This window comes from Tachyglossus aculeatus, unplaced genomic scaffold (assembly GCF_015852505.1).
Source record: "Tachyglossus aculeatus isolate mTacAcu1 unplaced genomic scaffold, mTacAcu1.pri scaffold_148_arrow_ctg1, whole genome shotgun sequence".
NCBI classification, from domain to species: domain Eukaryota; kingdom Metazoa; phylum Chordata; class Mammalia; order Monotremata; family Tachyglossidae; genus Tachyglossus; species Tachyglossus aculeatus.
The window spans coordinates 388,150-460,238 of record NW_024044871.1 but is presented as its reverse complement, the minus strand read 5'-3'; the positions used below and the strand labels follow the sequence as shown (position 1 = coordinate 460,238).

The window sequence follows — 72,089 nt, the reverse complement described above, 5'->3', positions numbered from 1 at the left end:
TCTGAGCTGCAGGCTGCTGGAATCCTCCGTCAGTGCACCCCTCTCCCCGATCATTTGCATCCGTTCGTCGCTGGAGATTGGTTTCGGGTTAAGCACATGGTCGGCAATGCTTCACTTAAGCCATCCTGGGAGGGGCCCTACCAGGTTCTCTTGTCTTCCTTTTCTGCAGTTCGTGTTACTGAGCGCCCCGCATGGATCCACCACTCCCAGGTGAAGCCAGCCGTTTTTGATGCTTCGCCTCCTGATTGTACTCCCCCATTGGTTTCTGCTGACTCAGGATTCTGAGCCACCCGCTGTCGCAGCTTTATGGCTGTGTCGAACTTCTACCGGATGGGCCTCGGTCCTGTGAGATTTTGTCTGGTGGCTTATTTGTGTGTCTTGCTGCTGGTTTGTTTTGGTGTGTGCCTTTGGGAAGGACAGACTGCTTGATGTTGTTGCCCCCAGTGTCCCTCCTGAGGCTTTGGGTTACCCGTTAGCTGCAGCGTTTGGCCTTTGGGTTCTGTTCCTTCTTTGCTTTGGTGTGCTGTGTTTTTCAGCTCCTGACGGCCTGCCTCCGACGCGCTTCATCTACCCGGATGCTTCTGCAAACTCTGACCGTACCCCTGTCCAAGGCCGAGGTCATGGACATGCAGTGCAATCTGGATGCTGCATTTCGCTGAGGAGTAGGATTGTTGTGTGTGTAAAGCTATGTCTGGATTTCTCTATATTGTACTATGCTTTAGGAGCCGGCTTTGCGGAAGACCTTTGTTATCCCGAGGAGGGTTGTATGTGATCCTCCCGGAGGCCATGGGCCTCGGAAGGATCAAAAGGGGGATTGTTGTCCACAGTGGACTTGACATGACTGTGTAAACTGAGAACGACATAAATATTACATGCTGTATGTATAACGACTCTATAATGCTACCTTCTCCTTCTCCCCGAGATGATATCATTGTCTTAATACGCGAATGTAGCAAGAGTAACAGTAACAGCACTGTTACCCAATACCAGGGCTCTAACTTTACTATTAGTGTGAACCGTGCCACCACATTGTTTTGTTTTAACACCACCACCATAACTAATAGGACTTGGTGGGTAGAGTACGTTAGGTTATTGACCAATATTACCCCCATTTCACAAGAATTAAATATCGTTCGAGTACCTGAAATTTGTCAGAATGTGACGTTTATCACCCAGAAAAACTTGCTACATTTTAACATAACTTTTCCCTCCTGGAAACCTTGTAACAGGTGGAGGAAATCATGGTTTGATACTCTCCTTGGAGGGGCAGGAACAGGTTTGGGTATAGTAAATTGAGTAGACCTTGAGACCCTGGCCAACAGACTGAGCAGTGCTGGCCACGATGTCCCCCAGGCTCTCACAATAAACGCTCAATGGTTACCCACAACGATCCTGTCCCACCAACGTACCTTAAACTTCCAAGGACAATTTCTACAGTTGTTTAATGCTGCAACGTTAGCTTCTGTCAACATAGACACTGATTTTTCTAAGCTATTTAATTGGACAAGGTGTTCATTGGAGAATATCTATAGCTTGGTACAAAAAGAACGGGTTCAAAGAACGTTATCGGCTGGAACCCCGGACATCTGGAGACAAATTCTTTCTCGTTACATTCCTCGAGATAACTGGATATCCAATGGAATTGTAACGCAAGGTACTGAGGATATATGTACAGGGACAATTACTCACTTTAAGGTTAGCTCTGCTATGATCATGTGTAATTATCATGTCATTCCTTTTGTCTTGTCTTCGTATTTCGTTTTGCCCCAACTGAATGGTGAATATATAGACCAACGCAATAATCCTCGAAGGGATGGTATGTGGAATGGCCACACGACAGCTGAAACCCTGTTTGTTAAACCATTCCTCTAATTTATGTACCTTAACTCTCCATAATAGTACTGATTTGGAATCTGTCGTGAAGGTTTCCCCTTTCTCCGGTTGCCTTTGTGTTTGCTTTAACCTCCTTTTTTGTATTTGTTTGTTTTCTTCTTTCGTATTCTCTTCCTTCTATTCTCTTCCTTCTATTAAAATTGTAACGATACACCTATATTGCTATGTGTCTGCGCTTCTTTCTCTGAAAAAAAGGGGACTTGCAGTCGCGAGTCTGAACCTTATTCGCTGGTTAGCTGAATAAATATTTCGTTAACCCAACACCGGCGCAGGGAGGCAGAAGGGTACCTCGACCCGGAGACAAAGGAGCCAGGGTCGGAAGGCAGAGGGGGACCTGGGCAGGGCGGCAGAGTGGTACCAGGGCCATGGCACAGAGACCCCAGAACAGGGAGGCAGAGGGGTACCTTGGCCAGGAGACGGGGGACCAGGTCCGGGAGGTAGTGGGAGACCAGGGCTGAGAGGCGGTGCAGACTGGGCAGGGAGGCATAGGGGGACCAGGGCCCGGAGTTGGAGTGGACCCTGGGCCAGGACGGAGAGAGACCCAGGAGACAGGACCAGTGCCTGGAGGCAGAAGGAGACCAGGGCCGGGAGGCAGAGGTGGTCCAGGGCAACGCGGCAGGAGGGGACCATGACCAGAAGGGAGAGGGTTACCTGGGCCGGGAGACAGGGAGACCAGGGCAAGGAGGCAGAGGGGTAGCTGGGCCTGGGGACAGAGTGACCAGGGCCGATAAGCAGAGGAGGATCATGGCCGAGAGGCAGAGGGGTACCGGGGCTGTGACGCAGTGGGGGACCAGGACCGGGAGGCAGAGGGTCACCTGGCTGGGAGGCACAGGGGGACTTAGGCTGAGAGGTGGGAGGTACCAGGGCAAGGAGGCAGTGGGGGACCAAGACTGGGAGGCAGAGGGGGACCTGGGTTGGGAGGTGGAGGGGACCCACGGCCAGGAGGCAGAAGGGTACCTGGACCGGGAAACAAACGTACCAGGGCTTGGAGACAGTGGGGAACCTCTGGACCGGAAGTCTTGGGGACCAGGGCTGGTTGGTAGAGGGGAACCAGGGCTGGGAAGGAGAGAGGGACCAGGGCCTGAAGGTAGATGGAGACCAAGGCAGGGAGGCACAGAGCGACAAGGGCTGGGAGGCCGAGGGGGACAAGGGCCAGGAGGCAGTGGGGTACCTTGTCCAGGAGACAGGGGGGCCAGGGCCAGGACGTAGAGGGGTAACCTGTGCAAGGAGACCCGGGGACTATGGTCGGGAGGTTGAGAGGTACGTGGCCCAGGAGACAGGGGAACCAGGGCCGGGAGGTAGATGGGTACCTGGGCCCAAAGACAGAGGGACCAGGGCTAAGAGGCAGTGGGTGGGGGACCACAACCGAGAGGCAGAGGTGTACCAGGGCCGAGACGCAGGGGGGAACCCGAGCCCGCAGTCAGAGGGGTACCTGGGCTAGGAGACGGGTTTCAGGGCTAGGAGGCAGACGGGGACCAGGGCAGGGACGCAGAGGGGTACCAGGACTGGGAGGCAGAGGGGTCCTGGGTCAGAAGACAGGGGGACCAGGGCCGGAATGTAGAGTGGTACCTGGGCCGGGATGTGGAGTGGACCCAGGGCCAGGACGGGTAGAGGATACCCAAGGTAATAGTAGACTAGGAGGCTAGGGCTGGGAGGTACAGAGGGACCAGGGCCAGGAGGCAGAGGAAGACTAGGACCAGGAGGCACAGGGGGAACAGGGCCAGGAGGCACAGGGGAACCAGAGCCAGGAGGCAGAGGGGGACCAGGGCTGGAGACAGGTGGACAAAAGCAGGGAGGCAGAGGGATACCTGGGCCGGGGGAGAAGGGGACCAGGGCCAAGAGTCGGAGGGGGACCAGGGCCGAGAGGCCGGGGGCTACTAGGGCAGGGAGGCAGAAGGGGACCAGGGCATGGCGGCAGAGGGGGTCCAGGGCCAGGAGGCATAGGGGTACTTGGACCGGGAGTCATGGGGACAAAGGCAGGGAGGCAGTGGGGTACTTGGACTGGGAGATGGATGACCAGGGCATGGAGGTAGAGAAAGACCATGGCCGAGAGACAGGGAGGGTCCAGGGCCGGTAGGCAAAGGGTGACTAGAGCGTGGAGACAGAGGGGGGCCAGGGCAAGGCGGCAGAGGGGTACCAGGGCCAGGAGGCAGAGCAGTACCTGGGTCCAGAGACAGGGGACCAGGGCCGGGAGGGAGAGAAGGGCCAGGGCCAGGAGGTAAAGGGAGACGAGGGCTGGCAGGCACAGGTGGACCAGGGCCCGGAGGCAGAGGGGGGCCAGGGCCGGGAGGAACGAGGCGACAAAGGCTGGGAAGAACCACGATACCATGCCAGTAGGCAGCGAGGGACCAGGTCCAGGAGGAAGATGGGGACCAATGCAAAGAGGTAGAGGGGAAATAGGGCCAGAGGGAGAGGGGGACCGGGGCCGGAAGGTCCGGGGGGACCAAGGCCAGAAAGAAAAGTGGGACCAGGGCTGAGAGGCAGAGGGGGACTAGTTCCGGGAGACAGAGGGGGACCAGGGCCTGGAGGCAGATGTATACCTGCAACGGCAAACAGGGGGACCTGGGCCGGGGGTTCGAGGGGTAGCAGGGCTGGGAGACAGGGGGACCAGGGCCAGGTGTTAGAGGGGACCCAGAGCCGGGAACAAGTGAGTGACCAGGGCCTGGAGGTATAGGGAGACGGGCAGAGAGTCAGGGAGCGACCAGAGCCGGGAGGCAGAGGGGGACAAGTGAGGGAAGGGAGAGGAGGACTTGGGCCAGGAGGTAGAGGGGTACCTGGGTCCGGAGATGGGGGACCAGGGTCTAGAGGTAGAGGGGACCCAGGGTCGGGGTGGAGAGACGGGCCAGGGCCTGGAGGTAGAGGGTGATGAGGGCTGGCAGGCACAGAGGGACCAGGGCCGGGATGCAGAGGGGGACCAGAGACCGGAGGTACAAGGCGACAAGGTCTGGGTCGAACCGGGGCACCATGCCGGTAGACAGAGTGGGACCAGATCCGGGCAGAAGATGTGGCCAAGGTAGGGAGGTAGAGGGGAACGAGGGCCGGAGGGAGAAGGTGACCAGGGCTGAGAAGCCGGGGGAGAGGGGCAGGGGGGGCAGGCAGAGAGGCTGAGGGGGATCAGAGCTGAGATATAGAGGGGTACCAGGGCTAGGATTCAGTGGGGTACATGGGCTGGGAGGCAGAGGAGGACCAGGGCTGAGGTGGGAGGGATCAGGGCAGGGACGCAGAGAGGGACCAGGAATGGGAAGCAGAGGGGGACCTAGATCAGGAGGCAGGGGGTGACCAGGGCCAGGAGGCAGAGGAATACCTGGACCGGGAAACAAAGGGACCAGGGCTGGGAAGTAGTGGGGTACCTGGGCCGGAGGTCATGGGGACCAGGGCTGGTTGGTAGAGGGGAACCAGGGCGGGCAGTGAAGGAGAAGGACCAGGCCCAGGAGGTAGAGGGGCACCAGGGCGGGGAGGCAGAGGGGGACCAGGGCCAGGAGACAGAGGGATACCTGGGTCTGCAGTCAGGCGGACTAGGGCTGAGCAGCAGAGGGGGACCATGGCCGGGAGGCAGAGGGGTACCTGGACCAGGAAACAAGGGGACCAGTGCCGGAAGGTAGAGGGGTACCTGGGCCGGGAGGCAGGGAGACCAGAGCGGGCAGGTAGAGGGGACCCTGGGCCGCGACGGAGAGAAGGACCAGGGCTTGGAGGTAGAGGGAGAACAGTGCAGGGAAGCACAGAGGGGCCAGGCCACGGAGGCAGAGGGGGACCATGGCAGGGTGGCAGAATTGGACCAGGGCCAGGAGGCCGAGGGTTATCTGGACTGGGAGGCAGAGGGGAACCTGGGCCAGGAGGCTAGGGGACCAGGGCCTGGAGGTAGAGGGCACCAAGGCCCGGGACGGAGAGAGACCCAGGGGCCTGGACGTAGAGGGAGATTCAGGCCGGGAGGCACAGAGCGACCAGGGCCGGGAAGCACAGAGGGACGTGGGAAGGGAGGCAGTTGGACTAGGGCCGAGGCCGAGGTTTACCTGTGCTAGGTGACGGGGGACCAGGATCGGCAGGCAAGGGGGACCAGGGTTGCGAAACGGGGATCAGGGCCAGGAGACAAAGGAGGACCAGGGAGGACAAGGGCCAAGAAGCATGGGGGACAAGGTCAGGGAGGTAGAGGGGGGCCGGGGACAGGAGATAGAGGGGGACCAGGGCCGGTAGACAGGGGACTGGGGCTGGGAGGCATAGAGTTACCTGGGCTAGGAGACGTGGCCGAAGACTGAGATGCAGAGGGAAACCAGAACTGAGAGGTGGGGGTTGACCAGGTCGCAGAGAGACAGAGGCCGGCCAGGGCTGGGAAGCAGAAGGGGCACGGGGCAGGGAGGCAGAGGGGGACCAAGGCCTGGAGGTAGAGAGGGACCAGGGCCGGTAGACAAGGGGACCGGGGCCGGGAAGCAGAAGGGTCCCTTGCCGGGAGACCGGGGAACCAGGGCCAGGAGGCAGAAGGGTCCCTGGCCGGGAGACAGGGGGAACCAGGGCCGGGAGTCAAAGGGGTACCTGTGCCGGGAGAAGGGGTATACGGCTGAGAAGTAGAGGGGAACCAGGGCCGAGAGGCGGGGGGCGACCAGGTCGGAGAGGCAGAGGCTGATCAGCGCCGGTATGCAGAGGGGGACCAGGGCTGGGAAATGGGGATCAAGCAGACAGGCATAGTGGTACCACTATCTCCCTGCCCTTGTACGCCCCGCTCCTCAGAAGTAAAGGGGAACCAGGGCCGAAAGAGGGAGACCAGTGGTGTAAGGCAGGGGGCGACCAAAGCAGGGAGGCGGAGGGTGACGAAGGCAGGCAGGCAGAGGAGGACCAGGGCGGGGAGGCACAGGGGGACTAGGGCCAGGACACAGAGGGACCATGGCTGGAGGTTTGCAGGGACCCAAGGCCGGGAGGCAGAGGAGGACAAGGGCAGGGAGGCAGTGGGGGACCAGGGCCAGGAGGCAGTGGGGGACCAGGTCCAGGAGGCAGTGCGGGACCAGGGCCAGGAGTTAGAGTGGTACCTGGGCTGGGAGATAGCGGATCAGGTATGGGAGGATGAGGGGGACCAGGGCCCGGAGGCAGAGGGGGACCTGGGCCGTAATGAAAAAGGGGACCAGGGCCGAGAAGCGGCGGGGGACAAGGGAAGTGAGCCAGAGGGGGACCAGGTCCTGGAAGCAGAGGGGGACCAGGGCCAAGAGGTAGAGGAGTAGTTGGGCCGGGAGACGGGGGACCAGGATGGGGAGGCAGAGGGGAACGGGGCTCGGAAACGGGGACCGGGTCCTGTGGGCTGATTGGTTCCTCTGCCTCCCTGCCCTTGTCCCCCCGCTTCTTGGAACTATAGGAGAACTAGGGCTGTCAGGGACAGGGGAACCAGGGACGGGAGGCAGAGGGGGACCATGGCAGGGTGGAAGAGGGGACCAGGGCCAAGAGAAGGGGGGGACAAGGGCAGGGAGGCAGAGAACCGGGAAGCTGGGGGTGACCTGGGCAGGGACCTGGGGGTGACCTGGGCCAGGAGTCAGAGGAGTACCCGGGCCGGGAGATGGTGAAACAGGGCCAGAAGGCAGAGGGGAACCAGGGCGAGGAGGCAGAGGGGAACCAGGGCGAAGAGGCAGAGGGGAACCAAGGCCAGGAGGCAGAGGGGTACCTGGGCCGGAACGCAAAATGGGACCAGGGCCGAGGAGCATGGGGGTTAAGGTCAGGGCGGTAGAGGGAGACCAGGTCCGTTAGACAGGGGACCGAAGACGGGAGGCAAAAGGGTACTTGGTCCAGGAGACAGGGGGGCCAGGGCTGGGAGGCTCAAAGGGACCAGTGTTGGGAGGTAGAGGGGGACCAGGGCCAGGAGGCAGAGGTCCCTGCCCTGGTCGCCCTGCCTCCCGGCCTAGTTCCCCTCTACCAACCAGCCCTGGTCCCCCTTTACCAACCGGCCCTGGTCCCCATGACCTCCGGCACAGGTACCCCACTACCTCCCGACCCTGGTCCCTTTGTTTCCCGGTCCAGGTACACATCTGCCTCCTGGCCCTAGTCACCCTCTGCCACCCGACCTAGGTCCCCGTCTGTTTCCCATTCCCGGTCCCCCTCGGGGACCCTGCCCTCGTCCCTCCCACTACTCAGCCCTGGTCCTCCTCTGCCTCCTGGTCCGTGTACCCCACTGAATCCTGGCCCTGGTACCCCTCTGCTTCCTAGCCCTGAACCTTGTCTTGCAGCCCAGGTTTCCCTCTGCCTACTGAGGCCCTACTGAGAGCTCACCTCCTCCAGGAGGCCTTTCCAGACTGAGCTCCTTCCTTCCTCTCCCCATCGTCCCCCTCTCCATCCCCCATCTTACCTCCTTCCCTTGCCCACAGCACTTGAATATATGTATATATGTTTGTACATATTTATTACTCTATTTAGTTATTTATTTATCTTACTTGTACATATCCTATTTATTTTATTTTGTTAGTGTGTTTGGTTTTGTTCTCTGTCTCCCCCTTCTAGACTGTGAGCCCGCTGTTGGGTAGGGACTGTCTCTATGTGTTGCCGACTTGTACTTCCCAAGCGCTTAGTACAGTGCTCTGCACACAGTAAGCGCTCAATAAATACGATTGATTGACTGATTGATTACCTACCCGCCCTGGTCCCGTCCTGTGTCTCGGCCGTGGGACCCCTCTGCCTCTCATTCATTCATTCGTATTTATTCATTCATTCAATCATATTTATTGAGCGCTTATTGGTTACGGAACACTGTACTAAGCGCTTGGGAAGTACAAGTTGGCAGCATATAGAGACAGTCCCTACCCGACAACGGGCTCACAGTCTAGAGGACTAGAAGAACTCCCGGCCCTGGTGTCGCTCTACCTCCAGGCCCTTGGGTCTCTCTCCGTCACAGCCCTGGGTACCCCCCGCTACCTCCCGACCCTGGTTCCCCTGTTTCACGGTCCAGGTACCTCTCTACTTCCCGTCCCTGGTACCAATGTCTCCCGTCCCAGGTACCCCTCTACGTCCCAGCTCTGATCCCCTTCTGCCTCCCGGCCCTAGTCACCCTCTGCCCGTGTCCCCCCAGCTTCTTGGCCCTGGTCCCCCTCTGGCTCCCGGCCCAGGTACCCCTCTGCCTCCCGGCCCTGGTCCCGCTCTGACGCCATGACCTGGCCCTCCCCGACTTCTCAGCTCTGGCCCCCCCTGCCTCCCGGCCCCTGTCCCCCCTCACAGTAAGGTAAATGGGCATGCTGGACCACTGAATTGCATTAATTGCCGTCTGTTGACGGCACTACCATCCTTCCCGTCTCACAAGCCCGCAACCTTGGTGTCATCCTCGACTCCGCTCTCTCATTCACCCCTCACATCCAAGCCGTCACCAAAACCTGCCGGTCACAGCTCCGCAACATTGCCAAGATCCGCCCTTTCCTCTCCATCCATAACGCTACCCTGCTCATTCAAGCTCTCATCCTATCCCGTCTGGACTACTGCATCAGCCTTCTCTCTGATCTCCCATCCTCGTGTCTCTCTCCACCTCAATCCATACTTCATGCTGCTGCCCGGATTATCTTTGTCCAGAAACGCTCCGGGCATGTTACTCCCCTCCTCAAAAATCTCCAGTGGCTACCAATCAATCTGCGCATCAGGTAGAAACTCCTCACCCTGGGCTTCAAGGCTCTCCATCACCTCGCCCCCTCCTACCTCACCTCCTTTCTCTCCTTCTACAGCCCACCCAGCACCTCCACTCCTCTGCCTCTAATCTCCTCACCGTACCTCGTTATCGCCTGTCCCGCCATCGACCCTCGGCCCACGTCATCCCCCGGGCCTGGAATGCCCTCCCTCTGCCCATCGGCCAAGTTAACTCTCTTCCTCCCTTCAAGGCCCTACTGAGAGCTCACCTCCTCCAGGAGGCCTTCCCAGACTGAGCCCCTTCCTTCCTCTCCTCCTCGTCCCCCTTCCATCCCCCCATCTTACCTCCTTCCCTTCCCCACAGCACCTGTATATATGTATATATGTTTGTACATATTTATTACTCTATTTATTTATTCATTCTACTTGTACATATCTATTCTATTTATTTTATTTTGTTAGTATGTTTGGTTTTGTTCTCTGTCTCCCCCTTTTAGACTGTGAGCCCACTGTTGGGTAGGGACTGTCTCTGTATGTTGCCAATTTGTACTTCCCAAGCGCTTAGTACAGTGCTCTGCACATAGTAAGCGCTCAATAAATGCGATTGATGATGATGATGATTAATATGGAAATTGTGTGCCGAACAGGAGACTACAATGAAAACAGAATATGGAGAAACTGACTGGTTTCCCATTAGTAAGGGTGTGTCTTATCACCGTATCTGTTCATCCCTTATGCTGAATGCATAATAAAAAAAGCTGGATTGGATGAAGATGAATAGGGAGGAAGGAATATAAGCAACCTTCGTTATGCTGATGATACAACCCTACTAGTACAAAGTGAAGAAGATTTGAAGAACTTAACTCAAAAAGCAAAAAGCTGGGCCTGCATTTGAGTGTCAGGAAAACAAAGATCATGACAACTGGACGTTTTAACAGATTTATAGTGGATGGAGAGAAGATTGAAATGGTTGACAATTTTTCTCTCCTGGGATTGATAATCAAAAATAAAGGAAGTAGTAGTCAAGAAATTTGCTGAAGATTAATGTTAGGAAGATTTGCTATGATGATCCTGGAAACAAATCATTTAACGTGCTGATGTAACAATTGCCACAAAAATATAAATTGTCAATTCTATTGTGTTTCCAGTGACAGTGTTTAGATCTGACAGTGAACTGTGGACAGTGGACAGTGAAAAAACAGGATAGAACAATTCTTTTGAAATGTAGTGTTGGAGAAGTCTTTTGCTTATATATCATGGACTGCCCGAAAAACAAACAATGGGTTTTGGAGCAAATTAAGCCAATGGGATTTGGAATGCCAAATGACTCGACTTCGATTAGCATATTTTAGACACATCCTCAAGAGGATTAATTCCCTGGAGAAGACACTAATGCTAGGAAAAGTCTGGGAAAAACTTGGAAGAGGCAGACCAACAGCTAGATGGACAGAAACCACAACAACGATAACGGAAGAACCTTTAGCAAATTTGCAGACTGTGGCAGACCAAACATCTGGCCCATCAATTACTGGGCCTAAGTAGTAAGCAAGGCATTCCGTGCTCACAGGAAGACCTACAAGGAACTGAGAGGAGAGCTGTGGACAGGCAAGAGTTACTTGTTATCGGCCCTACGGCCTTGCATAGACGGGTGTTGCTTGTTACTGGTTTTGAAGGTTACAGAATGGCTGTGTTAGTTATAAACACAGCAACATGGAAAAATACAGAATGTGACTGAAAGATATAAAAGTCTGGCTGCTTAACCCAATAAACAGTCTCCTTGTCCACCTTGAGACTCGCCTGGCCTGCGTTCTTCCATTGCGAGTGCCCGTCTCCCCACTGCGCTGGACGCGTGGAGGCAGACGGCAACAAATGGCACCCGAACAGGGACAGGGACATGAAGCCTGGACCCTCAGACTCAGCACCGCAACTCATCACTGCGCAGTGACTCACCAAAGAAACGGAAGAGGTGAGGGCATTTAAGTTTACTTTCATTTTCAAACACCAGGCTTACAGCAGGGAAGAAAATGGGACAAATTCAATTCCGTTCTCGGGATCATTATATCCAATTACTTAAGGATGTTGTAAAGGAGCATGGGTTGATTATCACCACTGCCCAGAATGAACAATTTTTGGAATGCGTGGAAAAATGCTGCCCTTGGTTTCCAAAGGAAAGAAAGTGGAATCCTTTCACTGAGCCAGCTCCTTCCACACCACCACCTCCACTACTTCCTCCATGGGTCCCGAAACCAGCACAAACACCTCTGCAGCGAGAGATGGGGGCTGCTATGGAAGGGGGAGAGGAGACACCTATTGAATTATTGATGGGTTTCCCTGTGATGGAGCAACCTGACCCTGCTAATCCTGGTCAGTTAATATGTACCCACGAACTCTTGAATTTCAAACTATTAAAAGACGTGAAACAGGGTGCTGCGACATATGGGCCCACCGCTCCTTGTGTGCTAGCACTCATAGAAAGTATTGCTTCCTCAATTCTTTGCCCGTATGACTGGCAAACCTTAGCCAAGACTGTCCTGGACGGCGGAGACTATTTGCTTTACAAGGCAGAATTTTTTTATTTGTGCGCGGAGCAAGCGCGTCGCAATGATCGCGCCCGACCTCCAGTTCAAATCACTTTCGAGATGCTTACAGGGAGCTACAGACTCGTGAAAGCTTGTCCCAGCCCCTACCCAAAGGGGTACTGATTACATGGAAAACTGTTTTTACGGCGCTGCGGGAGCTGCATCCCGCTGAACGGGTGTTGCAGGAGGCGCCGGCGACGCGCGACTTGGGGGCAGGGAGTGATCAGGAGGACCCCCTGTCCTTTGAAGGTTTGCCTCCAACAAAAGGATTGGAGCCGATGTACGCTACTGTTCCGGATCCCGAGGACTTGTATCGGGACCAGGATCATAGTGACTCTGGCGATCCTTCTGACTCTGGGACTGCAGACCCGAAGGAGGGATAAGATTTATACCCGCCTTTGGCCCCTCTTACAACGACGGCTGCTGTCGCACCCACAGCAAAGGACCTTTTACAGACCCAGTGCCTGCAGGCGGTATCCTGTTCGTCGATCGTTCCCCCTCCCCCCCTTGCTCCCCCTTTGTCTGCTGCGCCGCCGTATGTATATGCTGTGCCTGCTACGGCGCAGCCTGCCAATACCGGGGCCCCTTCGGGCTGCCGGCAGGAGGCGTTGCGCCGAGGGGATGTACAGCTACTGCAAGCGATGCCGATGGCGTATCTTCCCGGCCGGCCGGCTCAGTATGACTCTCTCCCTTATGAGTTGATTAAGGAGTTGCGGAAAAGTATTTGCGATTATGGGTTACAGTCGTCCTATACAATGAATCTAATAGTGGCCGCTACCAGCCCCGAAATTGGCTGCTTTACAAGTGATAGTCGTGGAACAATTAGCGACAGGGCATATTGAACCCTCCGTTAGCCCTTGGAATTCCCCTGCCTCTGTGATAAAAAAGCGCTCAGGGGCCTGGAGGACGTTGACTGATCTCAGAGAAATCAATAAGACGATGCAGCCGATGGGAGCACTGCAACCTGGGCTCCCGAACCCGGCCATGAACCCTAGGAATTGGCCGATATTAGTAGTAGATATTCAGGATTGTTTTTTCTCTATTCCGCTCCACCCGGATGATAGTATTCGATTTGCATTTTCAGTACCTGTGGCTAATAGGACTCAACCTACTACACGATATCATTGGACGGTCCTCCCCCAGGGAATGAAAAATAGCCCCACAATGTGCCAGACTTACGTTGCGCTTCTGATAGCGCTGCTCCGCGTCAAGCATCCTGAGGCATATATTATTCACTATATGGATGACATATTATGTGCTTGCACCACCGCAGCCCAACTACACGCCTTACGGCTTGCTCTTCTGGCGGCTCTAGAATCTGGAGGGCTGCGGGTTGCACCCAAGAAAGTCCAGACAAAGCCCCCGATCACCTATCTGGGACATATTTTGACATATCGGACAGTGTCCCCTGTGACCCCTACTTTGGATGTTTCAAAATTAAAAACCCTTAATGATTTCCAAAAATTATTGGGGGAATTAAACTGGGTGCGCCCTTATCTTGGAATCCCCACCGATCAATTATCTCACCTTTTTGCTACCTTGCGAGGAGCCCCGGAACTCTCCTCCCCCCGCTCCCTTTCACCACAAGCCGCCCGGGAGTTAGAGCAGGTAGTCAAAAAAATTGGCTCAGGCTACGGTGGACCGTGTCACCCCAGGGATACCCTTATCCACCGTTATCGTTCCCACCTCTGTCATGCCTACAGGGGTTATATGTCAAGAGCAACAATTGGTTGAGTGGATGCATTTGCCCACTCAGCCCCACCGCTCTGTTTCCCCATATCCGACTTTGGTAGCCCAGTTATTGGGTCGTTTAATTCGGCGCATTACCATCCTTTCTGGGACCGGACCCTCTGCATTATACCAACCATATACTTCAGATCAACTTGCCACACTTCTTGGCAACGATCCCGATTGGCAGATCCTTTTGGCAATGCATACCGGGGCTTGGGTTACTGGTCTCCTAGATATTCCACGATTAAAGGTTTTCTCACCTTTTGCATGGGTATTCCCCTGCATCACGGTTCCGGACCCAATACAGGGGGCTACCACAGTTTTTACAGATGGAACGAAAGGCCAAGCCGCCTATTACTGTTCTCCGGACACTTCCCGCGTTATCCCCATTCTGTCCCATTCTGTTCAACACGCGGAACTTGTAGCTGTGATGTCAGTCCTTCGCGATTTCCCTCCTTCACTTAATATTATCTCAGCCGGTATGCATGCTTTGTTACTCTTCACATTGAGACTGCTGCGCTCCGGTTTTCCGGGGCAGCCATTTTTCCTTTGTTCCAGGAACTTCAAGCAACGATTCGCGCTCGTTCTCATCGTTTTTATATTTCTCATATTAGGGCGCATTCGTCCCTCCCCGGACCATTGGTTGAAGGTAATGCTTGTGCGGACCTACTTACTAGGGAAATTGCTGGCGCACCAAAGGCGATTATTTTTGTTGCACCACTGTTGGCTCCGGCTCTTCTCCCTTTAGACGCTACAGCCGCAGCTTTGCAAGCCTACCGGCGCTTCCACCAAGGGGCAGGAATGTTACGCCTTCAATTTGGCATTTCTCGGGAAAGCGCATGGGCTATTGTGAAAGTTGTACCTCCTGTGTTACTACATTACCTGCGGCCTCTGAAGCCACTAATCCCCGTGGTCTTGCACCAAGGAAGCTGTGGCAAATGGACATCACGCATTACCCTCCCTTTGGCAGATTGGCTTTTATTCATGTTACTGTTGATACCTGTACATTATTTACTTTTGCGTCGGCTCACACTGGTGAATCAGCCAAACATGTTATGGATCATTTGTTTCTTGCTTTTGCCTTTATGGGAATTCCACAGGTATTGAAAACCGACAATGGCCTCGCATACACTTCTAAGGCGTTCCGGTCTTTCTGTAATACTTTTGCTATCCGCCTTGTTACGGGTATTCCATACAATCCCACGGGTCAAGCCATTGTCGAAAATCGTCATCGTTGGCTCAAAGCCTTTTTGGAAAAACAAAAAGGGGGAGATGAACTGACCTCTCCCCATAGACAATTACAATCCGCTAAATATACCCTTAATTTTTTAACTATGGCTGACAAAGGTCTCACCCCCGCTGAAAAATGGGGTGGTAGGGAAACTAAGGAACACCAAGAAAGAATAAAATGGAAGGACCCCCTCACGCGACAGTGGCGAGGGCCAGATCCCTTATTAACGTGGGGCCGAGGTTATGCTTGTGTCTTTCCAGAAACTGAGGACCGCCCGATCTGGATACCCACAAAGAACATACGCCGCGTCCTTTCTACAGTGCGTTCTCCCTCACCCTGCGTACTTCAGGAGCTGACAGAGAACCAGGATACAGACTCCGCGACCCTTCCTCTGGAGGATCAGCAGCAAAGTTCCTAAAAATGATGATCACTTTCCTGATTCTCGCCTCCTCCACTGTTGTGATTACTGAGGACTATTGGACTTTTGTTCCGTACCCTCCGTGGGTACGGCCCGTTACGTGGCAGGACCCGGTGGGAGATATTCTCACTAATGCTTCTGATCTTGTAGGGGGGGATGCGATTCCATGGGAAGGACCAGGAGAAGAGGCACTTGTCAATGTCTCCCTCCTTGCTACTCGCACTCCTATATGTTTCTCTGCAGCTCCGACCCCAAGTCCGTGTCTGTCTCTGCTCCCCCTCACTACTTGGGCTCAAGAAAGAGAATTGCGTGAACCCCAGCCCCGTTCGGTGTGCTGTGGGATTACCCGTTTGACTGCTGTATCCCGTCGTTTGGGAACCTCACCTTCGGTACCCGAACTTCCTTCTTGTGTGTTTGCCAGCTCGTCTTGGCCACCATCAGAGTCTGTTTTGCCTATCTGGCAAACGTGCCGACAACCTTTTCCCACGGTTATTCATTTGTCCTCTCACGTATTCCCAGCCACCTTACTGAATTGGGGCGGACATGACAACCTTACTTATTTATCCCCTTTGCATGGTTATCTTGGGTTTCTGCCTACGGATGCTTTCCAGGCTTTAGGTTCCTCTCGTGCCGGAACTTCCTCCCCTTTGTACCTACACCTTTGGCGGGCTTTTGCTGCTTTGGGTCCCATCACACTTGCTTTTGCTCGATTACAGGTCCCTTTCGATTCTATCCCAGTCCATATGGAAGAACGGCAAATAAGAGCATGTATATTGCCACCGCAAGCCTTCCTTGTTGTCTACCCGTCCCTTATCCCCTTCCCTTCCCTCTAGAATATTACATGTGATAATTGTAGACTTACCCAATGTATATCTGCCCGTGATGCCACTGCTACTATTCTTATAGTAGAACAACCTCGTCATGCTATACTACCCACCTCATTATCCCACGCTTGGGCTGAGTCCCCTGCGGATTCTGCCCTGCAGATGCTAGCTGATCATTTTCGTATTCCAAAACGGCGACATCGTCGGTTTGTTGGATTGTTAATCACTGGGTTTATCGCTTTGGCATCCCTTACTATTGCTACCACCTTATCCTCTATTACCCTGCATACTGAAATAACACAGGCCTCCTTTGTTAATTCCCTTGCAAGAAATGTTTCTGATGCTCTGCAAACACAGTTACGATTAGATAAAGCCTTTACCGCTCGCCTCTCTCTTCTACAGCATTCTCTTATGGAATTAGTAAATGAGGTTGATGCTCTGCGCACTCAACTTTCTTTTCAACGCTGCGATTACCGTTACCCTCATATCTGTGTGACCCCATATTATTATAATGCCACATTTCCCGGGTTTTCGTGGTCCGTGATCCGAAATCGGCTCCAAGGAGCCTGGCATTCTTCGAATGTCTCCCTTGATTTGTCACACCTTGCCTTACTCTCCGATGCTATGCAAAATACCCCTCCCTTGGCCATTCCTGCCGATATTGCTTCACCGATCATTTCTGCCCTTGAGGCGGTTAATCCTTTTAATTGGCTTTCAATGCTGCTTCATAGTCTCCCATATATTGTATTGTTGATCTTGGCCTTGTTTTGCCTGCCCTGCCTTGCCCGATGGCTATCTGTTTTCCTTCACCCGCTTCTTACTCAACTCCATGCTTTGCAATTGTTTCAAAAACAAAAAGGGGGGCTTGTGGCAGACCAAACATCTGGCCCATCAATTACTGGGCCTAAGTAGTAAGCAAGGCCTTCCATGCTCACAGGAAGACCTACAAGGAACTGAGAGGAGAGCTGTGGACAGGCAAGAGTTACTTGTTATCGGCCTTATGGCCTTGCATAGACGGGTGTTGCTTGTTACTGGTTTTGAAGGTTACAGAATGGCTGTGTTAGTTATAAACACAGCAACATGGAAAAATACAGAATGTGACTGAAAGATGTAAAAGTCTTGCTGCTTAACCCAATAAACAGTCTCCTTGTCCACCTTGAGTCTCCTTGTCGCCTGGCCTGCGTTCTTCCACTGCGAGTGCCTGTCTCCCCACTGCGCTGGACGCGTGGAGGCAGACGGCAACAGCAGTCTATGGCAGAAGATAGGACTTTCTGGTGAAAACATATCCATATAGTCGCTATGAATCAGAAATGACTCAACGGCATTTGATAATACTAACTATCTACATGCACTATACGTTCTATCTATCTATGTGCACTTGGCTGAGGCTATGTTTGGGGGTGGTTCTGGGGCAAGGGACGATGACAGGGGTGGGGAGGGGGTGGTAAGAGTGAGTTGATGGGGGGCCAATGCAGGGGGGAGAGGGAAGAGGGGTGGTACTGGGACAGAATGACGGGATGGGGCAGGGGAGAGGGTGGGGAGGGCGAAAGGGGTGGGGAGAGTTTGGGTGGAGGAGGGAGAGGGGGAAGGTGGGTTGGAAGGGGAGGACCGGATTGGGCTGACTGGTAGGCAGGGGTTGAGGGAAAATGTGGGGGTCAGGGAAGTTTAAACTCTGTAGGTGAGGTAATCGATAGCAATAGCTACTTAATCCGGTGATTCCCTCAGAAGATTTGTCGAACAATGTGTACCTAAGAAGCAGCATTGCTTAGTGGAAAGAACATGGCTTGTGAGTCAGAGGTCATGGGTTCTAATCCCAGCTCTCGAACATGTCTGCTGTGACTTTGGGAAAGTCACGTAACTTCTCTGAGCCTCAGTTGCCTCATCTGTAAAACGGGGATTAAGACTTTGAGCCCCACGTGGGACAACCTAATCACCTTGTACTCTCCCAGCGCTTAGAACAGTGCTTTGCACATAGTAAACGCTTAACAAATGCCATCATAATTATTACTATCCTTGGGTCCTTGAGAGTGCAGTAAGTGCTCAATAAATACAATTGAATGAATGGAATGAATGAATGAATGAATGAAGAGCCCAGTGTTTCGGAGAAAACTGGGGTTGGGTTGGTGTGAAGACAGGCAACAATTTATATGTAAAAATGTCCAAATCTGCGTCTTTTCACCGGGGTTTAGGCAGCCACACCTCGCCCTGCTATCTTAGGAGACACAGCTGCAGGAAGACTTAGGGAGAACCGTGGGGCACAGAGAGATGTGTGCTATGCAGCCACCTCTCTCTGCCCTAGCCATCCTTGCTAACCACCACCTGGGCGCACTGGGAGCCGTTCGGAGCTCTCAGTAACCAATTGGATAGCAACATTTGCCTCTTACATTCTGAGGTTAAAACTGATCATTTCCAGAAACACTGGGTAGGAGAGGATCTAGTCTAACAGGGAAGCAGCGTGGACTGGTGGATTGAGCTCGACTCTGGGAGTCAGAAAGACCTGGGTTCTAATCCTGGCTCCACCACTTTTCTGCTGTGTGGCCTTAGGCAAATCACTTTTCTGTGCCTCAGTTACCACATTTGTAAAATGGGAATTAAGATTGTGAGCCTCAAGTGGGACAGGGACTATGTCCAACCCAATTATCTTGTATCTACACCAGCACTTAGTATAGTGCCTGGCACATAAGTACTTAACAAATGCCAGAATTATAATTACCATTATTATAATGCCAAGGGTCCTCTGCTCCATAGGTCCTGGGAATGGGAAGTGGAAGCCCTGATAGAGGGCTCTTCAGGGGTGATGTGCCCTAGCGCCCACTTTAGCTCCAATCGAAAGCCACAGAGTTCTTAAGGAAAGCCCAGAAACTGCACTGATAGAGAGATGGCTTCCTTTTGCTCACCTCTCCCCATGGCTCATGCTGGATGGGAAGGCAGATAGTGAGCAGTCAGACTGTGGCCAAGACATGGCTGAGGCAGCATTTATCAGCCACTTTCCTCACCTCTTCCCTCCATCCCTCCATCAGGGAGTGATGTGTGTGTGTGTGTGTGTGTGTGTGTGTGTGTGTGTGTGTGTGTGTGTGTGTGTGTGTGTGTGTGTGTGTGTGTGTGTGAAGGAATGAGGTGCTGAGCACTCATCAGCTCTGGCACTTGAACTGGAACATCTCTAGAAATAACCAGACTCCCTTCTCTGCTGTCCAACAATCTGAAACAAGATGAGCCCAACTCTCTACCCCACAATCAATTGACCATCAAAGATGCCCATGGAGAGACATGGCATCATCAGTGCTATATCCTGCTGCCCCAAAGACAGCTCAGCGTCAACCGGCAGCTTGGCTCTGCCAAGAGTCAAGCCTTAGTCTCTTGTAATGCTATTTCTTGGTTCGTATTTCCCATCATCTTACATACATCAATCAATAAATCAATCAATGGTACTTACTGTGTGCTTACTGTGTGCAGAGCACTGTACTAAGAGTATCATGAGTACAATTCAATATAGTTAGTAGACACTATCCCTGTCTACAAGGAGCCCACCGATTAGAGGGAGAGACAGACATGAAATGAGACAGACATGAGACAGACATAAAATGAGTGTCAGGTGGACACATATATAAGTTGCATGTGGTGGGGTAAAATTCAAAGTGTTTAAGGGGTAATGACCTAAGGGTTTTGATGACATGTAAGTGAGGGTGAATGGGAGTAATGAGGGATTAGTCAGAGGCCTCTTAGTGGAAACTTCTTAGGGGAACTGTGATTCCAGTTTGGTTTTGAGGGTGGCAAGAGAAATTGTCAGAGAGGAAGGAGGGGGATCAGTTGCACGCTAGAAGAAGATATAAAAAAGAGTGCTTGATGTATAGTGAATAGATTGGCAATGGAGAAGTAAAGTGAGTGGACTGGGTTTCAGTCAGAGATCAGCAAGGTAAAGCAGGAAGGAGAGAGATAGCATACCTTCTTAAGGCTGATAGTAAGGTATTTTGCTTTCATGTATTTTTTATTCTACTTAGACTGTGAGGCCTATGTGGGGCAGGGGTTCTGTTCAACCTAGTTTGCTTGTACCTTCCCCAGTGCTTAGAACAGTGTTTGACACATAGAAAAAACTTTTAGAAATATCCTAAAATAATAGGGGAGTGGGTGGACAACCTTTGGAAGGTTGTGAGCAGTGGGGAGATTAGGACTTATTTTTAAGAAAAACGATCTGGCAGCAACATTGAATAAGGACTGGAGCAAGGAGAGGCAGTAGACAGGGAGGTAAGCAAGGAGGCTGATGTGGACGTTAAGGAGGGATATGATAATAGCTTGGATCACAGCATGGTTGAAGTTTGTATAGCCAGGGAGGGGTAGATTCTAGAGTTGTTATACAGGTACATATTTACTATTCTATTTTATTTTGTTGATATGTTTTGTTTTGTTTTGTTGTCTGTCTCCCCCTTCTAGACTGTGAGCCCACTGTTGGGTAGAGACCGTCTCTATAGGTTGCCAACTTGTACTTCCCAAGCGCTTAGTACAGTGCTCTGCACACAGTAAGCACTCAATAAATACGATTGAATGAATGAAATGAATGAAAGGTAAAACTGATGGAATTTTGTGACAGACTGAATATGCGGGTTGAAGGTAAAAGATGAGTTGGGGACTACGTAAAAGTTATGGACGTTACAACAGGGAGGATAGTGGTGCTATTTATAGTTATGGGACTATCTTATCATTATTATCAGATGTACCTTTGAAGGTGGGGAATGTGATCATCTGTTGGCTGTGAAGAGGGAGGACATTCTTGTCAAAGACAGAATGAGGGTGGGAGTTCAGTGACAAGATAAATGAGGCTGAGGCACAGTGAGCAGGTTGACATTAGAGGAGAAAAATGTGTAGTTTGGGCTGTAGTAGGAAAGCAGGAAGGTAAGTAAGGTAGGAGGGGCAAGGTGATTGAGTCATTTAAAGCCAATGGTAAAGAGTTTTGTTTGATGCAGAGGTGGATAGGCAACCACTGGAAGCTCTTGAGGTGTGGGGAAACATGGACTGAAAGATTTTCTAAAAATATAATCCGGGCAGCAGAGGAAGTATAGACTGGAATGGGGAGGGAAAAGATGCGGGGAGGTCAGCAAGGAGGATGATACAGTAACTAAGTCAGTTTATAAGTGCTTGGATTAATATGGTAACAGTTTGGATGGCATGGAAAGGGTAGATTTTACTAATGATGTAATGGTAGAACCGATTTAGTGATGGATTGACTATATGGGTTAACTGAGAGAGATGAGTCGAGAATAATGCCCAGGTTATGGGCCTGTAAGATGAGAAGTTTGGTGGTGCTGCATGCCGTGATAGGAAAATCAGGGGGAGGACAGCGTTTGGGTGGAAAGATAAGGAGATCCATTTTGAAACACGTTTGGACTCCAGGTACGGAGAGATGCTCTGGCCAGCCCTGGAAGTGGAATCAGGTGGTTGTGGCTACTGCGGCCACGAACTCCAGTATCTTCCTGGGGAATAGGCAAAGCTGTCTAAGAGGAAGCAGCATGGCCTAGTCCACAGAGCCTTGGGCCTGGGAGTCAGAAGAACCTGGATTCTAATCCCAGTTCCTCGATTTATCTGCTGTGTGACCATGGGCAATTCACTTAATTTATCTGTGCCACAGTTACCTCATCTGTGAAATGGGTTTTAAATTGTGAGCCCCTGTGGGACAGGGACTATGTCCAACCCATATAGCAAGCACTTAATAAATACCATTATTATTATTATTGTTGTTGTCAGCCTTCATGTTGGGGAAGGGCATTAGGCAAAGGAGGTCATCACCGCCATCACCCTTACCTGACCCTGCCCTAAGCCTTGAGATTCCCCAAATCAAGTCACCCTGTCCCAGTGAGACCCATGGGGAGGTCAGGCATCTACCCTGGGAACTTAGAAGTGTGCCTGGCCAGTCACGGGAGATTGCCTTTTCACAAATACCCTTATTCTCCTGTTGCTGTGAATCATCAAGAATGGACTCACCACACAAAAAGTCAGTAGAAGTACCAGGTGACGACATGATCAGAGATTTTCCTTTCAGGTTGACTAAAACACTCGGCATGATGGTCTGTTGCTCACAGAGGAGGGCATAAAGAGTGACCAGGGTGATGACTCTCTTGGCTGTCTGACCTCGGGCATCATGCTGGGAGAGCAGTAGGGCCTGTGTAGGTGGTGGACCTGTTGATGGGGTCTGTGCAGGACAAACACTATGCAGCTGCTGGCTGTGCTCAAGAGTCCCATGAAGAAGATATCCCACAAAGAAAGGACCACTTTATTTACCAGAGTGTATTCTTCACTGTCATTGATTTCTGAATAATATTTGAGATCCAGCATGATTTGAAAACTGCTGTTGTTCTGGGAACTTATCATGTAAATGGGAATGTCCAAGTCTATGAGAATATTGAGGATCCAGTGCTTAGAACAGTGCTTTGCACATAGTAAGCGCTTAATAAATGCTATCATTATTATTATTCAGGAGAGGAGGAGGGAAGGGAAGATGCAGTTGGGTAATCTAGCTTTGATTCCTTCCTAGGAGGAGGTGCCAGAGCTGGTGGTGATGGGCCTGGAAGATGCTCAGGAGGCAGGTGTTGCAGATGACAAACCCCAGGTCAGTTGTTAAGGATACATGAAGATTTTACATCCAAAGTCATACAGGAATTTTTCAGCCCCCAAGATGACAGTGGCTCAGGGATTCCATTGGTGAGGAGGATAATGGTGTTGGCCAAGACCAGAGCGGTGAGGATCAGCTCAGAGGAGCTGGGCTTGTGGCTGGTGGAGGCCACCCAGGTATAAAGCAGAAGGAGAGAGACATTGACTGAAAGCCCAAGGCTGAATTATATCAGAATCATGATTCCAAAGGAGAGCTAAGTGGCATCCACTGACTTCAAATTTCAAGAAGAAACTCAGCAGCCTCTTGTAGAGAGACACCAGGAGACAGGGATTTAAGGGTGGGATGGCAACACTGAGGAAGGGAGAGTAAAAAGAAGAGAGAAGCTCCCCACCCTCGAGGACATTCTAAAATCACATCTCCTCCTAGAGCTCTTCCCTGACTAAGCCCTCATTTTCCTTATACCTTGTCCCTCTTTGACTGTGCACTTGGATTTATACCCCTTAAGCACCTCACGCCAACCTCAGTCGCACAGCATTTATTTTCATATCCTTATACTCTGCCATTTTTCTCTTATCTGTAAGTTCCTTGCGGGTAGAGAAGGTTTCTACCAACTCTGTTACATTGTGGTCTTCCAAGTGTTACACTGTAGTCTTCCAAATGCTTAGAATGGTGATCTGCACATACTAAGCACTTACGATAATGTACAGTGGAGCTATTATACATGGACCCTGCCCTTAAGGAATTTACAATCTAATTGTATTGATTGAGCATCCACTGTGTGCAGAGAACTATAGTAAGCACTTGAGAGAGTGCAGCAGATAGAAGAAATGACCCCTGCTCTCAAGGAGCTTAGAATTTAATGGATAATAATCCATCAATAGTATTTATTGAAAACCTATTGTGTGCCGACTGTTATACTTTATTTGGAAAGTACAAATAAAGTGACACGTCTCCTGCCCACAAGAGCTTGCACTGTAGTTGATCAGTTATGGCATTCACTAAGCACTTTGATTATGTGTGATTGAAAAGGGCAATATGAGACTCCCGTCATGAACAATCAAAGGCTATCCCTCATTATGCTGTCACTTGTTGGTATCACTGGCTTTATTCTCAAGCTTTAATAGACCCATTTTTTTAGAAGAATCTGCTCAGTGCTTAATAAGTTGTTAGGCAAGGTAATCAGGTTGGACACAGTCCATGTCCCACATGAGGTTCACAGTCTAAATCTCCATTTTTTTACAGATGAGGTAACCGAGACACAGAGAAGTGAAGTGACTTACCCAAGGTTACATAGTGGACAAGTGGCGGAGCCAAGATAGTACACATGTCCTTCTGTCTCCAAGGCCCGTGGTCTGTCCACTAAGCCATGTTGCTTCTCTGTGTTTCCCGTGTCCTGGGTTTAAGAGCATTGCCTTTGTTTCCAGCTCTGGAGTCTGGCCGACAGGGCTGGGTGGCCAACTTCAATTAATTAACCTATCAGTCAATCACTTTTAAGTGCCAACTATGAGCAATCAGTCAATCAATCATATTTATTGAATGTTTAATGCTTAGCACTGTCCTAAGGTCTGTGAGATTGCGACACATATAATAGACAAATTCCCTGCCCACAACAAGCTCACAGTCTAGAGGGAGAGATGGAAGTATAAATAAATTAATTACGGATATGTACACAAGTGCTGAGGGGCTAGTGGGGGAGGTAGTGGTGAATAAAAAGAGCAAATCAGGGTGTCGCAGGAGGGATTTGAAAAAGAGGAAATGAAGGTTTAGCCAGGGTAGGCCTCTTGGAGATGTGCCTTCAAGAAGGCTTTGAAAGTGGGGAGAATGATTGTTTGTCGGATATGAAAAGAGAGGGCAGAATACTGTAGTTGTGCAACCTTTCCTTACAGGAATCATTAATTTCATTTTCAGCTCATGGCCCTCTCCATCCAACATCCAATGACACATCTCACTTCCATGGAGGAGGGGAGCTGCCAGAAAGAGGGATAGACTCTGTTGGGGGGTGGCCATCAGCAGGGAAGGTTTCCAACTTAAGAACCACCTGGGTCATTCTGTGAGGTGGACAGGCCTAGTGGTAATCCGTGAAAACAGATAGCAGCGTAGGTGGAGAAAACCTCAGCAGTTACCGAGGCAACACTGCCCTCTAACCCAAAACCCAGTTCAACGATGGGCAATTGTTGGCTGGTTTCCTGCTCCCTCCATGGCCTGAAATTAATTCCCTTTTTGCAATTCTTATTCACCAAGTACTCACTATTCACTGGGGTCAATACAAGATGATCAGATTGGAAATGGTACCTGTCCTTCATGGGTCTCACTGTGGAAGACAGAGGCAGAGCATGGATCTTAGCCTCATTTAGAGGTGAGTGAACTGAGGCACAGAGAGATTCAGCGACCTGCTGAGGTCAAACAGCAGAGCCAGGTTGAGAACCAACATCTCTTGATGCTCAGACCCACGTGTCTTCGCCTAGAGAAGCAGCGTGGCTAAGTGGAAAGAGCCCGGGCTTTGGAGTCAGAGGTCATGGGTTCAAATTCCGTCTCTGCCAACTGTAATCTGTGTGACTTTGGACAAGTCACTTCACTTCTCTGGGCCTCAGTTACCAGCCTCTCTGAGGGCTGAGAATATCCTGTGAGAAAGTTTCAGGATGGTCTAATAATGATAATAATGGCATTTATTAAGCGCTTTCTATGTGCAAAGCACTGTTTTAAGCGCTGGGGAGGTTACAAGGTGATCAAGTTGTCCCATGGGGGGCTCACAGTCTTAATCCCCATTTCACCCTGAAATCTTTAATCTATCATTTATAACCAGCCTCTCTGAGGACAGATAATGTCCCGTGAGAATCTGATTGCCTGCAACCTGTCCCTTCCGAGTCCAAATAAACGATGCAGATGGGTGAGTAGGATGAAGCTGTCTCTCTGTCAGTGCTATTTCAGAGCTTTCCATAGGAACTGAGTGGCTTCCGGCTGGAGCTCTGGGGTAAGAGCCAGGACTGGACACTTGTAGGAGGAGGATGGAGGCTTTGAAGGCTTTGTAAGAAGAGAGGAGTGTATGTGAAGGAAGAGCAGGGGAAATGCCTTTCTTACCTATTAGTTAAAGGTAAGAAAGGGATGAAGGCTTAGGGTGTTTTCTGGGTAAGAGCAAAGAGTGTGAGGTGGTTGTTGGTGGTAAAAATGAGTGGCAAAGTAAGAGTAGACAAACAAGTGTGTAGCGAGCTATGAAACTGATGGTTGGAACTACATCTTCCTTTGAGGTTCTGACTGCACTCAGTATAAGTTCAACAGATACCACTATTGATTAATGGACTGAGATGTCTCCCTAAGGACTGGTAATACAGAGGATCCCGAGACTTATCAAATCTAAATCCATAGCTTCACTCCCTGACTCCTGAGTCTCCTATTTCAGCTTATCACTCAATTAATCAGTACTATTTATTGAATGCCTTCTGTGTTCATAAAGAACACTGCACTACGTGCTTGAGAGAAGATGGGGGCCAAAGTCACGTTACCAGTCTAAGGTGCTTATAATCAATCAATATGTTGCATTACCGAGTGCCTGCTGTGTGCAGAACACTGCATTAAGTGCCTGAGAGTATAATAGAGTTAGGAAACATGGTCCCTCGTCTCGACGAGCTTGCAACCTAATACTAATGATTGAGCACCTACTGTGTGCAAGGCACTGGGCTTAACATTTCAGAGGGCTCAATATAGAAGGAATACATGTTTTCCTGACCTCTAGGAGCCTACTATCAGCTAAACTACCCACAGACACACAGGTTACTTACTTGTTCCTGGCCTCCATGGTTCTACCCCATGAATGAGCAGCTGATATTTCAGGGTTGGGAAGCAGTTGGGTGCAGTTTCAGTGCAAAGCCCCTTTGGTCTCAACATCAAGGGGACTGCCTAGGTATGGGCAGACTTCTATAAGGGGCTGATCTGCTCCCCTCCCCTAGGGACAGAATAGTGCTGGCCAGGGCTGAGGTTGGAAGAGGGCTTGGAGTCAGGAGACCTGGTTCATTCATTCATTTATTCATTCATTCACTCACTCACTCACTCATTCATTCATTCATATTTTTTGAGCGCTTACTGTGTGCAGAGCACTGTACTAAGCGCTTGGAAAGTACAATTAGGCAACAGATAGAGACAGTCCCTACCCAACAACGGGCTCACATAGTCCCGACTCTGCCAGTGGCTTGTTGTATGACTTTGGAGAAGTCATTTCACCTCTCTGGACCTCCTTTTCCTCAGCTGTGAAATGGGGGTGTGGTCCCTGCTAGACTGTGAGCCCATGTATGAATATTCCAATGTGATTATCCTGCATGTACGCCAACACTTGGCACAGAGTAAGTACTTCATAATTATCATCATCATTCCAGGTTAAGAAGTGGATCCCCAGCATGTTTATGGGTGCAGATTTTTATTTGTATATTCACCCCAGGACTTAGTACATTGCCTGGAGCATAGTAAGCACTTAACAGATACGACAGTTAAAATCTTCCTCAGCATTTCTGTGCTACCTTGTGTAGTCACAACCATCTGTTCCAACTTTATACATATGTTACACACCCTCCTACAGGGCAGGGATTTGGTCTACTAATTCTACTGTGCTCTGCACAGAGTTGGTGCTCAATCAGTAATAGTTGATTATAAACTCCTAGAGTGCAGGATCAGGATCTATTAACTCATCTATATTTTTTCAAAATGCCTAATAATAATAGTGATGGTATTTGTTAAGTGTTTACTATGTGCCAGGCACTTTACTAAGCGCTGGGGTGGATACAAGGAAATTGGGTTGGACATAGTCCCTGGTCCACTTGGGGTTCACAATCTCAAATCCTCATTTAGCAGATGATACAACTGAAGCACAGAGAAGTGAAGTGATTTGCCCAAGGTAACGCAGCAGACAAGTTGTGGAGCCAGAGTTCTGCACACAAGGAGGTACTCAATAATTTCCAGTGATTGACTGATAGAGGAAGGAAAACTTGGCTGAAATATTTTTAAAAAGAGTAGCTTTTGAAAAATGGGCTACAGTGTGCAATGTAGCCCTCTCACAATATGACGAGAGTAAGAGACTCCTTAAGACTCCTCTTGACTTTGTTGCGGTTATGTGGAGAAAAAAAGAAGTGAAGCAGAAGACCCTGATTCATCAGATCCTGAACCAAGTGGGAAGAAATTAATGGACGTTTTGAAGTGCAAAACATTTCAGAGAGTATACCAGAAGTTAAATACACACTCCCCTCTCAGAAGGATTTCCTCATTCAATGCAGATATAGACATATAGCATATTTCTATTTATTTTATTTTGTTAATATGTTTTGTTTTGTTGTCTGTCTCCTCCTTCTAGACTGTGAGCCCGCTGTTGGGTAGGGACTGTCTCTATATGTTGCCAACTTGTACTTCCCAAGCACTTAGTACAGTGCTCGGCACACAGTAAGCGCTCAATAAATACGTTTGAATGAATGAATGAATAAATTTGCAAATAGGGAGGGAACAGGAGAAAAGGAAAGGAAAAAAGTAATAGGTGGAAACAAAGGTATTTATCTAGCACACACGGGGTGCAGTACACTGTACTAAGTGCTTGGAGAAAATACAACATATATATGAGACATATTCCCTGTTCACAAGGAGCTTCCACGCTAATGGGAAAAATGTACATAAAATAGGTAGTAGAGCAAATACAGCATAAATCGTTGACGAGGGAGGGAAGAGTGTGTAAACAGCTCAGGTACCACCCTTTCAGCCACTGCAGCACTTATGAACTCATTTAAACCCGTCTCTGAACTCCACTCCACTAAACTTGTAAATATTTGTTTGTCTCCCCTATTAGAAAGTGAGAGCCTAGTGACAGAGAATGTGTCCACTTTATATTTTGTAGCTCACAATTGCTTATTGCAAAGAACACCCCTCACATCCAATCCGTCACCAATCCCTGCCAGTCTCACCTCCATAATATCGCCAAGATCCGTCCTTTCCTCTCCATCCAAACCGCTACCTTGCTGGTTTAATCTCTCCTCCTATCCCGGCTGGATTACTGCATCAGCTTCCTCTCTGATCTCCCATCCTCCTGTCTCTCTCCACTTCAGTCTATACTTCACGCTGCTGCCCGGATCACCTCTGTGCAGAAACGCTCTGAGCATATTACTCCCCTCCTCAAAAATCTCCAGTGGCTGCCTGTCAACCTATGCATCAAGCAAAAAGTCCTCACTCTCAGCTTCAAGGCTTTCCATCACCTCGCCCCCTCCTACCTCACCTCCCTTCTCTCCTTTTACAGCCCAGCCAGCACCCTCTGCTCCTCTGCTGCTAACCTCCCCACTGTACCTCGTTCTTGCCTGTCCCACCATCGACCCGGGACCCACGTCCTCCCCTTGGCCTGGAATGCCCTCCCTCCACACATCATCATCAATCATATTTATTGAGCACTTACTATGTGCAGAGCACTGTACTAAGCGCTTGGGAAGTACAAATTGGCAGCATATAGAGATAGTCCCTACCCAACATCCGCCAAGCTAGCCCCCTTCCTCCCTTCAAAGCCCTACTGACAGCTCACCTCCTCCGGGAGGCCTTCCCAGACTGAGCCCCCTTTTTTCTCTCCTCCTCCCCATCCTCCTGCTCTACCTCTTTCTCCTCCCCACAACACCTGTATATATGTTTCTACAGATTTATTACTCTATTTATTTTACTTATAACTATTTACTATTCTATTTATTTTGTTAATGATGTGCATTTAGCTTTAATTCTATTTGTTCTGAGATCTTGACACCTGTCCACTTGTTTCGTTTTGTTGTCTGTCTCCCCCTTCTAGCCTGTGAGCCCGTTGTTGGGTAGGGACCCTCTCTATTTGTAGCGAACTTGTACTTCCTAAGCGCTTAGTACAGTGCTCTGCACACAGTAAGCACTCAATAAATACGATTGAATGAAAGAATGAATGAACAGTACCAAGTGGGCAGTCAATAAATGCTTTACTACTACTGCTGCTATTACTAGGGAAACAGCCTGGCCTAGTAGAGGGAGCCTGGGCATCAGAAGACCTGGGTTCTACTCCCGACTCTGCCTCTTGCATGCTGTGTGATTTTGGGCAAGTCACTTAACTTTTCTGTGCCTCAGTTTCTCCCTCTGTAAAATGGGGGAATCAATACCTTTTCTCCCTCCTACTTAGAATGTGAGCCTGATTCTTTGTGTTTGGCCTGATCATCTTGTATCTGCCCCAGTCCCTAATGTACTGCTTGGCATGCTCGACAAATATTATTATTACTACTACTAAAAATGTTCCAATTGTTTCCTTCCAAAAAAAAATTAAAAATAAACATATTTAATAAAGTTTCTATCTTTCTTGTCTTGGTTTCAGACTAAGCATAGTCATAGAAGGTAAACAGTTTCTGACCTCACAGTGCACCCCGACTCCCCAAGAATCAATCAATCAATGGTATTTATTGAGTGCCCACTTGGTGCTATGTATTTCAGTAAGCAACGGGGAACTACAAAATATACAATGGACACATTTCTGTCACTAGCCTCTTCCTCTCTATTACAGAGCTGGTAGATAAGATCCCTTCCCACAAGGAATAGACACCCTACCGTGGGAAATAATCACCGAAACAAATTATGGATTGTGGAAATAGTACAGTAAGAGGCTATTTACATAATTGTTGTGGGACTGGAATGAACATCAGAGTGCTCTCTGTTCTGCCAGTCAAGAGGTTAAAGAAAAACAGCTCACATTGTTACCATAGGTACAAAACACTGTATGTGGTCAAAAGGAAAATTAACTAAAACCTGGCACCAAATACATTCTGTCCTTATTTACTCTAGATCCTTATCTCAAATGGGGGCCCCGGTTCCTCCCGAGGTTTTCTAAAAGTCGCATACCTTTTACCCGACAAGAGGCCACAAACCAGCATAGACTACTGCCTGGGACAGAGACCTGTTCAAGTACACCGAGGTTTCTCCGTAGAGGGGACACAATCCCAAGCGGACCATTCATTCAATCGTATTTATGGAGCCCATCGCCTGGGACAGACCTATCAGAGGACACTAGACTTTCTCCACCAAGCAGCCTCAGCCTGACCAGATCATCAGCCATCGGAATCACGGCTAATTCCGTGTGCCAGTCTGCCGGGAAGCGCCATTTAGCCATTTCTTCATCTTCCCCCTTTTCCCCTTCAGTTGGGCCTGTTTCCTCAGGGGAAAACACCGATCAGGGTGCTGCTGCCATACCCCCAGGTGACAAGGGCCCAGAGTTATGCATCTTTACATATCAACCACTCCCTACCTTCACACTAACCATGACCCTGCTTTCTCTTACGTTCATACCAACGCATCCTGTTTTCTCTTATTCACTGGCCTCTTCACTCTCAAGGACCCAAGGAGAATTCAACCATCACCTCAGGGTTATTATTATTATCAAGTGACGTCGAGTCATTTCCAATTCATAGCGAATTTATGGAAATATTTTCTCCAGAACGCCCTGTCTTCTCCCATAATCTGTAACCTTTCTAACGGTTCTTCTGTTACCATTGTTATAGTCTCTATCCATCTAGCTGCTAGTCTGCCTCTTCCATGTTTTCCCTGGACTTTTCCTAGCATTAGTATCTTCTCCAGAGAATTAGTCCTCCTAATTATAGGTCCCAAATTTTCTAATTTTAGTCAGGTCATTTGGCCTTTCAAGGACCACTTTGGCTTAATTTGCTGCAAAATCCATTTTTTTTTGTGTGTTTCAGGCAGTCCGTGGTATTCGCCATGGACCACACCACTTTTCAAAAGAATCGATGCTCTTTCTACCCTGGTTTTTCATTGACCAGCTTTTGGATCCATGCACTGCCACTCCTCAGAGTATCACTGGATTAAGTATTTATTGCTGTCTTTTACCTCAACTGCAACTTCTGAACTTCACTGACCCCGCTATAACCCTTCAATCCCCCTTCTCCAGTCAGCCCATCCCCACCCCTTGCTCCGTCTCCACCCCGCCTACCCCTCCAAACCCTGTAATTCTGTCCCAGCCTCACCCCTCGTGCTACTTCCCTCGCGCTGGTCTCTGTCAACTCACTCCCATCTACACCCTCTTTATCCTTTGTGCAGTTTCCTCCCCACAAACTTCCATCACACCTTCAAACGAATGCAGATTGTGGAACCTCGCTGTATTATGGGAAGCATCCGTTCAACAATGACTTGTTCTTCACCCAATCATTCCTTCTCTTCGCCATCACTGAAACTTGAATCTCCGCAGATGACACGGTCGACCTTGCTGCTTTTTCCAAAGAGGGGCTCATCTTATCTCTCTTCTCTTCTCTCTTCTCTCTCTTGACCCTCAAACTCTCTCTTGACCCCACTGCCCTCTCCAGTTATTACCCCATCTCCCACCTACCCTTCCTTTCCAAAATCCTAGAGCGAGTCACCTACACTCGCTGCCTCAAATCCCTCAACTCCAACTCTCTACTGGACCCCTTCCAATCTGGTTTCCATCTCCTCCACTCCACTGAAACCACCATCTCGGAGTTCACCAATGATCTCCTTCTTGACAAATCCAATGGCTCCTCCTCTATTCTAATCATCCTCGACCTCTCAGGTGCCTCTGAGATTGTCGACGATCCCCTTATACAACCTTGGCATCGCAGACTCTGACCTCTCCTGGTTCTCCTCTTATCTGTCTGGCCGTTAATTCTCAGTTTCCTTCGTGGGCTCCTCCTCCCCCTCCCATCCCCTAAGTGCAGGGGTTCCTCAAGGGTCAGTCCTTGGTCCCCTTCTGCTCTCTATCTAAACTCACTCTTTTGGTGAACTCATTCGCTCCCACAGCTTCAGCTGTCATCTCTACGCAGCTGACACCTACATCTACATCTCCTCTTCGTTCTCTCTCCCTCCCTCCAGGCTCGCATATCCTCTGGCCTCAGAACATCACCACCTGGATCCCTGCCAGCCTCCTAAAACTCAACAAGTCTAAGACTGAGTTCCTTATGTTCCCCCCTAAACCCTGTACTCTCCCTGACTTTCCCATCACTGTGGATGACATTACCATCCTTCCCTTCTCACAAGCCTGCGACCTTGGTGCCATCCTTGACTTCTTTCTCTCATTGACCCCACACAACCAAAACCTGCCGGTCTCACCTCCACACATCGCCAAGATCCACCTTTTCCTCTCCATCCAAACCACTACCTCATTGGCTCAGTCTCTTATCATATCCCGACTGGATTACTGCATCGGCCTCTTTTCTGATCTCCCAACCTCCTGTCTCTCCCCTCTTCAGTCTATACTTCACTCTGTTGTAGACTATCTTTCTACAGAAGCTCTCTGGGCATGTCACCCCTCCTTCCTCAAAAATTTCCAATGGTTGCCCACGAAACTTCACATGAAGAAAAAACTCCTCAGTATTGGCTTCAAAGCTCTCCAAGACCATGCCCCCTCCTACCTCTCCACCCGTCTCTCCTTCTACAGCCCATCCCAGTCAGCTCCTCTGCCGCTAACCTCCTCACTGTGCCTCCTTCTCACCTGACCTGCTGTCGATCCCTGGTCCAGGTCCTACCTCTGGCCTAGAATGCCCTCCCTCCACACATCCGCCAAACTAGCTCTCTTCCTCCTTTCAAAGCCCTACTGAGAGCTCACCTCCTCCAGGAGGCCTTCCCAGACTGAGACCCCCTTTTCCTCTGTTCATCTTCCCCTCCCCATAGCCCCTACTCCCTCCTTCTGCTCTACCCCCTTCCCCTCCCCACAGCACTTGTGTATATTTGTACATGTTTATTATTCCATTTATCTATTTGGATGCTATTGATGCCTGTCTACTTGTTCTATTTTGTTGTCTGTCTCCCCCTTCTAGACTGTGAGCCCGTTGTTGGGAAGGGATTGTCTCTATCTGTTGCCAAATTGTACTCTCCAAGCGCTTAGTACAGTGCTCTGAACACAGTTAGTGCTCAATTAATACAATTGAATGAATGAATGAATTCCCTCACTCTCGCAGGCTCACTGGGTACGGAGCTGTTGACTTCTTTCTCATGCCCCAATGCTTTTTTCACTCCATTCTCGCCTCTCACATCCTTTTCTTTCCCTTCCTTCGAAGGTCATATCATCCCCCTCGACCACCCACTGCAGAAGCTAGTAATGGTCATCTACAGCCCGAGGTCCCACCTCCACTTCTTTAACAATTCTGATCTCTTTCTCACATTCCTTCTCTCTCTTTCTATGCCTTCATTAATCCTTGAGGAACTTCAATATCCACATGGATGTTCCTGATTATTTTCTCGTCTGCCTTCTATAAGACCTCAATTCCACTGATCTTCTTCCCCATCTCACCTCACCCGCTCACCAACCTGGATCTCATCATCTCTAACCACTGCACAATCTCTACCATCGCCAACTCTGAAATACTTTTTGATCACAACCTCTTCAATTGACTTCTCTCCCACACACCTCCTCCTCATAAATTTGCGCTCGTCTTCTACAGAGACCTCTGATTTTTTGATCCCATAAAATTGCCTCAAATCACCATACCCCACTTAGCCTCCATACCCCAAGTGCCTTCCATGGTGACCAAATTGTAGCTCTCACCAATTCTCTCCTGAACGCACCTCACTAGCTCCCCTATCACTTCTTCAATCTTATACCACTACCCACAGCACTGGATCACTCCACAGTCTACCTCCTTTGTTCTTAAGCACAAGCCACAGAGAGCTGCTGGTAGATATCTAGATATCAAGCTGAATTCATCCACTTTAAGTTTTTCCTTGCGAGCTTTAACTCCACACTCTCCTGTGCCTGGCAAAATTGTTTCTCTACCCTTATTGACACCCTTGCCCATCACCCTCTCAAGTTGTTCCAGAACTTCAACTCCCTCCTCAGGCACTTTGTCCCACTGCCTTCCCATCCCTTACTCCCAGTAACCTGGTCACCTACTTTACTAAGAAAATTGACACAATCAGGCATGTTCTCCCTAAAATCTCTCCTGCTCCTCCCCAGCCCCTCCCACCTCCTGTCCCTTCTTCAACTCTGCCATATTTCCCAGCAGTATCTCCAAAGTCAAACTCCTGCTCCCTCTCAAAATCTATCTCATGCAACTATGCATTCATTCATTAATTCGTTCGTATTTATTGAGCTCTTACTATGTGCAGAGCACTGTATTAAGTGCTAGGGAAGTTCAAATCGGCAACATATAACAACAGGCTCACAGTCTAGAAGGAGAAGTCAGACAGCAAAACAAAACAGGTAGACAGGTGACAATACCATCAGACTAAATAGAATTATAGATATATACACATCATTAATAAAATAGAGTGAAAAGTATGTACAAATATACACAGGTGCTGTGAGGAGGGGAAAAGGGTAGGGCAGAGGGAGGGAGTGCGGGCGATGGGGAGGGGAGGAGAAGCAGAGGAAAAGAGGGCTCGGTCTGGGAAGGCCTCCTGGAGGAGGTGAGTTCTCAGTACAGCTTTGAAGGGAGGAAGAGAACTAGTTTGGTGGATGTATGGAAAGAGGGTATTCCAGGCCAGGGGTAGGACGTGGGCCAGGGGTAGACAGCGGGTCAGGCGAGAACGAGGCACAGTGAGGAGTTTAGAGGCATAGGAGTGGAGTGTGAGGGCTGGGCTGTAGAAAGAGACAGGGAGGTGAGGTAGGAGGGAACGAGGTGAGGGAGAGCTTTGAAGCCAATAGTGAGGCGGGTTTGCTTCATGTGAAGGTTGATAAGCAACCACTGGAGATTTTTGAGGAGGGGTATGACATACCCAGAGCGTTTCTGTACAAAGATAATCCGGCCAGCAGAGTGAAGTATAGCCTGAAGTGGGGAGAGACAGGAGGCTGGGAGATCAGAAAGGAGGCCGATACAGTAATCCAGTCGGGATATGATAATAGACTGAACCAATAAGGTACCGGTTTGGATGGAGAGGAAATGGCGGATCTTGGCGATGTTGCGAAGGTGAGACCGGCAGGTTTTGGTAACGGATTGGATGTGATGGGTGAATGAGAGAGCGGAATCAAGGATGACACCAAGGCTGTGGGTTTGTGAGATGGGAAGGATGGTAGTGCCGTCCACAGTGACGGGAAAATCAGGGAGAAGACACGGTTTGGGAGGGAAAATAAGGAGCTCGGTCTTGGATATGTTGAGCTTTAGGCGGTGCGCGGACATCCAGGTGGAAATGTCCTGAAGGCAGGAGGAGATGCGAGCCTGGAGGGAGGGAGAGAGAACAGTGGGGGAGATATACACTTGGGTGTCATCTGCATAGAGATAGTAGTTTAATCCGTGTGAGTAAATGAGTTCACCAGGGGAATGAGTATAGAACCTTTCCACCTTATCAAAACACTTGCCCCCTCCTTTTGTCCCTCCCTAAGATTCATCTTCAACAGTTCGCTCACCAATGGATTCTTCCCAATGGATTTCAAACATGCCCATGCCTCCCTTATCCTAGGAAAACTCCCCTGACCCCACTGTTCCCTCCATTTATCACCCCAGTTCCCTCTTATCATTCCTCTCCAAACTTCTTGAGTGAATTTTCTACAGCCACCGTCTAAAAATATTTCTCCTCCAATTCTCTCCTTGATCCGCCCCAATTTGGCTTCTGACACTTTCATTCCACAGAAACCACCATCTCAAAGATTTCCAATAATCTCCTTCTTGCCCAACCAATGACCTCTATTCCATCCTAATACTCCTCGATATCTCAACTGCTTTCGACACTCTCAACCATCCCCTTCTCCTGGAAACATTATCCAACCTCTGCTTCACTGGTACTGTCCTCTACTAGTTCTCCTTTTATCTCTCTGACTACTCATTCTCAGTCTCTTTAGCGGGCTCCTCCTTTGCTTCCCACCCCCTTACTGCAGGGCTCCCTCAAGGTTCAGTTCTGGGCCCCTTCTATTCTCCATCTACACACCCTCTCTTGGAGAACTCATTTGCTTCCATGGCTTCAACTACCACCTCATCATCATCAATCGTATTTATTGAGCGCTTACTGTGTGCAGAACACTGTACTAAGGGCTTGGGAAGTACACGTTGGCAACATATACAGACAGTCCCTACCCAATAGTGGGCTCACAGTCTAAAAGGGGGAGACAGAGAATAAAACCAAAAATATTAACAAAATAGAATAGATATGTACAAGTGAAATAAATAAATAAATAGAGTAATAAATATGTACAAACATATATACATACATGCAGGTGCTGTGGGGAAGGGAAGGAGGTAAGATGGGGGGATGGAGAGGGGGACGAGGGGGAGAGGAAGGAAGGGGCTCAGTCTGGGAAGGTCTCCTGGAGGAGGTGAGCTCTCAGTAGGGCCTTGAAGGGAGGAAGAGAGCTAGCTTGGCGGATGGGCAGAGGGAGGGCATTCCAGGCCCGGGAGATAACGTGGGCCGGGGGTCGATGGTGGGACAGGCGAGAACGAGGTACGGTGGGGAGATTAGTGGCAGTGGAGCGGAGGGTGCGGGGTGGGCTGTAGAAGGAGAGAAGGGAGGTGAGGTAGGAGGGGGCGAGGTGATGGAGAGCCTTGAAGCCCAGGGTGAGGAGTTTCTGCCTGATGCGCAGATTGATTGGTAGCCACTGGAGATTTTTGAGGATACCACCTCTATGCGAAGACAGCCAAATCTACATATTCAGCCCTGACCTCTCTCCCTGTCTGCTGTCTCGCATTTTCTCCTGCCTTCAAGACATCTCTACTAGTATGTCCTCCTATAACCTCAAGCTTAACACTTTCAAAACAGAACTCATCTTCCCACCCAAACCCTGTCTTCCCCCTGACTTTCCCATCGCTGTAGACAGCAACTCCATTCTTCCTGTCTCACCAGCCCATAACCTTGGTGTTACCCTTGATTCCTCTCTGTCATGCAACTCACATATTCAACCCATCCCTAAATCCTGTCAGTTCCACCTTCACAAAATCACCAGATTCTGCCCTTTCTTCTCCATTCAAACTGCTGCCACGTTAATACAGTCACCTACCCTATCCTGCCTCTATTACTTCGTCGGCCTCCTCGCTGCCGTCCCAGCCTCCTCTCTCTTCCACTCCAGTTCATATTTCACTTAGCTGCCCAGATCATTTTTTTTTTACAAAGAATGCGTTCAGAAATTTTTCCCCACTCTTCAAGAAACTCCACTAGTTGCCCATACACCTCCACCTCCAACAAAAACTCCACTCCAATGGTTTCAAAGTATTCAATCACCTTGGCCCCTTCTACCTCATCTTGCTACTCTTCTACCTCACACACTCACACACTTCGCTCCTCTAATGTTAACCTACTCACTGTTCCTTGATCTCATCTATCTCCCCACCGACCCCTTGCCCACTTCCTGCCTCTGGTCTGGAACTCCCTCCCTCCTCAAATCTGACAGACAATTACTCTCCCACCACTTCCAAGCCTTACTGAAGGCACATCACCCTCAATAGGTCTTCACTGATTAATCCTTCCTTTCCTCTCCTCCCACTCCCTCTGCAACGCCCTGACTTGCTCCCTTTATTCATCCCCCCTCCCAGCCCCACACCACTAATGTACATATCTGTAATTTATTCATTTATTTATGTTAATGTCTCTCTCCCTTTCTAGACTGTAAGCTCATTGTAATGTGTCGGTTTCTAGTATTATTGTACTCTTCCAAGTCCTTAGTTTAGTGCTATGCACAAAGTAGGTGCTCAGTAAATATGATTTGAATGTATGAATAAATGAATGATTGAATGAACATGGGTTCCTCAAGCTACACAATCCCCTCTCCAAGAGTGGAGGCTGAAACGTAATTCAGGAAGAGGGTGGGGTTGAGGGAGGAGAAGAAAGAGGAAGAGATAAAAGGGTAGCAGAGGGGAAAGTAAGGGGAAGGGAGAAGCACAGGGAGTGGGGAAAGAAAATGGTCTGCAGGATAAGACTCAGACGTTGACATGTTTCTCCATGGGCATCTCTGATGGGCAATTAACATCAGCTAATTAAAAAGCGAGATTTGGGATCATCTTATCTAAGATCGATGAGCAGCTTGGAGGGGAGTCTTATAATTTCCAGATACTTCCCTGTCCAAGGGTCAGAGTGGATTAGTGCTCGGCGATTCATTTACTGACACAGACACACATCCCACTCACACAAACACACTAATCACTCCCTGAGGGAATGGAGAGATGAGGAAAGCTGCTGATAAATGCTGCTTCAGTCTTCTCCTGAAAGAGTCTCATTGTCCACAAGCTGCCCTCCTAGACTGAATTCACAAATTGTTCAGGTAAGACAAAATGGCAGAATGACATTTTAGAAAGGTGAGCCAGGCAACAGATTAGAGTAGGGAGAGCATGGAATGAGGAAAGCAAGTGAGGAGGATGATACTGTATCAGTCTCTTCACTGGTCTCCCTGCCGCATATGCAACACACACACACACGCACACACACACACACACACACACACACACACACACACACACACATGCACACAAATACCTGTCTTTGATATTCGAAGGAGATGTAATTGATGGTGCTATTCAGCCTTTGGTGTGTGAATGAGTATGAAAAATTGAAGAAAGCAAGGAATCAAGGACAATACCAAGGTCTTGAGTAGGATGGGATGGTGATGCCAAGTGTGATGGGAAAGTTAGGAAGACAGGATATAAAAGGAAAGATGGGGAATTCAGTTTTGGAGATGGTGAGCTGAGGTGTCAATGGTATATGCATGTGGAAATGCCTTGGAGGGAGGGGGAAATGTGAAACTGCAGAGAAGGAGGGAGGTCAGAATTGGGGAGATAGGATTGGGAAAAATCCCTGTGGAAACTCCAATTCTGGGTAGGCACTAGTCTCTATCATGTCCTAAGGCAAAGTATTGTCTTCAATAATAATGATAATAATAATTACGATATTCGTTAAGCACTTACTATGTGCCAAGCACTGTTCTAAGCACTTGGGGGGAATACAAGGTTATCAGGTTGTTCCACCTGGGGCTCACAGTCTTAATTACAATTTTACAGATAAGGTAACTGAGGCACAGAGAAGTTAAGTGACTTGCCCAAAGTCACACAGCTGACAGGTGGCGGGGCTGGGATTAAAACCCATGACCTCTGACTCCCACGCCCGTGTTCTTTCCACTAAGCCTCACTGCTTCTCTATAATAATAATTACGGTATTTGCTTGGTGCTTACTATGTGCCAAGCACTGTTCTAAGCACTGGGGTAGATACAAGGTAATCAGGTTGTCCCATGTGGGGTTCACACTGTTAATCATCATTTTACAGATGAGGTAACTGAGGCACAGAGAAGTTAAGTGACTTGCCCAAGGTCACACAGCAGACAAGTGGTGGAGCTGGGATCCATGACTTTTTGACTCCCAGGCCCATGGGTTGCACTGCAGGCTCCTATCATGGGAAAGGATTATTATCTATTTCTGGATATTGCTTTTATTTTTATATTTAAGAGCACTCTTCTACGCACTGGGGTAGGTACAAGTTAATCGGATTGGACAGAGCCCTTGCCCCACATGGTTTGTAAATAGGAAGGAGAATAGGAATATTTAATCTCCATTTTACAGATCAGGAAAATGAGGTCCAGGGAGGTAGACTGACTTGCCTAAGGTCACCCTGTAAGCATGTGCCAAAGTTGGGCTTAGAACCTGGGTCTTCTGACTCCCAGACCCGGGCCCTTCCCACTAGACTAAGGTGATAATAATGATGATATTTGTTAGGTGGTTACTATGCTCCAACCTCAAGAGTAGAAACAAGATAATTTTTTTTGGTATTCGTTATGTACTTACTACGTATCAAACCCAGTTCTAAGTGCTGGGGTAGGTAAAAATCAATTAGGCCGACCTTGTCCCTGTGTGGCATGGGGCTCACAGTTTAGCTAGAAGGGAGAATGGAAATTGAATCCCCTTTTCACAACTGAGAAAACTGAGACACAGTGAAGTTAAGTGACTTGCCCAAGGTCACACAGCAAGCAATTGCTGGCCCGGGATTAGAACCCAGGTCCCCTAACTTGCAGACCCATGCTCTTTTTCCTAGCCCACACTGCTTCTCTGATCAGAAGGGACATAGTCTCTGTCCACTATTGAGACACAGAATCTGAAGGAGATCAGAGAGCTTTTCCCCATTTAACAGGAGCGGAAACTAAGACACAGAGAGATGCAGTGACCTGTCCAAGGTCCCACAACAGATAGCTAGCAGGACCTATTTCTCCTGACTCTTAATACCACTATCAGTCCATATGGGAAATTTCCATCAACACCCTGAAGGAGGAAGTTCTGGTGCTGGTCAGGTGTCCACGATTCTCCCAGTGGCCAATGTTCATCCATGAGTAACCACTGCTGCCGTGGGTCTCTGGGTCCAGGGAATTAGATGGGGATAAAGCAGTCTGTCCCCTGACAGCCAGAAATGGTGGAACTGGAGGTCAAAGGTGGTGAGGTGAGTAGGACAACATTAGAATCAGTTAACAACATGAGGGAAGTAATAATGCAATTACTATTCTTGTTGTAGTTGTTATTGTTCTAAGATGCCTACTTTAAGCCAAACACTATTCTAAGCAATATGAAAGATACAAGATACCCGGGTTGGACACAATCCCAGTACCATATAGGGTTCATTGTCTAATAAGAGTGAGAACAGGCATTCACTTCACATTTTATGGAAAGAAAACTGAGATTTAAGAGGAAACTGAGACACAGAGAAGTGAAGTGATTTGCCCAAGGTCCTACAGGAGACAAACAATGGAATTGGGATCAGGTAAATCCCCACTCCCTGCACCTGGCTTTACTAGCCCTCTTCACAAGCCTTTCCCTCTCTTCCCCCTAAACCTTCAAACCCTCTGCTCTATTCTTAGACTTTCTCACTTGGCTTCCCTCTCCTGCTTCTTGCTCTTTTCCTTCCATCTCCTTGTACTTCCTGTCTTTCTTTGACTGTCCCTTCTCTCTTTTTTTCCTGTCCCTTCTCTCTTTCTCTCCCTGTCACTTCTCCATTTCTCCCCATCCCTTCTTTCTTCCCGTCTCTTTTCTCTTTCTCCTCCAGTTCCTCTCCTAATCCTACCTTCCTTTCTCCCCTTATCCCATATCCCTTTCCCCCTTTGTTCCTTCTCCTTCCCCCCACACCCCTTAATTCTTTCTCCCTTTTTCCCTTTTCCCTTTCCTCTCTCTTTTTCCTTTTCATCCTCTCCTTCTCACCCACCCTCCACACAGTCCCTTTCACTCTTTCTGGCTTCATTCCCTGGCCAACTACTGCCAGTGATGTCCTACCCAGTCCTGCACCACCTTTGATGCCGATCTCTACCACTGCTGGCCTGTCTGGGACCACACTGCCTCATCCCCAGCTCATTCCCCGGGCCTGGGACCAGGGGGAGCTGCAGGTACTGATGGATGAACAGCAGCCGCTAGGGGACTAATGAAAGCATCTTGGCATAGTGGATAGAACGCAGGCCTGAGAGTCAGAATGTCATGGGTTCTAATTCTGGCTCTACCGCTTGTCTGCTGTGTGGCCTTGGGCAAGTCAATTCTCTTCTCTGAGCCTCAGTGACTTCATCTGTAAAATGAGGATTGAGACTGTGAGCCCTGTGTGGGACAGGGATTGTGTCGAACCCATTTTGCTTGTATTCACAGCAGCGCTTATTACAGTGCCTGGGACATAGTAAGTGCTGAACTATCTCCTCCAAGAGGCCTTCCCTGCTTCAGCCCTCCTTTCCACTATTTCCACTCACTTCTGCATTTCCCTGGCTTGCTCCCTTTATTCAATCCCCTTCCCAGCTCCACAGTACTTATGAACATACCTGAAATTATTTATTTGTAGCATGTCTGACTCCCCCTCTAGACTGTTAGATCATTTTGGGGAAGGATTGTGTCTGTTTATTGTTATTTTGTACTCTCCCAAGCACTTAGTACAGTGCTCTGCACAGAATAAGCCCTAAATAAATATGATTGTATGAATTGAATGAAATGCCACAATTATTATTAGACACCTGACAGGCACCAGTACTGTTTCCTCTAAGGTGTTGATGGAAATTTCCCTTACGAACTGATAATGGGACTAGAACTCAGGAGACAAAAGTTCTGCTAAAAGCAGACAGGAGAGCCTTTCTTTTTCCCCTAAAGCACACCTTTCTGAGAGCCCTCCCTGAAGGCAACCTTGAATGCACATCATGTATCCTTTCTGCCCAGGGCAGGCCCAGTGTCTCCCTTTTTTTAAATTTTAATGGTATTTGTTAAGCTGTTACTATATTCCAAACACTCTAGCAGATACAAGTTAATCTGGTCGGTCACAGTCCCTGTCCCACAGAAGGATCACAGTCTGAAGTTGAGAGAGAACAGGTATTGGATCCCCATTTTATTAATAATAATTATATGTATATAATTGTTATTATTATTTTGGTCATTCTTAAGCACTTACTATGGGCCAAGCACTGCTGTAAGAGCTAAAGTAGATACACGTTAATCAGGGTGGCCACAGTCCTTGTCCCACATAGGGCTCACAGTCTTAATTCTCGTTTTACAGGTGCAGTAACTGAGGCCCAGAGAAGTTAAGTGAGTTTTCCAGGTTCACACAGCAAACTAGTGGTGAAGCCAGGAATGGAACCCATGACCTTCTGACTCCCAAGCCCATTTTCTATCCATTAAGCTATGCTGCTTCATCACACAGCAAGGAAGTGTCAGAGCTGGAATTAATGCCCAGGTTCTCTGACTTCCAGGTCATGTCCTTTTCATTAGGCTATGCTGCTTCCCAAAATGTAACTTTGATCCAAAATGTAACTAGACATGGAATTGAGGTTCCTCCTGCCAAGCCATAAACTCCTTAAGGGCAGAAATAATGTCTTCTAAATAATTTTATGCTCCCAAGTTCCTGATACAGCACTTACTCTGACCAAAGAGTTCTCATTTATGTTAACATGAAGGGATAGTAACCGGAAATGTCCTCTGACATATTTGTGAGAAGAAAATGTATACTTGTTATCGTTATACATACTCCTATTCTCCTTACAGTGAGCTCTCTCTGACCCGGTTTCTCTGCCTGCTGTCCAAAGGTCATCCATCACCCGTGCCTCCCTCCCCTCCACCATGAGTCATGAGAGGTGAGGTGGAAAATAGCTCAGTCTCAACTAGCACAGACGGTAGTAACTTTGGGTTTCACAGAATCCAGCATCCTGAAAGGAGAGACTTAGAGTCCCGACAGGCCTGTTCCCGGATTTTCTTTAAGATTTCCCAGGGAACCTTTGGCATTCTTGCCTCATCTGCCTGAATCCAACCTGGAGAGTTCCAGCCCTTCCTTGCTGAACTGGGGGCACGTTCCCCTGCATTTTCTGGGAGATGACGCCAAATTGGGACGAAGTGGGATCTGGGAATCTTCTGAGTGGCTTGTTTAACCTGTCCACAGGGAAATATGTTTGTCTGGGACCCTTGTCGAAAGTAGTCTTGAAATTAACTGGGCATGCAAATTAATGAATCAGTTTTCTGTCTCTTCCTGCCTCTCTCATTCTCAGTCTCTCTCTACCTCTCACACTCAGGTTCTCCACTACTTTATTTTTTTGTCATTTTCTGAAATTGCCTCCACTTATTTGTCTCTTTGTCTCTGTCTTTTTCTTACTGTCTCTCTACTATACCTCTCCCTGACACGTTCTGTAGCTCTGCCTCCCAATCTACCCCCATCTCCACCTCTCTGACTTTGTCACTTTTTCTCGTTCTATGACTCTCTTCATCTCTCTTTGACTCACTCTGTTTCTTTCTTGCCATGCGTCTCTGCTTCACCATCTCCTTGTGCTTACATTAAGCTTCTCTACCTTTCTCGGCCTCTCTTTTTAATTTTTTTTTTAATTTCTTTAGTATTTTTTTAGTGGTCACTATGTGCCAAGCACTGTTCTAAGCACTGGCATAGACCAGGCTAATCAGGCTGGACAGAGACCATTTCCCTCACGGGGCTCACAGTGTTAATCCCCATTGTACAGATAAGGGAACTGAGGCACAGAGAAGTTAAGTGACATGCACAAGTTCATACAGCAGACAAGTGGCCGAGCCGAAACTAGAACCCAGGTCCTTCTGACTTCCAGGCCTGTGCTTTATCCACTAAACCATGTTGCTTCTGTGTCACTCTGATTTTCTGTTGCTATGTCTTCTTCTTCTGTCTCTCTCTGCTCTGCCTCTATCCATCTCTCTCTGACTTCCCAAGTCTCCCTGCCCCTCTTTGTCTTTCCATATCCCTGTTTCTTCCTCTTTATCTCTCTCTACTTCTTCCTCTCCCTTAAAATCAGTCAGCCATTTGTATTCATTGGGCAGTTATTGTGTGCAGAGCACTGTACTAGCACTTGGGAGAATACAACATAACAATATAACAGGAACATTCCCTGCTCACAGTGAGCTTACAGTTTAGAGGGAAAGACAGATATTAATATAAATAAATAAACCTCTCCATCTACCTCTATATGCCCTTATCTCTCTGCGTCTTTCTATCTCTTCTTCTGTTTCTCCCTCTCTGACTATACTCTCCTATCTCTATCTCGCTATATCCCTCTTTCATTTTGCCTCACCCCCCTCTCTGACTTTCTCTGTGTCTTTTTGTCTCTCCCCTGTCTATCTCTCTACCTCTGTCTCTCTCAGGCTCTCTCATTCAGTCTAGGTTTCCGACTCTTTCTCTGGTTCTCTCATTTCCCATGTTGTGTTACTGGAAGTCACTTCTGATTCTGAATGAAGAGAATGGATGCTTGTGAAATGGCCTATGGGAATTTCTTTCTTTTACAAATTATCACTGGGGTCTCGGGGAATGTGTTCCTCCTCCTGGTTTATACTCCCGTGGTCTCCACTGTCCACCAGCTGAATCCTCCAGAACTGATCCTTGCCCATTTGGCCCTGGCCAACACCGTGGCCCTTCTCAGCAGAGGGATGCCTGACATTCTGTCATCTTGGGGGTTGAGGAATTTCCTGGATGACGTTTGATGTAAAATCCTCATACATTTATCGAGTGGCCTGGGGTCTGGCCATCTGCACTACCTGCCTCCTGAATGTCTTCCAGGCAATTACCATCAACCCCAGCACCTCCTGGTGGGCAGGAGTCAAAGCCCAATTACCCAAGTACACCCTCCCCTCCTGCATCTTCTCCTGGATTCTCAATCTGCTGTTTGACTTAACTACGCCGATGTTTGTCATGGGACTTAGTAACAACACCAGCATAAATAGTGTCATCCTCCTGAAATACTGCTCTTCCATCAGTATCAGTGCAGGCACAATTCTGGTCAATGCGGTGGTGCTCTCCCTCCGTGATATGTTCTTCGTGGGGCTTATGAGTGTGGCTAGTGTCTACGTGGTATTTGTCCTGCACAGACACCACCGGCAGATCCTCCATCTCCATGGGCCTGGCTGCTCCCTCAGGATGATGCCCGAGGTCAGAGCAGCCAAAAGATTCATAGCTCTGGTCACCCTTTACATCCTCTTCTATGGACGGGGTACAATCACCCTGAGGTTTTTATTAAATATGAAGGAAAACTCCCCTCTGGTTGTTAATAGCAAGAACATTATGGCCTTCACCTTCTCAACTGTTAGTCCATTTCTGATTATTCTCAGCAGCAGGAGAGTGAAAATGTTCTGGAAAAGAGATTCTCATATTCCCACCTGGCATCCCTCTTAGAGTCTTAGGAAATAGTGCATGCCTGAAGGGAAGCAGGGGCTCCAGGGATCTGGGTAACAAGAGTGTCTCAGGGCTGGTTTGAGGTGTTAGAGATATCCTGTCTTGAAAGTGCCATTTTCATGGATACCCAGAGGCCTGGTACTTCCATCTCTACTGAGCTGGTTTCCATCTGAGTACGTTTTGTGACATGGAAGCAGAACTGCCTAGGGTGCTGGTACCCTGTTCCAAGTTTCCCCATGGTCTGTAACTACAACATATCCCGGATCATTCTAGAGGAAAAGGGAGAGCCCAGGATAGGGAGAGCCACCAATGGGGCTGGGGGTAAGTTCAGGTCTGTCAGGGTCTGCCAGAGGTCCCATGATGCATAGCTTTTCTTACAAGGATCTGGTCAGGGAGTATGACTTTCTCAGTGCAAACCATCCCTACCAATGCAAATACAAATTCATGCACACGTCATGCTGGAGGTAGGGCATACCTGTCCATGACTGGTGTCTGCCCAATCCTTATCAAAATGGCAAAGAACTAGAAAATGTGCATGACTAAGTTTTTCTGGGCACAACATGCAAGTGTGCAAGACATTCACCCTCAAACACCCAAGCATGGATACAATCTCACCATCAGCAGTGGAAATCGGAAGGAACGTGGTCTTGCGGATAGAGCAAGGGCCTTGGCGTCAGAAGGACCTGAGTTCTAATCCTGACATTGCCAGTTGTCTGCTGGGTTACCTTGGGCAAGTCACTTTACTTCTCTGAGCCTCAGTTACCTCATCTACAAAATGTGGTTTAAGACTACAAGCTCTATATGGGACAGAAACTGTGTCCCACCAGATTAACTTGTGTATACCCCAGAGCTTAGTACAGTGCCTGCCAAATGATAAGCACTTAGAAAATATCATAAAAATATTTGAACTAAGGAACAACTCTACTGCCTTTTTTATTATCATTCTTATCCTTATTCTTATTGTTATTATCATCACCATCTTTATTATTTACTGTTATTAGTGTAGTTTTAATAGTAGTTGTTGCAATGTTGTAATGAAATTGATAGTATTTATTGAACACTCACTTGATGCGTTCTATTGTACCATTATTATTATGTTGATGTTTGTCCCCTTTAGACTGTGAACTCATTGTGTGCAGGGACTGTGTCTGTTTATTGTTATATTGTACTCTCTCAAGCATTTAATACTGCACTGTGCACACATTAAGTGCTCAATAAACACAATTGAATGAATAAATGAATGATTACTAGAATCTTGGAAAGTATAGAATAGCAAAGTCACAATTACCAGTCCAATGGTCTAACTAGAGAGACAAGTATAAAAATACAAATCACAGATCATAAGCACCATGAGATCCAGGAACCCCCATTTTTATTCTATTCTATGTTAGGGTACACTACAAAACTTGCCGGTCTCAGCTCCGCAACATTGGCAAGATCCGCCATTTCCTCTCCATCCAAACTGCTACCCTGCTCGTTCAAACTCTCATCCTATGCCGTCTGGACTACTGCATCAGCCTTGTCTCTGATCTCCTATCCTCGTGTCTCTCCCAACTTCAATCCATACTTCATGCTGCTGCCCGGATTGTCTTTGTCCAGAAACGCTCTGGGCATGTTACTCCCCTCCTCAAAAATCTCCAGTGGCTACCAATCAATCTGTGCATCAGGCAGAAACTCCTCAGCCTGGGCTTCAAGGCTCTCCATCACCTCGCCCCCTCCTACCTCACCTCCCTTCTCTCCTTCTACAGCCCAGCTCGCACCCTCCGCTCCTCTGCAGCTAATCTCCTCACCGTGCCTCGTTCTCGCCTGTCCCGCCGTCGACCCCTGGCCCACGTCATCCCCCCTGGCCTGGAATGTCCTCCCTCCGCACATCCGCCAAGCTAGCTCTCTTCCTCCCTTCAAGGCCCTACTGAGAGCTCACCTCCACCAGGAGGCCTTCCCAGACTGAGCCCCCTCCTACCTTTCTCCCTCATCCCCCTCTCCATCCCCCCGTCTTACCTCCTTCCCTTCCCCACAGCACCTGTATATATGTGTGTGTATATATATATAGATATAGATATAGATATAGATATATACATAATATATATGTATATATATATTACTCTATTTATTTTACTTATACATATCTATTCTATTTATTTTGTTTAGTTAATATGTTTGGTTTTGTTCTCTGTCTCCCCCTTCTAGTCCGTGAGCCCACTGTTGGGTAGGGACCGTCTCTATATGTTGCCAACTTGTACTTCCCAAGCGTTTAGTACAGTACGATGATGATTGATGATCAAAATGATTCATAGTAGAGATATTGTACTTGTGTCCTACCAAATATTAAGCAGAGCTTTCCCTGTAGTAGTAATAAATGACTTTATTAATCACCTACTAAATGCTAAGCACTGTAACATGAGCTTGGAAGGCCACATTTAGGATGTTCACCAATTGGTTTTCATGTTTATTAACATCTGCCTGATGCGTAGGTTGATTGGTAGCCACTGGAGATTTTTGAGGAGGGGAGTAACGTTCCCAGAGCGTTTCTGGACAAAGACAATCAGGGCAGCGGCGTGAAGTATGGATTGAAGTGGGGAGAGACAAGAGGATGGGAGATCGGAGAGGAGGCTGATACAGTCGTCCAGACGGGATAGGATGAGAGCTTGAACGAGCAGGGTAGCTGTTTGGATGGAGAGGAAAGGGCGGATCTTGGAAATGTTGCGGAGCTGAGACAGGCAGGTTTTGGTGATGGCTTGGATATGAGGGGTGAACGAGGGAGCGGAGTCGAGGATGACACCAAGGTTGCGGGCTTGTGAGACGGGAAGGATGGTAGTACCGTCAAGAGTGTTGGGAAAGTCAGAAAGAGGGCAGGGTTTTGGGAGGGGAAGACAAGGAGTTCAGTCTTGGACATGTTGAGTTTTAGGTGGCGGGCAGACATCCAGATGGAGATGTCCTGAAGGCAGGAGGAGATGTGAGCCTGGAGGGAGGGGGGAGAGAGCAAGAGCAGAGATGTAGATTGTGAGCCCCCCGAGGGGCAACCTGATCACCTTTCATCCTCTCCAGCGCTTAGACCAGTGCTTTGCACATAGTAAGTGCTTAATAAATGCCATTATTATTATTATTATCATTATTATTATTATTATTATATTTTCCCATTACAAGTGGGGTGAAGATTTGGGAAGCAGTTGGGAAATTAAGTGAGTGGAAGGAGCCCAGGCTTGGGAGTCAGGAGGACCTGGGTTCTAATTCCAGCCTCACCACTTGTCTGTCGTTTGACCCTGAGGAAGTCGCTTCACTTCTCTAGGCCTCGTTTACTTTCATCCATCAAATGGGGGATTAAAACAGGGAGCCCCCACTGGGACGTGGATTATGTCCAACCTGATTATCTTGTACTTACCCCAGCGCTTAGTACAGAGTCTGGAACATAGCGAGTACTTTACAAATACCATTTAAAAATCCCGCCTGGGAAAGCGGCTCTAGGGAGGGGAGGGAGTTTAGCATCAGACAAAAAACTCCTCACCCTCGGCTTCAAGGCTCTCCATCACCTCGCCCCCTCCTACCTCACCTCCCGTCCTTCCCTCTACATCCCAGCCTGCACCCTCCACTCCTCTGCCCCTAATCCGCTCACCGTGCCTCGCCTGTCCCGCCGTAGACCCCCGGCCCACGCAATCCCCCTGGCCTGGAATGCCTTCCCTCCACACATCCGCCAAGCTAGCTCTCTTCCTCCCTTCAAAGCCCTACTGAGAGCTCACCTCCTCCAGGAGGCCTTCCCAGACTGAGCCCCCTCCTTCCTCTCCTTCCTCTCCCCCTCCTCCCCCCATCACCCTCTTCGTACCCCCTTCCCCTCCCCAGAACACCTGTATATCTGATATTGGGGCTGTGCGGCTTGAGTCGTTCTGGTGGTCCTGTTTATATATATATATGTTTGTACGTATTTATTACTCTATTTGTTTATTTATTTAATTTGTACATATTTATTCTATCTATTTTATTTTGTTAATATGTTTTAATTTGTTCTCTGTCTCCCCCTTCTAGATTGTGAGCCCACTGTTGGGTCGGGACCGTCTCTATATGTTGCCAACTTGTACTTCCCAAGCGCTTAGTACAGTGCTCTGCACACAGTACACGCTCAATAAATACGATTGAATGAATGAATGAATGAGGTGGAAAGGGGATGGGGTGGAGTTTAGGGGAGACTCCGCTGGATGATTTCAATTTCCTTAGCAAAGTAATTGGTGAATTTGGGTAGGAGAAACTTTGAGAGAGTTAAAAGAGTTAAAAGGTAACTGTCCTTGTAGGCAGAGATTGTATCTAGCAATCAATTAAAGCAATTTCTTGAGCGCTTATTGTGTGCAGAGCATTGTAGTAAGAGCTTAGTAGAGTACAATCATCATCATCAATGGTATTTATTGAGCGCTTACTGGTGTGCGGAGCACTGTAGAAAGCACTTGGGAGAGGACAATCATCATCATCAATGGTATTTCTTGAGTGCTTACTGTGTGTAGAGCACTGCACTAAGTGCTTGGTAGAGTATAATCATCATCATCATCATCAATGGTATTTATTGAGGGTTCACTCTATGCCGAGGACTGTACTAAGTGCTTAAGCTAATTACTGCTATATTGTGCTCTCCCTAGCGCTTAGTAAAGTGCTTTTCACACAGTAACTGCTCAATAAATACGACTGAATTAATACAACAGAGTTGGTAGACACACTCCCTCCGCACAGTGAGACTAGAGTTTCGAGGGGGAAACAGACACTAATATTCATTCATTCATTCAATCGTATTTATTGAGCGCTTACTGTGTGCAGAGCACTGTACTTACCGCTTGGGAAGTACAAGTCAACAACATACAGAGACGGTCCCTACCCAAAAACGAGCTCACTAATTTAATTGACAGAGCACTATACTAAGTGCTTGGGAGAGTCCAATAGACCAATATGAGTTGGTAGACACGTTCCCTGCCGTCATTGAGCTTACAGTCTAGAGGGGGAGAGGGACATTGATATAAATAAATGAATTACGGGTCGCATATGTCCACACCTGCCCTTCCCTGTCTTCCGCTAGTGTAGACGGCTCGGAGCAGGCCGAGGCGCCCCGATGCCAGGGGGACGGTGCACGAGGAAGCGGGCGGGTGAGGGGCCGGAGCGTGTCGTCCTTCCCCCATGCTACTTGGGCCCTTTCCGGTCAAAGACCAGAGACGCTCCGCTTGTCCCGGCAGCTCCCACGGGGAGGGGCCTCGGGCCGGGGCACGGAAAGCGGGGGGAAGGGGGTGCCCCGAACACGGTCGACAGTGGACCGTGAGCCTCCCCCACCCCCCAGATGGATCCGACTGCGTTGACCTCGGGTTGACCAGAGCCCGGGCCTGAAGACCTTCCGCTCATCCTCTGCGGTCAGTCGCCCTGAAACCCCACGTAGAAACCCGCCGGTCTCACCATACCCCAGAGACTGACTCGTGACTCACAAACCTGGGGGGTCTCGCTGCTCCAAAACGGGGGGCCGGGCCCCAGGGATTCAACGTTACGAGTTTGCTCGCGTTTTTCACAAAGCCAAATAAACGGCACGTTTTGTAAATGTGAACACTTTATATATTTTCTATTTATTTTATTTGTACATGTTTATTCTATTTATTTCATTTTGTTAATATGTTTTGTTCTCTGTTTCCCCCTTCTAGACTGTGAGCCCACTGTTGGGGTAGGGGACCCTCTCTATATGTTGGCCGACTTGTACTTCCCAAGCGCTTAGTACAGTTCTCTGTACACAGTAAGCGCTCAATAAATACGATTGAATGAATGGAATGGAATACTGTGGGAAGGCTTCCGTGCATAAGGCTTAATCATGGAAGGCCTCTTGGAGGAGATGTGACCTTCCCGAAGAAACAGGGTCTGAGAGAGGAGAAGATCAATGAACTGGTCTGTGGCAGCAGAGTGAAGTATGGACTGGAATGGGGAGAGACAGGAGTCTGCGAGGTCAACAAGGAGGCTGATGCAGTAATCTAGGTGGGATATGATGAATGATTGTATTAATGTCGTAGTAGTATGGATGGAGAGGAAAGGGTGGATTTTAAGGATGTTGTCAAGGTAGGACGGAGAGGATTTTGTGATTGATGGAATATGTGTGTTGAATGAGAGAGAGGAGTGAAGTATAATCCCAAGGCTTTGAGCTTGTGAGACAAGGAAGAGTGGTGGTCCCATCGACAGTGATGGGACAGTCAGGTGGAGGACAGAGTTTGGGTGGGAAGATAAGGAGCTAGAAGGAGAGAAGACAAAGATGAGAAAGAGGATGAATGCTTGAATCAAGAATATAGTTTATATTGTCAGTATGAGCAGAGCTTCAACGGATTTGCGACTGGGTCAAGTCAGAAGAAGCAACGTGGCCTAGTGGGAAGAGCACGGGCCTGGGATTCAAAAGGACATGGGTTCTGATCCCGGCTCCACCAAATGTCTGCTGTGTGACCTTGGGCACGGTCGCTTAGCTTCTCCGTGCCTCAGTTCCCTCATCTGTAAAACGGGGATTGAGATGTGAGCCCCAGTGAGGACATGGACTCTGTCCAATCTGATTAGCTTGTAACTACTCCAGCACTTAGTATAGTGCCTGACATACAGTAAGCGCTTCAAAAAGGCCAGAAACAAAAGTTACAGTGGGCTGATAGACTGACAGATTGAGTGTCTCAGGTTGGGAATTAGACAAAGGTAAAACCATTCACAGTGACTAAAACGGTCATTGAAAACAGGAACCGTTGGAACGCTGGGATAGTGACGCCACTGTCTCCGCAGGAACCCCGAGGGCCGGCACCATCGCTGACGGTACAGGGACCGGGCCCTCGTCTCCCAGGAGCCTCGGGAACCACGTGACCAGAGGGTCCTTGGCTTGTCCCGGCCACGAGGTCCCTCGGCAGGGCCCCTAAGCCATCCTCCAGGGATCACCACGGGAACAGCTCCTGCTTTATCTACAGCGATGAGGGCCCGTCTGGAGAGCTTGTCGGGGTATGAGGCAGAGCGGAGAGGGATAGAGGGCTCCTCTCTGTTCCTTCCTGGCTGACCGCACCCAGGAGTCTGAGGGGAAAGAAGGGACCAGCCCAGCCCTGCAGAGGTCAGCGACCCCCAGCCCCATGCTGCTCTGGTGAGAGTGACCAGGGGTGAGTGGGATGGAGGGGTGGGGAGGACGAGGATGAGGGTGGAAGAGATGGAGCTAGTCTGGGGCCGATGTTGGGGTTCGGACCACGGCCGCGGCCCCCAACGGGTCAGGGGTGCTAGCAGGAGGGGAGGTGTTTTCCAGTTCAGTACACCCCAACGGTCACACCCCTCTCCTCCTTCCTCCTCAAACCTCGCTACCATTCCCGCCGGGCTACAGTGCTCCAGGACAGGGTCAGCACTGTGGACAGTCACTGTGGCCTTTAGTGGGTTCCAGAATCCCTTTCAGAGGGTCAATGACAGGCAGGGCTGAGAGAGCGTGGCCAGTTTTGGACAGCCACTGGCACTATCAGCAATTCCACCCTGTAGGAGTTCTTTCCAAATGTTGGGAGAAGACAAATTGTGGGAAAGGCTGTATGTAATCCCTGCCCTCAATAACTTTCCAGCCTACTGGGCTACGTTGACACAGTATAATGTATTATCGATCGATTAATCTTGAAACGTATTTATTGAGCGCTTATTGTGTACACTAAGCACTTGGAGAGTAACAATAATAGTAGTACCTGTTAAGCTCTATGTCCCAAGCACTGTCCTAAGCGCCTGGGTAGATACAAGTTAAGCAGGTTGAATACAGTACTTGTTCCACATGGGGTTCGCAGTCTTAACCCCCATTTTACAGATGAGGTAACTGAGGCTCAGTGAAGTTAAATGACTTTCCCATGGTCACACAGCAGACACAAGGCAGAACTGAAATTAGAACCCAGGTACTTCTGACTCCCAAGCCCTTGCCCTATCCACTTTAGAACACCATTACAGACACATTTCCTGCCCCTCCTAGAAGGAAAGATGAGTATGCAATTATTAGGTGCCATTTTACAGATGAGGAAATTGAGGCCCAGAGAAGTGAAGCGACTTGTCCAAGATCCCACAGCAGCAAAGGGACAGAGGCAGGATTAGAGCCCAGGTCCTCTGACTCCCGCTGCTATGTTAGGGAGAGTACAATAGAACAGAGCTGGTAGATGTGTATGCTTCCCTCAAGGGGTTCCCAGTCAAGAGAACTCCGGGGCCCATTCTTTTTCCACTAAATGAGGATGGAAATGAGCTGATTCGCGCTTGAGTTAGGTCAAGTGGGATTAGAGGGCTGGGAAATGAATCAGGGAAGCTGTTTGGAAGAGGTGGAGATTTTAGCGGTGCTCAGAATTCAGAAAGAACTGTTGTCTCTCTGATTTTGAGCCGATAAGAGATGGAGTTCCAGGCTAGGATGGAAACGGGATAGTCGATGATGAGTAACTACTAGAAAGTTGCTTTGAGAGCTGAGAAGATGAGTTGAACGATGGAAAGGGGGTGAAGTGCAGTCATAGGGTGGTGATGGGTAAATTTAGAAACTCTTGCACATTAAGTATAGGCTTCGATTTGGCAACGGCTAGACCGACCTGTCTGCTGGGCGACCTCGACTGGGCTTGACAGATAACCAATTGCAAAACAAAGGAGAAGAAAAATAACTTATCTCTGTACTCTGGAAACGGGCCATTTCCCACAGTACAGAAACATCTTGAATAAACACATCTTCCCAAGGTGACCTGGCCAGTCGCCCGGGAACTTGTGCAATTGGCAAAATACCTTCTTGGTTTGCAAAGGGTTTATTAAGGCTCGTACGTTGGAGCTAACTCGGAATCTCACCCACGGACAGGACGCTCTGCTTGGGACCCTCCCATTCGGGACCCTGAAAGCTGAATCCGGGATTCCCCAGCATGAAACTTCAGCAGTTGGTGTTCCCCCGAATTGGTGATGTAACCCCTTTATTGTGTGTGTTTGTTTTAACCTTTTTTTGTATTTGTTTTCTTCTTTCGTATTCCCTTCCTTCTATTAAAATTGTCCTTCTATTAAAATTGTAACGATACACCTATATCGTTATGTGTCTGCGCTTCTTTCTCTGAAAAAAGGGGACTTGTAGTCGCGGGTCTGAACCTTATTCGTTGGTTAACTGAAGAAATATTTCGTTAACCTAACAGGTGGAGAGCCTTCAAGCCGATTGTGAGTTTTTGTTGCTTGTGAAAAGACACAATTTGTCATGAGAGGAGGTTAAGGAGAGGAGAGATGTAGGCTGAGTGATGCTTTAGGAAAGGACTAGAATGAGATATGCTTGTGTCTGTGTGTGTGCGAGTGGGAATGCTGATATGTCGTCAAATGGAATCAGCTTGGTGTATATGTGGGTTTTATTTTTGTTGTTTGTTATAGGGTATCGTTAAGTGCTTATTATATGCCAGGTACTGTACTAAACAATGGGGTGGATACAAGCTCATCAGATTGGACAGTCCATGACCCACATGGTGCTTTCAGTCAAAATCCCCAATTTACAGATGAGGTAACTGAGGCACAGAGAAGGTAAGCGACTGGCCGCAGGTCATTCAGCAGACAAGGGGCGGAGACAAGATTAGAATCCACGTCCTTTTGTCTACGAGGCTCATTCTCTCTCCACTAAATGGATGAATTTATGTATAAAGGTCCTTCTTGTTTGACATAAAGCACCGAAAAAATTTCACTACAGTCCTGTTCATATATTTACATTCTCTGACCTCTCCTATCCTCTATTCATTCTAGTTTCAGTCTCTTCAACCAAAAATAATATTCCTAATGCATATTAAGCGCTTACTACGTTCCAAGCAAAGTATTAAGTGCTGGGGGAGATTCAGGACCGTCTGGTAGAACACAATCTGTGTCTCACGAGGGATTCACAGACTAAGTAGGAGGGAAACGGGTATCGAATCCTCTTATTACTAATGAAAAAACTGAGGCATAGGGAAATTAAGTCACTTACTCATGGCTTTTCAGCAGAGAACTGGTGGAGATGGGATTAGAACCCAGGTCCTCTGACTCCCAGGCCTGTGTTCTTCCCATTAGCACGTTTCGAAGTTTGGTGCTTCCAAAAGAATGGAAGCTCCCTGGGGACAGTGATTATTTGTATTAATACCACGTCCTTTATAGGTACTCAATAAATAGAACTGATTGAATTAGTCCTATTCCTTCACCCCCAACATCGATGTCTCTGAATTGAAGTCTTCCCTCTTCCTGTGCAGGGAGTCGACATCATTCCCCAGAAATATTCAGTGTCTACACTGTGAACTCAGATATCATTTTAAATTCAATAACTGTCTCTTCTCCATAGAGAATCATTCATTCATTCAATCGTATTTATTGAGCGCTTACTGTGTGCAGAGAACTGCACTAAGCGCTTGGGAAGTATAGGTCGGGAACATATAGAGAAAGTCCCTACCCAACAACGGGCTCATAATCTAGAAGAGGGAGACAGACAACGAAAAAAAAAGGTAGACAGGTGTCAAAATCGTCGGAACAAATAGAATTAAAGCTAGATGCATATCATTAACAAAATAAATAGAATAGTAAATATGTACAAGTAGAATAGAGTAATAAATCTGTACATATATATATATATATGCTGTGGGGAGGGGAAGGAGGTATGGCGGGAGTGTGGGTAGGAGGAGAGGAAAAAGGGGGATCAGCCTGGGAAGGCCTTCTGGAGGAGGTGAGTTTTAAGTAGGGCTTTGAAGGAAGGAAGAAAGCCAGCTTGGCGGATATGTGTAGGGAGGGCATTCCAGGCCAGGGGAAGGACGTGAACCGGGGGTCGACGACGGAACAGATGAGAACGAGGTACAGTGAGGAGGTTAGCGACAGAGGAGCGGAGGGTGCGGGCTGGGCTGTAGAAGGAGAGAGGGGAGTTGAGGTAAGAGGGGGAGAGGAGATGGAGAGCCTTGAAGCTGAGAGTGAGGAGTTTTTGCTTGATTCGTAGGTTGACAGGCAGACACTGGAGGAGGAGAGTAATATGCCCAGAGAGTTTCTGTACAAAGATAATCCGGGCAGCAGAGTGAAGTATAGACTGAAATGGGGAGAGGCAGGAGGATGGGAGATCAGAGAGGAGGCTGGTGCAGTAATCCAGTCAGGATAGAATGAGAGATTGAACCAGCAAGGTAACAGTTTGGATGGAGAGGAAAGGGCAGATCTTGGCAATGCTGGGGAGGTGAGACCGGCAGGTTCTGGTGACAGATAGGGTGTGTGGGGTGAACGAGAGGGCGGAGTCGTGGATGACACCAAAGGTATGGGCTTGAGAGACACGTAGGATGGTAGCGCAAGTGTGTGGCAGTGCTGGAATCACCAGTAAGTGTGCTGTCAGTTCCGTCAGTCATCCCATCAGTGGACTCTAACTTTGGCTCTTCCCTCATCAGATGCAGAAAGTCCATGCTGCCTCCTCAGAATGCCCAACGTCTCCACTGTGAGGGAATTCCTGCTCCTGGGATTCTCGGGGATCCGGGAGCTGCAACAGGTCTACTCCATCATCAATCGTATTTATCAATCGTATTTATTGAGCGCTTACTGTGTGCAGAGCACTCCACGTTGTTCGTCCTGGTCTACTGGTGTCACTGACAGGGAATGTCCTCATGGTCACCGTCACCGCCCTCGACCGGAGCCTCCAAACCCCGACGTACTTCTTCTTCTTCAGGAACCTTTCCATCCTCGACTTGTGCTACATGTCCGTCACAGTCCACAAGTCTGTCATCATCTCCTTGACCGATCGTAGAGCCATCTCTCTCCTGAGCTGTACTGCCCAAGTGTTTTTGGTGGTTCTGTTTGGTGGTTCAGAGCTGTTCCTCCTCACGGCCTTGCCCTACGACCGCTATGCCACCATCTGCCTCCCACTGCGGTGTAAGCTCATCATGACCAACACGGCCTGTGAATAGATGGCGGCCGCCTTCTGACTCAGCGGGGTGCTGTTTGGGGTCTTGTATTCAGCTTCAACTTTCTCCCTGAGCTTCCGATGGTCCAACATCGTCCAGCAGTTCTTCTGTGACGTCCCTTTCCTGCTGAAGATCTCTTGCTACTAGTACCACGTCGCCATGGAAATGAGCATCACAGGTGGGTAGAATTTCGTGTCATCTGCTTCGTCTTCATCGTCATCGCCTATGTGCGCATCTTCCGAACCTTGCTGAGGATGCCGGCCGCCGAGAGCCGGGCCAAAGCCTTCTCCACCTGCCTGCCTCACCTCGCTGTCGTCACCGTCTTCCTCTTGGGTGGAGCGGTTGCCTACGTTAAGCCCGTGTCAGACTCCCCTTCTACCCTGGTCCTGCTGTTGTACGTGTTCTATACCGTGGTTCCCCCCTTCATCTACAGCCTGAGGAACCGGGAAATGAAGACTCCTAAAGGGGAGATTTCTCCTCCCTCCTCTAAGGGACAAAATGTGTTTCCTTTTGCTCACTATCCCATTGCTCATCAGGATTCTGGCCGTGGGGGTAGCCATAAAAATAGTTGTCCCAAGAGAAAGTCCAGCATCTGAGGATTTGTCAATGACAGAGGCTGATAAGATGTGTGTGACTCTAAGCCCGGTGTGGGGAGGGATTGTCTCTCTTTATTCTTAATGGTACTTTCCAAGCGCTTAGGACGGTGCTCTGCATAAATATGATGGAATGAATGAATGAATGAATGAATGAATGACAAGTGATTGTTTGGGAGGCATCATGGATTAGTGGAATGAGCATGTGGCTGGGAGTCATGAGATTGGAAATGTCTGCCCAGTTCTACCACCGGCTGGCTGTATCACCTCGGTTCAGCTACGTAACCTCTCTAGGTCTCTCTGTAAAATCAGGGTTCAATATGTGCCCTCTCTTTCTCTTTCAATCTGAGCCCCCGTGGGTCAGGAAAAGTGACCGATCTGATTAGTTTTGCCTACTCCAGCACTTGGCAGTCTTTTTTAAATAAATTCTTCATAAATTCAATAATTATAGCGTTGATACTACTATTTACAATAACAGTAATTCTTTGAATTTTAAGATCACTTTTGGTGCTTATGAAAATCAGAAAATCGGAGGGTGAAAAGGGAGAAGGGACGCAATCATGGAAACCTTTCCCCACATTTGACTGCCTATTTACTTATTTTGATGCCTGTCTCCCCACTTCTAGACTGGGAGCCCGTTGTGTGCAGGGATTATCCCTATTTGTCGTTGTATTGTACTTTCCAAACCCTTAGAAGAGTGCTCTGCAGACCATAAGCGCTCAATAAATGCGATGGAATCAATGAATGAATTAATCTGACTGATCAAATCCTAGCCTCGAATCCATTCGTTCATCCATCCATCCATCAGTCCGACCATCCATCCATCCATCTGTCTGTCAGTTTACCCATCTGTCTGTCCATCCATCAATCCATCCATCCATCCATCCATTAAAATAGTGGTATTTGTTAAGCGCTTACTATGTGCCAGGCATTGTACTATGTGCTGGGACGGATACAAGCTAATCAGGTTTTACACAGTCCCTATCTTACATGGTGTTCGCGGCCTCAATTCCCATTTTACAGATGAGATAACTGAGGCACAGAGCAGTGAATTGCCTTGCCTAAAGTCACACAACAGATAATCCATCCACACATCCATCCATCTACCCACCCACCCTTCCATCCATCCATCCAACAACCCATTCATGCATCCATCTATCAACTCATCCATCCATCAATCAATATTTGTTAAATGCATCCTGGGTGTAAAGTACCATAGTGCACCCTTCAGAGAGATCAAAATAAATTAAACACTATCCCTGCTTTCCAAGAGAGTAAAATCTAACCGGGGAGATAGACACATAATTAATTAATGGGAGGACGAAGAAGAGAATTGAAAGAATGGTAAACAATTGACTATGTGCTTCAAGAGGAAATTTTATAAAAGCCACTATGTACAAAACAATACCAGTGGGTCTGAGTGCAAAAATGGTCTAAAAAAATCAATGGGTGGGTGTGAGTGCAAAAAATCAAAAGGTGGTCTAAGATGCCAATTGGTAGTTGGGAGACGATGACTTAGGGAGGAGAAAAATGAATCGTGCAAGATATCCTGGAAGTGGTGGGATGACAGAGGGGCTTTGAAGATGCAGAAAGCAGTGCTCTGATGGACTGGAAGGTGAGAAGGAGGAAATGTGGGCTGGCCAATTATTTCTCCATTTTCCATCACTGAGATATTTTGAAAGGGGACAGGGCCATTCAGAGGAGAGAATGCAGTGACTGCTTCACCCCAGTTTGGTACAGTGTCTCAGCTCTGAGATAGAAGAGGACGACCCCGAGGTTGCAACCTATTCCTTCTGAAACCAGGGATTTTCCCGTCGTGTACAACCTGCTAGTATCAGTGATTCCTTCCAATCACCACGTTCTCAGAACCCCTCAGCCACTCCCAAGATGATAATAATAATAACACTAAAAATAATCGCATTTGTTAAGGGCTTACTATGTGTCAAGTACTGTTCTAAGCGCTGGGGTAGATACAACATAATCAGCTTGTCCAGCTTGGGGTTCACAGTCTTAATCCCCATTTTCCAGAGGAGGCGACTGAGACACAGAGAAGTTAAGTGACATGCCTAAATTCACACGGCAGACAAGTGGCGGAGGCGGGATTAGAACCCACATCCTCTAACTCTCAAGCCCGGGCTCTTGCCAATAAGTTATGCTGCTTTTCATGTTGCTTCTCTGGGTTGAGCCCCCATGCCAGCCCGGGGGAGGGTCTTAGGATAGATTTAGAGTCATTTCTCGTTCTCTCTAGATTTGCAATCAGAAGACGTCAGAAAATACAACTAATTAAGTGGCCAAATGATTGAGGTCAACAACAAGATGAAACTCAGAGAAGCAGCGTGGCCTAGTCAATAGAACGTGGACCTGGGAGTCAGAATGACCAGAGATCTAATCACGGCTCTGTTACCTTTCTGCTATGGGACCTTGGGCAAGTCTCTTCACTTCTCTGGGCTTCATTTCCCTCATCTGGAAAATTGAGATTGAGGGGATTGAGACTGTGAGCCCCATGTGGGACAGGGACTATGTCCAACCTGATTCGCTTGTATCGAATCCCAGGACTTAGAACAGTGCCTGGCACATAGAAAGCACTTATCAGGCACCACTGAAGAAAAAAGAGAAAAGCTGAAGCGCCCACGCATTGACACAAATGGTCACTAACAGGGGGAACCGTTAGGACGCCGTTGCCAGGGAAACCTGCAGATAAGTGCCATCACCAGATCCTCATATCTTTGGGGACACGAAGACTGTGGGGATGAGCCGCCGTGATCCGTTCCTCCGGGGACCTCCCTCAGTGTATTGGTGGCTTTACCTAAGGGGACAGGGGCCCTGTCTGGAAAGCACGTCTCAGTGTCCGCGGGAGAGCAGAAGGGCTGACAGCTCCTTGCCGTCCCTCCGTGGCCACTACATCTAGGAGTCCGAGGACGGGGGGGGCGGGGACCAGAGCAGCCCACAGCGGGCCAGTGGTCCCCAGCCCCATGCTGGCCCCGTGAGAGTGAACGAGGGTTCACTCTCGGGGAGTGTTCACTTTCGGGGCGGGGAGGGACCATCAGGCTAATCAATGTGAGTGTGAGGGTCACTCTGGGAAGACGTTCATACCCGGGGTCCAGGGTGGAGTTGGAACCAGGACAGCGTACACAAGCAGAGAGAAAACATTCGCCCGTACGGTAGCCCCCGGCCCCGTCCATCCGCCGCCCAAATCCCGGCTACTATGGCTGCCAGGCTAGGGCGTTATGGCATGGAGTCAGCCCTGGCCCGTGGTGACTTCAACCAACCGGGCAGGGACAAGAGGGTATGACTGAGACTGCACCAGCCAGATGCTTCATCACCAATTCCTTCTCAAAGGACTTCCCCCTCAAAATCCTGGGCTGAAGCAAGAGAGAAGCACTGAGGTCTAGTGGATAGAGTCAGAGGGCTGGGAGTCAGAGGCCTTGGGGTCTAATAACGGTTCTCCCTCTTTTTATTTTTTAACGGTATTTGCTATGCACTTACTATGTGTCAAACATTATTCAAAGCACTGGACAAGTTGATCAGGTTGGACACAATCCCTGTACCTCATGGGGCTCACAGTCTGAGCAGGAGGGAGAGCAGGAGAAGTGAGGCACAGAGAAGATAAGTGACTTGCACAAGGTCACAGAGCAAGCAATTGGCAGAACTGGAATTAGAGCCCAGGCCTATGCTCTTTCCACTGGGCCAGGCTGCTTCTCTTTTGGGTGATTTGGGGCAAGTCACTTCACTTCTCTGGGCCTCAGTTACCTCATCTGTAAAATGGGGATTCAGACTGTGAACCCCAGGTAGGACAACCTGATTACCTTCTCTCTCCCCCAGTGCATAGAACAGTGCTTGGCACATAGTAAGTGCTTAACAAATAATATCGTTATCATTATTAGTGCTTGATAATTATATTTTTACATGCTCAATGTGTGAAGAACATTAAACTGAGTGGTGAGGAGAGCACCCTATAAAGGAGTTGGTAGACATGTTCCCTGCCCACAAGGAGCTCACCATCTAGAGGGAAAGCAGACATTAATCAGTCAACCTACCAGAGACATTTATTGAGTGATTTATTGAGTGCTTTCTGTGTGCAGAGCACTGTACTAAATGCTTGGAGGAATACAATATAAATGAGTTGGTAGATATGTTTCCTCAAGGAGCTTACAGTCTAGAGTAATGAACCGTACCCTCACCATCAATATACTGAGAGTCTGTGGGTACATTTAGTCTGGAGGTGGTCACTGACAGATGGTGGGAAGAAGTGAAATAGCTAAATCCTCCTTGAGAAGGTGGAATTCCAGAGGGTTTTCGACGGTGGGATATCTTCGGGCTGGAGAATTGAAAAGGGTGGGTTTTCAATTCCAGGCTAAAGGAAGAGTGGGAGCCAGAGGTGGGAGGAGGAAGCATCGAAAACGAGTCACGGTAAGAAGGTTCCTTTTGGAGGGTTGGTTGAAGAGAGAGGATAACGAGGAGGAGAGCAAGTGGATGGCACTGAAGCCAGTGAAATCAACCCAACTACAATCCGTTATTCCTCTAGACTGTAAGCTCGTTGTGGGCAGGAAATGTGACCGTTTATTGTACTATTGTACTCTCCCCAGCATTTGCTACAGTATTCTGCACACAGTAAGTGATCAATAACTACGACTGAATGAATTCATTTTCCACCTTACGGGAGCTGATGCAGTTAGGTTACTTCTGCTAGAAGAGGGGTGTGTGTGTGTGTGTGTGTGTGTGTGTGTGTGTGTGTGTGTGTGTGTGTGTGTGTGTGCGCGCGCGCGCGCGTGTGTGTGTGTGCACGCAAAGTATTGAGTAGTGGAAGCAGCGAACAAGTTCAGGCAGTGGGGAGGGTTGAAGACGAAGATAGAAAAAGATCTCCCTCCCGACTGTAAGCTCGATGTGGACAGGGAATGTTTCTACCAACTCTGTTGGGGTGGCGGAGGGGAGGGAATATCAGGAATTCCCTTTAAATCAACCAAAAGAATGTGAAAATCTGGATCATTCCTTATCCCTGCCGGATAAGGAACTCAAAGAGCATTTTGATTTCAGTAACTGTCTCCTCTCCATAGAGAATCACCAGCAAATGTCCCGTCAGTTTCTTCACTCACCCCATCAATGGACTCTAACTTTGACTCCTCCCTCATCCACTGCAGAAAGTCAATGGGGTCTCCTAAAAACGCCCTATGTCGCCATGGTAAGTGGATTCCTCCTGCTGGGCTTCTAAGAAGTCCGGGAGCTGCAGCTGGTCCATGCCACGCTGCTCCTCCTGGTCTACCTGGTGGCTCTGACGGGTTATCTCATCGTCGCCGTCACTGCCCTCGACCTGCGCCTCCACACTCCCATGTCCTTCTTCCAACATGTCCGTCCTCAACCTCTGCCTCATCTCCCACGTCCCCAAATCTGTCACCATCTCCTTGACTAATAACAGCTCCATCTCCTTCCTAGACTTTGTGGCTCAGGTCTTACCGGTGATCTTGTTTGCCGCATCGGAGTATTTTGTCCTCACGGCGATGTCCTACGACTGCTACGTCGCCATCTGCCGCCCCCCTGCACTAGGAGGCCATCATGGACTAAGGGGCCTGCGGGAAGATGGCTGCTGCCTCCTGGGTCAGCAGAGGGCTGTTAGGGGTCCTATTACGAGCTTTGACATTCTCCCTGCCCTACTGCGGGTTTAACGTCATCCGGCAGTTTTTCTGTGAAGTCCTCTCCCTGCTGAAGATCTCCTGCTCCGAGTACCACGTCGCCATCGACGTGAGCGTGGCCGTCGGAAAAGCATTAGCAGTCGCCTGTTTTGTCCCTATTGTCATCTAGTACGTGCACATCTTCCGGGCCGTGCTAAGGATTCCGGCTGCCGAGGGCCGGGCCAAAGACTTCTCCACCTGCCTGCCTCACCTCGGTGTCATCACTCTCTTCATCATGACTTGTTTCCGTGCTTACTTGAAGCCTCCACCAGGTTCCCCCTCGACGGTGAACCTGCTGGTGTCCGTGTTCCACACCGTGGTTCCCCCTGCCCTGAACCCAACCGGGACATGAAGGCCGCCATCGGGAGAATAATAAAGGGGAGATTTTCCCACCTTTTTCTCTGGAAAAAAAAAACAGTCCCCTTGTGTTGATATTGGCATCCCTTACCTCACTAAGGCACCCTACAAAGCGGTGCATGTGAACAGTTATCTTTTCTGGCTGAAAGGAGGCTTCTCCGGGTCCGGAGGGATGTCTGATAGAATCAGTGTGTGATGGACAATCTTGCCTCAGAGAGCATTGCGCTGGGGTCGATACAAGCTAACAGGTTGGACCAAGTTTATATCCCAAAAGGGGCTCAATATTCATCCCCAATTACCACATCTGTAAAATGGGGATTAATCCTGTGAGCCCCATGTGGGACAACCTGATCTGCTTGTATCCTCTCCAGCGCTTAGAACAGTGCTTGGCACATAGTAAGCGCTTAACAAATGTCATTATCATTATTATTATTATTAAAAGACCAACTAATTGAATATTTGGTCAGCACACTGGATAAAATCACGCAGACCTGGGACAGTTGGGAGGCTGAACTGTCTCGGATATTAGATCGCGATTCCACAGGTCAATGTCTATCCCTCCTACCCCCAATAATTTAGGAAAAATCAAAGCAATACAGGGAATCACTGTGGTCCATCCATCCGGATTTTAATCCCGGCTCTCCCACTAGTCTGCTGTGTGACCCTGGGCAAGTCCCTTCACTTCTCTGGGCCTCAGTTACCTCATCTGTAAAATGGGGATTGAGATTGTAAGCCCCACATGGGACAGGGGACTGTGTCCAACCCGATTTGCTTGTATCAACCCCAGTGCTTAGTACAGTGCCTGGCACAGAGAAAGTGCTTAACAAATATAACAATAATAATAATAGTTGCTATTATTATTATTATCAACACATCTGGAATATACCCTAGAAGGCAATTACAAGATCCCTTTTAATATACTGCTGCAAAACTTTGCAGGGGGTAGCTGCATCTAACCCAGGAAGTATATATTCATGGGCTCCTGATCATAACCATAATTAATTATCATAATTATAATTATCAACATTATCATTATAGTCTTTATTAACAGCTTAAATGCAAAAGGCTGTAACAGGTGCTGAGTAGAAACAAAATGATTAGCCCAGAATAAGTCCCTGACTGTTAGAGGCTCAGAACATAAGATAAAGTATGTATTAAATCCTCATGTTACAGAAATGCCCAGAATTGTTAAGTTGGTCACTCAAGGTCACACAGCTGGTCAGTGACTGGGTGGGTGTTAGAACTCGTGTCGTGTCTCCCTGTTCTCTGATCAATCCCCTCTAGACTGTAAGCTCCTTGTGGGCAGGAAACGTGCCTACCAAATCTTTTCTTTATCTTCCCCTCCAAACCCCGTCCTCCCCTTGATTTTCCCATCACCGTAGATGACCCACCATTCTTCCTGTCTCACAAGCCCATAACCCTGGCATTACCCGCGACTCCTCTCTCTCATTCAACCCACAAATTCAATCCATCACAATGTCCTGTCGATCCCACCTTCACAACATCTCTAAAATCTGCCCTTTCCTCTCCATCCAAACTGCTACCACGTTAATCCAATCTCTTATTCTAACTCACCTTGATTACTTTATCAGCCTCCTTGCAGACCTCCCATGCCTCCTTTCTCTCCGCACTCCAGTCCACACTTCACTCTGCTGCCCGGATCATTTTTCTATAAAACCTTTCAGTCCATGTTTCCCCACTCCTCGAGAACCTCCAGCGTTTTCCCATCCACCTCAGCATCAAACGGAAACTCCTCACCCCTGGGTATAAAGCCCTCAATAACTTGCCCCCTCCTATCTCACCTTGCTACTCTCCTACTACAACACAGACAGCACGCTTCGGTCCTGTAGTAAAAGTGATTGATTGACTGACGGATTGAATATCAGCGCTAGGAAATGGACATTTCGGCCTATAGAGGAGCCCGGGGGAATCTCCTTTTTAAGACTGCACACAGAACAGCTTTCAAATCCCGGTTCCTCAGGCTGTAGATGAGGGGGTTCAGGGCCGGGGGTACCACGGCGTAGAACACGGAAATCAGCAGGTCGAATACCGAGGAAGAGTGCGAGGGAGGCTTGAGGTAGCCAAACACACCTGTGGAGAAGAAGAAGGTGACGACGATGAGATGGGGTAGGCAGGTGGAGAAGGCTTTGGCCCGGCCCTCGGAGGCCGGCATCCTCAGAATGGTCTGGAAGATGCGCACGTACGAGGCAACGATGAAAATGGAGCTTACGGCAGCTATGGTTAGCGCAAAGGGCATGGTCACGTCGATAGCGGAGTGGTCATCAGAGCAGGTGATCTTCAGCAGGGAGGGGACGTCACAGAAGAAATGCTGGACAACGTTGGACCCGCAGAAGGACAAGGAGAGGGTCGAAGCTCAAATCATGACCCCGAACAGCCCTCCGATGAGCCAGGAAGCGTCCGCCATCTTCCCACAAGCCCCTGGTTTCATGATGACCTCGTAGTGCAGGGGGAGACAGATGGCGATGCAGCGGTCGTAGGACATCGCCATGAGGAGGAAAAACTCCGAGGCAGGAAACAGGGCCACCAGGAAGAGCTGAGTGGCACAGCTCAAGAAGGAGATGGTTCGGCAGTTAGTCAAGGAGATGGTGATGGATTTGGGGATGGTGACGGAGATGTAGCAGAGGTCGATGAGGGCCAGGTTCCTGAGGAAGAAGTACATGGGGGTGTGGAGGTGCCGGTCGAGGGCGATGATGACGACGATGAGGAGATTCCCCGTCAGGGTCGCCAGGTAGACCAGGAGAAACAGAGCGGCATGGACCAGCTGCAGCTCCCGGACCTCCGAGAATCCCAGCAGGAGGAATTCCTTCACCGTGGAGATGTTGGACATTTCTGGGTGATGATGTCGACTCCCTGCACAGAAAGAGGGAAGACTTCAATTTACGGGCCTTGAGGGCATCGATAAAGGAATCAACATTAATTCCCTCATGAGTAAAGCAGTCATTTGTACATACTGAGCACCTACAGAGTTCAAAAGTATTAGTACAAATGATTCCTGCTGCCAAGGAATTCCAAGCTCACAGTCTCGTATCAGTGGAATAGTGTAGTGGAAAGGACACAGTCCTTGGAACCGGAGGACCTGGGTTCTAAGTCTGGCTGTACTAGTTGCCTGCTGTGTGACTTTGGGCAGCATACTTAACTTCTCTGAGTTTCAGGTTCCTCATTTTAAAAATGGAAACCCAAGACCTGTTCTCCCCGCTGCTGAAGCTGTGAGCCCCGTGTAGGGTAGAGACCGTGGCCTGCCTCCGACGAGCTTATAGTCTAGAAGTTATTTTATACTCAAACTAATATCCTCAGCCCCTCTCGGGATCGCACCTGGAGACTTTCCAGTCCTCTACCAGTCTCGACTACGGGAGCGAAAGTCAAGCAGAGGCCTACCCATTCCATTCCTAGCTTGGACAGTGGCGAGCGAGTTGCAGGTAATCTGCTACAAGTCAAAACTCACCTGTGATGGGCAGTAACGGCGCGGGAGAGCGTCGAGGGCAGAGACTGAAATTTTCCGCATGGAAGAAGGCAATGGTAAACCACTGCCATGTGTTTACCAACAAGACTTTATGGAGTAGTCATTCTGATATGTGTGTCCATAGACTTTTCTTGGCAAACATAAAGAAGTAGTTACCATCGTCTCCTTTCATGCAGTGAAAACCTAAGTCTCCACCGTTGTCTTTGAGCCACATTTTGATCATTTGTCCACCTGCCTTTGACTCTTTCCCATGCTGCTGCTGCCCAGCACAGGTAAATCAACTTTGTCTGATCCTTTCGCTTAGACCTTTCCGTTATAGGTAACCCTAGCTAGAGTATCTCTCAATGGCATAGCTCTAGGATTCATTGGCGTATGCAAACTCTGCTGCCACGGTAAGGCATTGATTCGTAGGAGAGCTTCCGTTTAGAAGAATTGATGATGGTGCTGGGGTTTTTCCCAGAATCAATCACGCTCTCTCATCCCTGACAATTACGTTCCCGCTGAAAACGTTTTTGACATACAGCCGAAGTGACAGCCGAAGTGACTGCAGCATCGTGCCGATGCTCGGTTGTAGCATCCGAGCCTGGCAGGTGGTTACCCTGGTAGCCTGGGTGGGGATGCTGGAGGGAGGAGAGCTGTGTCGGCAATGGGGCCACTGGTGGATAGAGCACGGGCCTGGGAGTCAGAAGGATGTGGGTTCTAATCCCGGCTCCCTCATAAATCTGTTGTGTGACGTTGGGCATGTCACTTCACATCCCTGTGCCTCGGCTACCCCATCTGTAAAATTGGGATAAGAGTGTGAGCCCCATGATAGACAGGGACTGTGTCCAACCTGATTAACTTGTATCTAACCCAGCGCTAAGAACAATGCTTGGCACACAGTAAGCGCTTAACAGGTACCAAGATTATAGATGATGTATTATTGCTGGCAAGCCATTCCCCTCTTATAAGCATGACCTGTTTGGGGTACGGTCTTGGTCTGAACTGGTCTCTCACCTGTTCTAGACTGTGAACCCGTTGTGGGCAGGAATCGTCTCTGTTGCTGAACTGTAGTGTCCAAGCGCTTAGTACACTGCTCTGCAAACAGTAAGCGCTCAATAAAAACGATTGAATGAATGAATGACCTCTAAATGTTTCCCGAGGGCGAGAATCTCCCCAGAATGGCTCCACTCTGGTTTCACCCTTCTGGTTCCATCTTGCCTCTCTCCACCGCTGCTCAATCTCACCAGGGCAGCTGGGGCTGGCGGGGGCATTGACCTCCTTTGGACTAGGCTGGTCTTCTCTTTCTCCTCGGATTCCTGGGTTCGGTCAGCCACACAGGGACGTCCAGGAGCTCTCAGCCACTCTCCACTCCCCCATGGATGCCGACCTGCTCTCCAGGTGGGTCCCATCCCCGAAGATAAAGCAGTCGCTGTTCTGAGGGGGATCCCCGGAGGACCGGCCTGGGCCCCTGTGGAGGGATCACGTGGCCCAGGCAACGCGAGAACCCTCTGGAGACAGGAACCTGACACTTCCAACTGCAGCAACGGTCCTGGCCCGTGATGTTCCCATGGCAACAACAGCATCTTCTTCTACATAGGTATACCCGTATCCAGAGAGAGAGAGACAGGGAGAGAATGGTATGCTTCTGAATAGGAGAAGCAACATGATTCAGTGGAAAGAAGTTGGGAATGAGAGTCCCAGCTCTCCCGAATGCTTCCCGGGTGACCTTGGCCAAATCACTTCACTTCTCCGGTACTCATTTTCCTCAGCTGTGAAATGGAAATTCAATACCAGTTCTCCTTCATACATTGACTGTGACCCTCATGTGGGACAGGGATTGTGTGCAACCTGATTGATTTGTATCTATCCCAGCGCTAATAGTTGTGCTTGACACGAAGTAAGCGCTTAGCAAATACGATATCAAAAAGAGAATATATCCTCAAATCCTCACTGGGGGAGTACGATTGGTTACATAGAGTAAAAAAAGGAGAATCAGAACCCTCAGCAGAGAAGTAGGGAGTGACAGATTGGCAAGCTTAGTTAGTGTCTGGAGACCTTCCTTCATTCATTCAGTTGTATTTATTGAATGCTTACTGTGTGCACAGCACTGTAGTAAGCTCTTGGGAAGTAGAATTCAGCAACAGAGACAATCCCTGCCCACAACGGGCTCACAGTCTAGAAGGGGGAGACAGGCATCAGAACAAGTAAACAGACAATCAAATGTGGGAAAAAGGTTCCATGATTGCATCCCTTCTCCTTGTCATCCTCCGATTTTCTGATTTTCATAACCATCAACAGTGATCTTAAAATTCATAGAATTACTGTTACTATCACTAGTAGTATCGACATTATCATTATTGAATTTATTAAGAATTTACTTGCAAAAGACTGCCAAGTGCTGGAGTAGAAGCAAACGAATCAGATCGGACACGTTTTCTGACCCACGGGGGCACAGATTGTAAGAGAAAGAGAGAGCACATATTGAATCCCGATTTTACAGAAAGACCCAGAGACGTTACATAACTGGACCAAGATGATACAGCAGGACAGTGGCAGAACCGGGCAGACATTTCTAATCTCCCGCTCATTCCACTAAATCATGATGTCGCCCAAACAATCACTAGTCAATCATTGATTCATTGATTCATTCAATCATATTTATTGAATGCTTATTGTGTGCTGAGCACTGAACTAAGCGCTTGGCAAGTACTATTCAGAATTAAGAGAGACAATCCCTGCTCACACCGGGCTTAGTCACACACAGCTCATCAGCCTCTGTCCCTGACATGGACAAATCGTAGACGGTGGACTTCCTCTTTGGACAGCTCTTTGCATGGCTTCCCCCACCGTCAGAATCCTGATAAGGAATCGGTTAGTCAGCAAAAGGAAACAGACATTTGGCCCCTTAGAGGAGGGAGGAGGAATCTCTCCTTTAGAATTTTGCCCAGGGCGGCCTTCATATCCCGGTTCCTCAGGCTGTACGTGGGGGGTTCAGGGTGAGGGGCATCACGATGTAGGACATGGACACCAGCAGGTCCAGGGTCGATGGGAAGTCTGACACGGGCTTGAGATAGACGAAGCTTCTGGTCAAGAGGAAGACGATGACAACGGCGAGGTGAGGCAGGCAGGTGGAGAAGGCTTTGGCCCGGCTCTCGGCAGCCGGAATCCTCAACACGGCCTGGAAGATGCGTACATAGGAGACGGCGATGGAGAAGAAGCAGACGACAACTAAAGCTACCCCACCGGTGACGCTCACATCGATGATGATGTGGTCCTCGGAGGAGGAGATCTTCAGCAGGGAGGGGACGTCACAGAAGACCTCTAGTCAGCCCACCCTTGCTATTTGGCTATTCACTCTTCTTCCCAGACATCTCCTCTCCCATGACCCCCCACTTAACAGTTCCACCCTACTCCAGAACTGCCATCCATAGGACTCCATCTTCGACCACCTCAGAGACATTTTAGCTAAGAGCTCCTGGACTCTCCTCACCATTAGCCATATTGATTTGATTTGACTGATCCATGGACAATTCATTCTTCTGCTCTGGGCATCAGCTGCCTATTTCATGGTCGCTTCTGCATGTTAATTGTTAACTGCTCTCTGCGATGTCATCATCTGCTTATTTTTTGCCATTGCGTATTAATTGTTATCTGCTCTCTGTGATATCATCTTCTGCTTATTTTCTTATTGCCATAGCATGTTAATTGTTAGCCACTCTCTGTGACGTCATCACCCACTTATTCTATTGTTCTTATTGCATGTTAATTGTTAACTACCCGCT

The 72,089-nt window shown here is 48.8% G+C and overlaps 1 pseudogene; it reads left to right on the top strand.

Annotated features, from left to right (window-relative positions):
• The first annotated feature begins 45,433 nt into the window (after positions 1-45,433).
• Positions 45,434-46,361, top strand: LOC119923139 (annotated as a pseudogene).
• Positions 46,362-72,089: the final 25,728 nt, after the last annotated feature.